At 43.1% G+C, this 72,089-nt stretch overlaps 2 protein-coding genes across 2 annotated transcripts in view; one reads left to right on the top strand and one right to left on the bottom strand.

Annotated features, from left to right (window-relative positions):
* Nucleotides 1-17,156: 17,156 nt before the first annotated feature.
* Nucleotides 17,157-51,544, bottom strand: MCTS1 (MCTS1 re-initiation and release factor). The gene is made up of 6 exons (XM_088478221.1): nucleotides 51,364-51,544; nucleotides 46,192-46,344; nucleotides 43,363-43,460; nucleotides 30,247-30,380; nucleotides 19,073-19,140; nucleotides 17,157-17,363 (listed from the first exon to the last, which is right to left on the bottom strand). Exons 1-6 carry the CDS (start codon nucleotides 51,372-51,374, stop codon nucleotides 17,282-17,284), a joined length of 546 nt encoding a protein of 181 aa, XP_088334347.1. The 5' UTR covers nucleotides 51,375-51,544; the 3' UTR covers nucleotides 17,157-17,281.
* Nucleotides 51,545-55,493: 3,949 nt separating this feature from the next.
* The window catches only part of CUL4B (cullin 4B), a 74,426-nt gene continuing 57,830 nt past the window's right edge, over nucleotides 55,494-72,089 (top strand). Inside the window, exons 1-6 of the mRNA XM_088478205.1 lie at nucleotides 55,494-55,659; nucleotides 55,965-56,354; nucleotides 59,113-59,228; nucleotides 60,738-60,842; nucleotides 61,477-61,545; nucleotides 62,545-62,618. Of these exons, the coding sequence (XP_088334331.1) occupies nucleotides 55,608-55,659; nucleotides 55,965-56,354; nucleotides 59,113-59,228; nucleotides 60,738-60,842; nucleotides 61,477-61,545; nucleotides 62,545-62,618 (806 nt within the window). The 5' untranslated portion in view covers nucleotides 55,494-55,607. The remainder of the gene's footprint in view (nucleotides 55,660-55,964; nucleotides 56,355-59,112; nucleotides 59,229-60,737; nucleotides 60,843-61,476; nucleotides 61,546-62,544; nucleotides 62,619-72,089) is intronic.

The raw sequence follows: 72,089 nt of genomic DNA, 5'->3' as shown, positions 1-72,089 counted from the left end.
TCAGTAACAGGAGGTGGTTAGAAAAAGGTGTCAGACCATTTACACACGGTTTTCTGGGCGTCCATAAATTAGAGCCCTCTGCGTATCATAATAATTGAGTCCCGTAGAGGCCATCACCGACCTCGCCACACATACCTTAGCTAATGTGCATATATTAATGATATACTGCCTCTTATATTTATCTACTATTCCACCATCGTTTATGCCTAAGCAGCACATTATTGGTGTAGCGATGGTGGGGTAAATTCCTATATTTACCAAAGCTCTAATCACTTTACTCCAAAAGTTGCTAACCATTGGGCATTCCCACAAAAGATGCCAAAAAGTACCTTTATTTATTTTACATGTGGGACACATATCTGATGTTCTACCACCAAATTTCCTCAAAAGTTCTGGCGCTAGATAGCTTCAATGCAGTATATACAATTGAACCTGCTGATATCACAGGTCTGCGATGAAAAAGCTTTAACGAATTTATGGGATACCTATAGATTTTTGGCTTCTGAAAACGAAAATGACTCCCGATTTTTCATATCACATCACGTTTTTCTGCAAAACGTGTATTTATGAATGTCATTTCTTTCATATTAAAGTAATAAATGAATTCAGTTGGTAGTATAGAACGTTGCAATTCAGTTCTCGTCATAAAACTTGCCCCCGCACAGTGCCAGATTAAGGTCCACATGGTCCTGGAGCTGAAATTTACAAAGGGCCTAAACCCCATACTGTCTAAAGGAACATTGCACACACACAAAACTACAAGGTGAGCTGGCGAAGGTGGAACCAAATACAACAGATGCAACACAGTTTTGCCCTGTGCCAGCTCATTTTAACCCCTGCCTACCACATACACAGTACACACCACTCATACAATACAGTATACACCAGTGCTCGAAGTGAGAATTTAGAGGTGGGGGTATGGAAATTTGAATACCCCCCAGCAGCACAATACACACCCCTTCTCCCCCCGACCTGTGGACTGTCCTCCAGGGTCTCCTCAATGGGGAGCCTGTCTAGGCTGAATTATGGGTGGCTGAGGCTCCTGAACAGGAGTCACAGCAGCTGAGCGGTGTCTTACCTTTTCTGCGTCCAGGAGCACCGGACAGCAGAGCAGATGTCCCGCCCCTGAACCAGCTCGTCGGGTGAACTGACTTGTCAGGGATCCATGACGCTGGTAGCCAGGGCTGCCATCAGAAATTGTGGGGCCCGGGACTGAGAAAATAGGCAAAGGCCCCCCCCCCCCCCCCAAAAAAAAAAATAATAAAAAATTATAGAGCCTGCCACCACATCAAGGTAGCCTCTATAGGCAAATAACAACGTCAGCAATCCTACCACCTCTGTAGAATGACAAGCATCACTACCAATGTCCACATGAAATACTGTATATACACATCACCAGACAAGTCAGTGTCATACACAATCAGAGCTGCTATCTCTGTTTTCTCCTCTTTCTGCAGTATGCACACTTATCTACAGTATAATGGGAAAGGTTGCTGCCCCAGTCTAGTATACATAGCTATCTATCCCACTCTCTTCCTCTCTGCACTTAGTTTTTATCTCTTATTCCCCTTTTTGCACCTGTCCTCGTCTCCAGCCCTAGCCAGGCAGTACGACTCCCCATTCCTCGCATCCGCATGTCAAACCATGACTTACCTCCCTCTTCTCCTGTTCTGGTTGGTGCTGTACTTCATGCGCCGCGGCTCCTCTCCCTTCCAGCGGCGGCGGGTGGCATCACGTGCGCCGGCTCCAAAAAAACCCAAAAAACTTTATTGAACAGCAGAGTGGGCGGGCGGTAGGAGCGGGCCCCATTGTCGCCTGTAACTCATTTTTATTGTGCGGGCCACGGGAGAAGTTGCTTGCGGTGCTCCGGTAGGAGTGGGCTCCTTCTCACTTTTAATTCAAAAGAGGTAGGAGTGGGCGGTACAAGCGGACAGTAGGAGCAGACGGGCCCGGGACTCCATTCCCGGCAGACCACCACCACCACCCTTCCTGATGGCGGCCCTGCTGGTAACTATCGGCTGCCTCTCAAAAGAAAGGACGGCTTTTTAAATCCGGCGCCGGGCGGAAGCCAATCAGAAGCTGTCGCTTGGCAGCTTCTCATTGGCTGGCAAGCCACGATTAGCTCGCAGCCGCGCCAGAGGTAAAAGAAGCTTCCCTTTTCTTTATTGGCAGCTGGTCCGCGAGCCAGGATTGGCAGGCGGCCAGTGCCAACTTTAAACTGCAGTGCGGGACCCGATGCACCCGGCTGAGCCGGCTCCGTCCCAGCACTGATTGCCGCTTGTTGACATGTGTCCCCAGCGGGACACATCTTACACAATGCTGCTGCTGTTCCTGCGCTGGGATCCCATACTCGATCCCAGCGCTGGTACATAAAAAAATTAAGTGGTGGCGGTATATCATACCGCCGTATACCGCCCCACTTCGAGCACTGGTATACACACTAATTGATGCTACTCATCAAGTAGCCATCATAAACTAAACTGCTAAACTGAAGGAAGGCAGTTTCACAGGCCTTGACATTAGAAAGTTAATAAAAGATGAACATTTGAGGCATGTAATGAATATTGTGGAACTTTCGGCGTGGACTTCGTTCAAACAAGTGATTTCGAAATTTTTAGGCAATGTCAAGGATCCAAAAAACAAAGAAATTGTCAGGGAAATGCTTAATAGTTACAGAAACCTTGGCTGCAATATGAGTTTAAAGGTACATTTTTTAAATTCCCATATTGAGCATTTCCCAAATAATCTCGGAGACTACAGTGAAGAACAGGGTGAACGGTTCCACAAAGACATTAAAAATGTAGAAAGAAAATACCACGGTCGTTTAGACGTCAGCATGATGGCTGACTACTGCTGGATGATACACAGAGACGACACAGAAAAAGCTTAAGCAAAAAGCGACAAAACAAAATTTGAAGACGAAAAAAAACAAGATATTAACGATTTTTTCAATAGTTATGGTTTTGTTTCTATTATTGTTTGATTTTATTGTTATTTTATTATGTAATTAAGACAAAAACAGTAATATCATCTACACTTCATATTTCACAATAAATATGTCAAAAACAATTAAACTTCTTGTTTTTTCTTAAAAATGTATGTAACCCCCTTATAGGTAAATGTGGTAATATTTTTTTAATATGCTAATTTCTTGATGTACACAGGAGTATAATTAAGAATATAAAAGTATTATTAAAAAAGCTTTCAATACCTTAAATTTCGCAGACCTGTGTATTTAATTGCATTTGTAGAGATACTTGGAACTGCCATTACTTTATTCCATTCTGTCTCTCCTACAGGGCCTAGATCGGTTTCCCACTTTGACCTAAGATGAGCTCTAACCCATCACAATATTAAAATGATGATATAAAAGGAGTGTAAGTGCCAAAGGGATTTACGAGCACCCAGAGCTAATAGAAACGACTTTAAAAGGAGATTCTTGAATTAGAGGGGGGCAATTTGAAAATTGAGTTTCTAAAGCATGTCAGAATTGTAAATACCTATAGAAATATTCGTTAGGTAGATGATAATCCTCCCTGACCTGCCTGAAAGATTAAAAAAACAAAACAAAAACATCTCATCATACAACTGTCCCAAAGTATTTACACCTCTAGATCCCCATATCACCCCTGGTTTTATAGATACATTGTGTAGCTACAAGCTTCTACATGAACTGGTATCGGGATCCAATCCCGTAACTTTGAATATACAGTCAGGTGCATAAATATTGGGACATTGACAGAATGTTCATATTTTGGCCTCTATTCACCACCACAATGGCTTTGAAATGAAACAAAGATGTGCTTTAACTGCAGACTTTCAGATTTCATTTGAAGGCAATTACATCCAAATCAGGTGAACGGTGTAGGAATTACAACGGTTTCTATATGTGCCTCCCACTTTTTAAGGGGCCAAAAGTAATGGGACAAACTAAACAATCCTAAACCTAACTTTCACTTTTTAATACTTTGTTGCAAATCCTTTGCAGGCAATTACAGCCTGAAGTCTGGAACGCATAGACATCACCAGACGCTGGGTTTCATCCCTGGTGATGCTCTGCCAGGCCTCTACTGAAAATGTCTTCAGTTCCTGCTTGTTCTTGGGGCATTTTCCCTTCAGTTTTGTCTTCATCAAGTGAAATGCATGCTCAATCGGATTCAGGTCAGGGGATTGACTTGGCCGTTGCATAACATTCCACTTTTTAGTATTAAAAAACTCTTTGGTTGCTTTTGCAGTATGCTTCGGGTCATTGTCCATCTGCACTGTGAAGTGCTGTCCAATGAGTTCTGAAGCATTTGACTGAATATGAGCATATAATATTGCCCGAAACACTTCAGAATTCATTCTGCTGCTTTTGTCAGCAGTCACATAATCAATAAATACAAGGGAACCAGTTCCATTGGCAGCCATACATGCCCACGCCATGACACTACCACCACCATGCTTCACTGACGAGCTGGTATGTTTTGGACCATGAGCAGTTCCTTTCCTTCTCCATACTCTTCTCTACCCATCACTCTGGTACAACTTGATCTTTGTCTCATCTGTCCATAGGATGTTGTTCCAGAACTGTAATAGCTTTTTTAGATGTTGTTTGGCAGACTCTAATCTGGTCTTCCTGTTTTTGTGGCTCACCAATGGTTTACATCTTGTGGTGAACCCTCTATATTCACTCTTGTGAAGTCTTCTCTTGATTGTTGACTTTGACACATATACATCTACCTCCTGGAGAGTGTTCTTGATTTGGCCAACTGTTGTGAAGAGGTTTTTCTTCACCAGGGAAATAATTCTTCTGTCATCCACCACAGTTGTTTTCCGTGGTCTTCCGGGTCTTTTGGCGTCGCTGAGCTCTCCGGTGCGTTCTCTCTTTTTAAGAATGTTCCAAACAGTTGATTTGGCCACACCTAATGTTTTTGCTATCTCTCTGATGGGTTTGTTTTGATTTTTCAGCCTAATGATGGCTTGCTTCACTGATAGTGACAGCGCTTTGGGTCTCATATTGAGAGTCGACAGCAACTGATTCCAAATGCAAATGTCACACCTAGAATCAACTCCAGACCTTTTACCTGCTTAATTGATAATGAAATAACGAGGGAATAGCCCACACCTGTCCATGAAATAGCTTTTCAGTTGATAGTCCCATTACTTTTGGCCCCTTAAAAAGTGGGAGGCACATATAGAAACCGTTGTAATTCCTACACCGTTCACCTGATTTGGATGTAATTACCCTCAAATTAAATCTGAAAGTCTGCAGTTAAAGCACATCTTGTTTGTTTCATTTCAAAGCAATTGTGGTGGTGAATAGAGGCCAAACTATGAAAATTCTGTCAATGTCCCAATATTTATGCACCTGACTATTAGAAACGGATTTCCATATTTTTATAGCTTGGACTAACAATGGGGGATCCTTTTGTTTAAAGCTCCCTGCAAGCAGGGCCTGTGTAGGAGATAAAATGGGAAAAACATGAGAAACCAACAATACATGTAGGGCATCTGGGGATTAATCTTGAAGCAATATTTTTAAATGAGTCATTTGTGCCGCATAGTAATATAGTCTAAAATTACGAAGGGCCAGTCCTCCCATAGACCTTTGAACTAGTTAGCTTAGCTAACTGTATTTTAGGGCAACTATTCAGTCAGACCAAGGATGACAGAAGGCTATTCAATTGTCTAAACCATGCATCTGGAATAAAAACTGGAGAATCTTGCAAAATATACAGAACTTTTGGTTGTACCACCATTTTAATTTAAAAAAACTCTAGCCGTAACTGTAAGAGGAAGCCTACCACAGGTCCGAATTTTATCTTTTACATACAAGAACGGTTCCATATTTAAACGTATATTTTCCATGGCTGCACTTAAGAAAATGATGTTGGAATAAAACCATGTGCAAATTACATACGAAAGACAAGGAACAAAAAAACAGAAAGGCCTAACTTTATCAGACCTGAGTCTATAAGCTAGCACTGTAACTACAATGAGAGATTTGTTCTTCCCTCACTGAAACTCTGGGTAGACCTTGTGAAGGCCAGAATTACCTCTTCAGGACTTAATCTGAACCCCAAGATATTTTAGACCAGTCTTTCAGCAATCTCTGATACCATATGAGTTTGGGACACTTCTCCCATACAGTATTTGTATTACAGACCTAAAATCTCCCAGAGATCATTTGAATCATAGAGTATGAACCATGGCGTTATCTGCTCTTTGGACACCATCTTTTAGCCCATTTTCTTTCCACTTATATACTGTATATTTCAGAGCAGTAGTCTATGCTAAACTAAATGCTAGTAAAACAATGTCAAATGCTTTTGAAAGATCTAAATATACTACATCCACTCATCGTAAAATAAAAGTAGATGACGTAATGAAATGAAAGCAGATTTTTTTGTTAAGATCAATCACATACAAATCCATGATGGCAATGGACGCGATTATAATCTAGAACCTATTCTTGAATGTGATCATGTAACTGCAAACTGGCCAAATGTAAATGTTAAACCTAATGATCTACCGTTACCAGGCTGAGACCACCATCTGTTTGATCCTTAAACCATTACCATACCATTGTGTAGTGTGTCCAAACGAAAACAATAAAACTAGGATAAAAGGGTCAGCAATAAATGAGCCAAATTCCCAGGACACGTAGGTGTAAGCCATCTTGCCAAGGTGCTTGTTCACATTTGATCTGCTCTGGACCAATACAACAGTCAGCCAAGGTGGTACATTTAGCATGGTGTCAGCTGCAACCTTTCCATAGCAGCTTGTGTCTTTGTATATACATAGGTACACTATATGCTTACCAATTCTGCCTTCTCATTATTTAGAATCAAATAATCCTTTTTTTTATGGGACCAGCATGCTACTATCAATATAAAGAGCTTTTGTTCTCTTTACCAACCCATTATTACATTTCCTATTTTAGCCAAACTAATTGCAGTTTGCAAATGACATTTGTTGTAGTGTCACAAAATAAAAGTCTGTCCCAGTAATTTTTTTTAATGCTCTGTGTGTATCCATTTCTTTTCATCATAAAATGTAATCCATGTCTTGGAGGTGAACGGATGACCTCAGTACAGGGAAATTTCCCTTAATAAATGTAAAGGTGCCCACACACATACCGACTTTTCATCCAATTTGGCCGATTTCGACGAACCGTGACGACAGATCATGTAAAAAATAGCCAAATCGTGAGTTTCTACACTTCATCACGATGCCGATGCGCGTCCCCGCTCGTCGTACATCGCATCTTCAGATCTGCCGTGCTGTAGGGCAGATTAGCCAATCTGGGATACAATGCACTGGCTGCACGATAGATCTTAAGTCAGATTGGACATTTTTAACTACAAATCGTGACCACGACTGCCTGGGGAGAGTTCAGGGGAAATCGTGTACGTTGGCTGATTGGGAGCAAGTCGGTATGTGTGTGGACACCTTAAAGGTGCCCACACACATAACGATGTTCTCACGATACGATTTTATGGCCAATTTCCTCATGAACTTTCACGGGAGCTCCCTTGCCGTCGTGATCACGATTTTGAAAAAAAGACACCCAATCTGTGTTACGATCTCACGATCTATCGGATCGTACGCATCGTGAGATTGGCCATAACAAATCGTGAGTAAAAAACAAAACAAAAAAAAACACAGCCTCTTGACTATTGGTGGGAAATTTAAATAGCCATAACAATGGGAGGGGCTATCTAGGGAGTATAAACAGCAGGAACCCTTTAAACTCTGTGTACATTCTGCTCTGCTACTAGATGAGGCTAGGTGTATTCCTGCTGAATCCTGTACATTGCTACTGTGCTCTTTGTATTTGGCTTGCCTTTTACAAAGTTTATTCTACCTGTAAGTGTGTGCTACCTACCTGCATTCTATCCTGTTCCTGAATTCTGTACTGATGCGTCCCTATCAGTATAGAGTGTTGGTCGCTGAAGCTGGGGTCCAGGGGATTGGGAAGAGGGGCCAGCGAAGAAGGACGAGAGCAGGCTGGACCAAGGAGTGGCTGCTACAAAGGGATACCCCGCTCTCACGTCCCTGCTGATGGAGATCAAGGAGAACAACCCGGAGGACTATCGGAACTACCTACGCATGGATGACACCAGCTTCCAAGAATTGCTGCATCTGGTGACCCCCCACATCCAGTGATGATACTGGATCAGAACCTCTATATACCCCTGCCTGTACCTTCTAAAATCCTACCTATAAACCTCTAAAGGATGACGCCAATTTGCGTACGCAGTCATACAGTAAAAAAACGACTCCAGACTTGGAACGTGTGGTTCCGAAGCACAAAGTATTATTCAAGTAAAAAGTACAGTCAGTTACACGCTATTGATCCAGACACAATTAGACGCAAAGGAATTATACAGACCCCAAGTACAGTATACATACGTAGCGCTTTCTGGTCCAGATGTTAGGCATCAGCAAAAAACCCTGTCGTCATTCAGCAAAAAGACTAAAACCCCAGTGCTTATGCACACATATTTATACCCCCCCCCCAGAATAGACAGGACAATAGAGAAGCTTGTTGCTGATGCTATTGGTTCCCATGGGGGAAGCATCTGTGACAGAGCGTTTAACAGGCTGGTTCAAATAGACTCAACCCAGCCTCCAACAACTGGGGGTCTCTGCCCTCACGCCCCATGCAATCATCCTAACAGTTGTTCATATAATATACATTTTGTTGCTTGAAGTCTCTGTGGTCCATAAGTTGAGAATGCATGATGCAATCTCCACACCGATACCGGAATTCTGTTGAAAGAGTATGCATCAATACGAAACCAAACACGGCTTTCTTAGCATGTATAAAACCTTAGTTATCAAATATCTTTATTTCACAGCATTTATACTAACTGAACCAACTTAAATCTTATACCTTAAAGCTTATTAAACCTTTTATGTGGATATGTAATGTGAGAGTATACAGGGTTTGATATAAAGACGCTAGTTAACTGGGGACAGATGCATGCCATTTAGCTAATAAAACAGTGTTTTCATACAAGGTCTTATGCATTCGCTAATATGCGATTAGTTACCAGCGCAATTGTGCGTATTAATGAGTGTATGAGAAATGGTGCACTTAAATCTCACTTACTAAGTGAACACCTAGCAGTGTGGATTGCTGAGCATTATAGTTCCACATGCCCCCTATCTCAGCAGCCCCCACCTTTCCCAGGCTCAAAAGAAAAGCTCTTTATTCTCTCAGACTCTTGTTTGAATGCAAATGTGTTACCCCAAGCTGTGAAGCTGGGGCCATCCTGTCTGGGTGTGGGGCTAAAACCTGTTTAGGATTCAGACAAATCCAATTGTGTAGATCAATGCCTGGATTATATTACATTTGCCACAACTATACTTGTCTGCATACAGGGATTCCCAATTTGTATGTAAACACTCATTGTCTATTCTATTTACTTTTTCTCAGGAAGCTGTTCTTCCAGTTGCCCTTGGTAGATTATCAAAAACATTGCCATCTGTACTTCGCTTGTGAATTGTAACTTAAAATGGCGCTGGTCGCAAGATGGCGTCTTGTAGATTCTTGTTTCTAAAATGGAGTCTAGCTGCCATTCGCAAGATGGCGTCGTGCACGCTTCAATTTTAAACTGATCTTGTCTCAGCCAATAATCCAGTTTCGACACCAGAGACAGGACACAAGGTGGCGGAGGGCAATCCCTGCTGAAGACAGACTGGTGGCTACCCTAAGGTACCTGGCTACAGGAAGGTCACTGGAAGACCTGAAGTTTATGACACTCATCTCTCCTCAGTCCTTGGGCGTCATCATTCCGGAGACCTGCAAAGCCATTGTAAAAGTGCTACAGTACCAGTATTGCAAGGTAAGTAAAAAAAAAATACCACACATTGGTTTCTTGTGCAAAGAAAATATTTAGTTTTTTACTCAACATAAAGCAAAAAATTGCCTTCTTTTAGTACAATGTGCACTAACCTGCAGGCAACTGAAAGTGTGCACTAAACTGTGTGCAATATACTTTTTTTGTAACAAGTTCACAAAATAACAGTATCACCAAATTTTATGAATCCCAATAGGTAGCCGGCTGTATGTGATAGGGTGGGTCAGATGCCAGTTTGAACAGGCCAATACACACATGGCACAAGTATACATTGTGGCCCCGGCTTCCAGCAATGTGTACTTGTGCCATGTGTGTAGTGACCTTGTCCATATGGAGTCATCACCACCCTATCCCATGCAGCAAGCACCTATTAGAATTCATAAAATTTGGTGACATTAAAAGCAAGACAAAATTTACATCTCTGTATTTTGGGGCGACTCATCTGCTGCATCCAGCAGAGCATTATACAAGGTGGTGCTGGTGCTTGGTGGGGGAGTAATATCTAACTGGGCAGGGGGGGGCGGACATACCTATTTGGGGCAGGGGAAAATAGCATTGGATCTGCAATGTATGTAGAATTTGAGATATTTTTGCTCATACAGCGACTCAACAGGTCGTAGTTTAACCTTAAAAAATGTCTTTGGATATCTGTATCCAGATTTCTCAATGTGCTGTTCACATGAGCTGTGAAATCATCTATTGCATCTAGGGGTTTCTGCAGCAGCCGATCTGCGTTTTGTAAAAAATGGTCCTCACGTTCAGTAAAATTCTCCTTTCTCTCTTGTTTTTTTTTTCTTTTTTTGGGGTTGTTGAGAAGATGAGGGTCCAGGTGGAAGTTGCGTTTCCACTTGTGTGCTATTCTCCGGATCACTGTCAGCACCGAGCAGACTGAGGTCCGGTGTGGATGCTAAATCAGGGTCTTGGGTGGGAGTCTATATAGGGAAAAAAAGATATAAAAAAATATTAGAGTCATATTTTAACCCCTTTTTTACTATTTTTACAGTTTCCTAACACCGTGGAGGAGTGGACCAGCATCGCGGAAGATTTTGAATAACGTTGGAATTTCCCTAACTGCGGAGGAGCCATCGATGGGAAACACATCCGCATCAACCCACCTGCCAACACCGGATCATACTACTAAAACTACAAAGGATTCTTCAGCATCGTTCTCATGGCAGTGGTGAATGCCAACTACGAATTTCTGTTTGTGGATGTCAGCAAGAATGGCCGTGCTTCGGATGGTGGGTCCTTCAAAAAGACGGCTTTCTACCAGAGACTCGCCAACAAAACCCTTAACTTGCCCTCACTGGACCAGACAAAGCACGGCCTAAATTACGTTTTCGTTGCAGACAAGGCTTTTGCATTACATGAACATGTGATGAAGCCATTTGCACACAGGGGCCTGACCAGAGAGAAAAGGATATACAACTACCGTCTATCCCGGGCACGGTGCATTGTGGAAAATGCGTTTGGAATAATGAGCAACCGCTTCCGCATTTTCCACACCACCATCAATCTACATGTGGAGAAGATAGACTGGGTCGTGATGGCGTGCTGTGTGCTGCACAACTTTCTGCGAAGAAAATCTACTCAACGAGGACCAGTCCCAGCTAGACCAGAAGATGTAGGACTCCTGGAGGACATTGAACTTTTGACATCTGTGTCTGCACCACCAACTACAACAACATCCACCGCACGTGCCAAAGAAGTGAGGGAGGAGTACATGACCTATTTCAATGGACCAGGTGCTGTACCATGGCAGGAGGACTGTCTGTGAACTACTGACTAAATTGGACATTTGGGATTTAACAACAAAAACATTAAGGATTTTGGTTTAAACTGTGTCACTACTTACCAAGACTCCTGCAACCTCCTCTTCTCCCTCACACTCAGACATCAAGATGATTGATTCCCTTTGAGGCTCTTGTTCACTGATGAATGACATCATTTGGTAGTACTACAGCGCAGGAGTGTATATTTCATTTGTGGCCGCTCCTGATTTTTTGGAGTCATCCACCTTCTTTTTTTCTTTGATGTACACTGTCCTGAGATTTTGAATCTTTTGCCGTACAGTTTTCAGGTCTGCATCAGATATGTATTTTTTCGTATACACCATAAGTTCCTCTAGTGCGGCCAACTTGTGCGACTTATTGTGGTACTTCCGAGAACTGATCTTCCACAGACACTCTTTCGAGTGCAGGATTTCAATGAATCCTGTAACGAATTCACGTTCAGAATCCATGGACATTATCTATGAATAAGAAAAAAAAGGACATTTAAATATTTGTGTATATAGTTTTGTTAAATGTAATGTTGTTATAGTTCACATTTTCAATGTTTTAATATTTTAATATTTTTTTTTTAAAGGTTTGTTATGGTATTCTAATCATGTTTTCTTTTACAGGAATGTCGTGTTTATTGTTTGGCAATAATATGAGATATGGTAAGAACTTACCCTTGTTATCTCTATTTCTACGAAGTCCATAGGGTTCCACAGGATACCTTGGGGTATAGGCGATGGCGGCAGACATCCAGGCACCACAGAGTTAAATTTTCAGCCTCCCAGGATGCACTGGGGTCCCTCTCCTATACCCCGCCCCCGAGCCTCAGGCCACTCAGTTTCGTAACAAGCCATAGGCCGGAGCAGGAGCAAAAAAGAGAGAGAAGACAGTCTGGAACACACAAGAATCACATTCTCACCAGAAGGAGACGGAGAAACCGGTGACCAGATCAAAGCCCATCTGCAGTACAGGTGCGACAGGGCGGGAGTCCTGTGGGACCCTATGGACTTCGTAGAAATAGAGATAACAAGGGTAAGTTCTTACCATATCTCATATTTTCTACTTCAGGGTCCACAGGGTATCCACAGGATACCTTGGGGCTGTCCCAAAGCAGTATCCTTTAAGGGTGGGGACGCTCCTGTGCTGTAAGGAGAATCCGCCGCCGAAAGGAAGCATCCTGAGAGGCGAAGGTATCAAAAGCATAATACCTTACAAAAATATGGACAGATGACCACGTGGCTGCCAATCACCGCTGAGGCGCCACGTCGAGCTGCCCACGAAGGACCCACAGAGCTATTGGAAGAGCTTTAATAGAGGATGGAACAGGAAGACCTGTGAATCCATCCTGCCAAAGTTAGCGCAGTGGCAGGCCAACCCTTTTTATGGAAACCAGAAAGGACAAAACTGAGAGTCTGATTTCCCAAATGGACTGGTACGGTCAACTTAAATTCTTAGCGCCCGTACCACAGCCAAATAGGCCTCACCAGCAGACAGGACTGGGGAAGTAAAGGCAAGCACTGCCCTGTTCCTAGGAAAGATGAGAATAAGGGAGGTCTACATGACAGAGCCTCCCATTCTGAGATCCTACTGGCCAAATTAAAAGCCAGAAGGAATACAGTCCTAGCCGTAAGCCATTTGAAATCCACTGAGCCCAGTGAATCAAAAGGCGGTCCTCAGAGAGCCCCAAGGACCACAGCCAAATCCCAAGGAGCCACAGGTGGAACAAAGGGATGCTGAATGTAACGTACACCCTGCACAAAGGTGCGGACATCAGGAAGAGTAGCAATCCTACACTGAAACCATACTAACAGGGCAGAAACCTGCACCTTGAGGTAAGCAAGGCGAAGACCGTTATCTAAGCCCACCTGTAGGAAAGCCAACCTCTGGATATCCGGAATACCCGAGGAGCCTAGCCTCTAGGGCGACACCTGAAAGAAAGTATACCATACCTAATGGTAAATTCTTGCAGATAAAAACTTCCGAGCTCTTAGCATGGACAGAGCCCCTGCTAACTATAGAGCTGGAAAAACTCCTAGACCTTAAGAGGGCAGTCTCCACCGCCACACCGTCAAGGACAGACAACCCAGGTCTGGGTATCAGCCAGGATCCTGAGACAACAGGTCAGGGCGTAGAGGCAACAGCTTCGGAGTGTTAACTGAGAGGCTCCAAAGATCTGAGTAATAGTGCCATCTGGCCTACGCTGGAGCTATCAGCAGGAGCGTGCCTCCTTCTTGCTATTACTGGAGGAAGAAGGGATAACGGAGGGATGAGGTACACAACTTGGAAGGTCCAAGTTGCCCACAAAAGCTGTAAGCATCTTAGCCAGCCGAGGGCGGTCCCCTTTTTTTGTGCAGGCACAGTGACAGAAATGGGGCTTGATATATAATACAACATGCCCTCCATAAACCCTCAGCGTCTACATATCCCTCCGCTAACTGCACATGATAACAGTACATTATAGCTGGAAGAGGATATCCTCGTTCACTTTCCGACATGAGGAGTGTGAACGGAGCGTATGTGACCTCCCACACAGAAAAACCACGTTTACTGTGAGGTAATAAACACCCTGCGACACCACACCGCAAGGGCTGTAGCAGAAGAACAGGGATAGGAAAAGGCTGACAGTCAGAAATGAAAGTACAACAGCGCTAGCATTTAAGGTCACATACAATGCACAGATAACATACTGCATTACAAGCACTGCGATCAACTACACAGACCAGAGCCTGGTAGGAAACAGTGCTGCATACACTGACCTTAATTGAAGGAGAGGTATGCGGGGGACCCGGACCGCAATGGCATCTGTATCAGCTTCCAGCAGCGTTTGCCATCCCCAGCACATGTAGTGAGAAAATGGCCACCGAGGAGCAGAGAGGAGGCCGGCCCGGGGGAGGAGCGCTGACACAGCCCGCTCAGACCGCTGTGGAATGGCACTGTGCAGCGGGGGAGACGCCGGCTGTGAGACAGGGAAGCCGTTCTCCCCTGGCGTGCTATCAACCCCTGGGACGCCGCGCTGTACCGCACATACTGCGGCCCGCTGTCCCTGGTGGTCTAGTGGAAGGCGCAGGATCAGTACCTGGCCCCACGCGCAGCCGGTCCCCAGGGAGCCCCCTGCCTGGGGACCAAACAGGACTGTGTTACCGGCGGGTGCCCACCGCAGGACCCCGCCACTTACCTTGCTCTCCGTGCATCCGGCCACAGTCCAGGTAGCCAGGGATCACCGCTAGCTGTGACCCCAGCTACCTACCAGCATCCCCGGATCGGTACCGGCGTTCTGGTACCGGCGGGGTGTAGGAGTGACAGCATGGACGTCAATACTGACTGTCCTATGCTGGAGCACTCTAGTTGTGCAGCCACAGCTGCGAAGAAATCTTCAGGGGCCTTAAAAAGACCCCCCTCTGTACGGTGCGACTGGTCTGGCCAGGCACCTACGAAAACTGAGTGGCCTGAGGCTCGGGGGCGGGGTATAGGAGAGGGACCCCAGTGCATCCTGGGAGGCTGAAAATGTAACTCTGTGGTGCCTGGATGTCTGCCGCCATCGCCTATACCCCAAGGTATCCTGTGGATACCCTATGGACCCTGAAGTAGAAATAATATTTTTCTTTGTTTCACAGTATGGGTTTTCCACCTTTGGGCCTGTCGTTGTGGTAGAACTACAGATCCCAGGATGCCCTAAAAACAGCTTCAAAAGGTGGGTGGCAAGTCATCCTGGGATCTGTAGTTCCACAACAGCTGGAGACCGAAAGGTAGAAGACCCCCAGCTTTAAATAATGTGTTTTTAAATGTAATGTATGGTGATTTTTTTTGTAAAATACATGTTTATTTATTTTTTGGATGTATTACACACATTGGTGGGCAGTGGGGGAGCTTAATGCATGACCCAGCCACCGCCCGCCTCAATACGGCGGGCGGTGGCTGGGTCATGCATTTATTACTTGGGGGCACACACTGGTGGGCAGTGGGAGCTTAAATGCATGACGGCGGGCGGTGGCTGGGTCATGCATTTATTACCTGGGGGCACACATTGGTGGGCAGTGGGGAGCACATATTGGTGGTCAGTGTGGTTGCATTTAAACTGTACAAATACTCACCAAATATCCCACAAAACACTTCAGTGTGCAGGCTCCCAAAGTGCGACCGTCTTGCTCCATACACGATGCTGCACAAGATGGCGATGGGGCGTGTCCAGGCTTCTGCCAGTCAAATTCCGCATTGTGTGATAAATAATACGATTCATCGAGAGGGAAAAAACCCTCACGATCTGCTTCCATCGTGTTCATGGTTGGCTAATCTGCCCTACAGCACGGCAGATCAGAAGATGCTATATACGACGAGCCGGGACGCGCATCGGCATCGTGCTCTTGAGTATAAACTCACGATTTGTACTTTTTTTGTACCCGATTCGTCGTCATGATTCGTCGAAATCGACCAAATCATGTAAAATATCGCTATGTGTGTGGGCACCTTTAGTGTTTCAGTCAAACCACCTTGGACTTCTTTTCTTACAGTATAATATAGTGTTTCATACCATCATCCAGATTATCTTTTATTTGAATATTTTGTTTGAGATCTGATGTAATATGGCAACTCTTCTAGGTGAGGAGTCTACTAAATGACTCATGAACTTGTGCTGCAGCAATCCTAGAGGTCCCCATTACCCCAATCACTGTCTGAGTAATTAAAATCTCCTACAACAACATTTCCCACATTCACCTTTTATATCTGAGAATGGACCCCATGCTCATCCCCTATACTCCAATCTGCTCAGCTCTTGGACGTAGTCCATGAGAAACATTCCCTACCAGATCACTGAATGCTATCAACCACTGCTTTGCTGGCTTTAGTATATAGAATAGTACAGCTATGAGTATCAGCAGACTAGTCATGTGTATCATCTGTAAAACCAATCAAATCAATGTTTCTTAAATGACAAACACTGGATCTCACGCCTATTGCCTTCTACACATACTGTACTATTTTTGAAAATATACTTCAATCTTCCTATAGTATGTAATTTTTATTACGTGATCAAATCAGCTGTTAAACTTAAGTTTTCCATATTGAGTACAAACCGGGGAAGGATGTTCAATTTGTAAAATATCATAGGGAGACCTAAATGATACACACAACCAAGTATGGGATTTCAAAGCCACTGAAGACTATTGTATTCTTGAGGAACCTGGGATTCAGGAGAAGAATACTGGGTTTTTGTTCCTGTGACCAGAGTACTGTTTACACTACAACTTATGGCCTGTTCATATGAGTGAGAGACCAGTAGCATAAAGGAAAGGAATCATCCAAATCCAGTTTGTCCTGACATACCCTCATATATGAATGCATGAGATCTCCACTGCTGTGGCAGAGACAGTAGCTGGCATTAAATTGTGCGAACACCGGGTAATGGTGATGGGTGAGGCATAGGACCTTATGATTTACTTCTCTTTCATGCAGTTTGTATACAGTCAGGTTAAATAGAGAGTGTTAAAACAGAACCATACAAGAAATAGAAAGCTATGTACATATATACTTATGACACTTGCTTTATTAAGCAGCACAGAAAGCAAATATCACATTCAACCACATGAATAAAAACAGGTTACTTTCAAGTCTAGATTAAGTCAGAGTGCTCTCCAGTATGGATACAGTGCTTCACTTGTAGGTCTTCATGTGCCACAACCCATCATTTAAATAATGAATATTTTCAATGCCAATTCCTTTATTGACTTTCTCGCTGTAAAAAGGAAAAAAAAAAAAAGTCTCAAAGATCTGGTCATATAGCAAGTACAGGACATAAAAGGCAGTAGCACAGCAGCCAGGAATGAGGTGCGGCTACACACATTACCCTGAGGTAATTGGTTATATATGCCTGGTGGTGGCAGAGACCATTCTACCTGGGGGCATCACAGTTGTCACCTAGTCATTGAGCTTCTAGATTGTACACCATGAGCACAGCCTTTCTACCCTCAGTTTCATACCTGTTTTTAGTTGTGGTTTATATTTTGTAGGATTTAGATAATATTCTGACTGGTTGCTGTTGTGGAGTTTGTTTCACTTTACTAATGGTAATTATAGTGACCAAGTAGCACCAGTATGAGTGGTCAGGAATGGGCATCACAGTGGTCTACAGATTAAAGGGAAGCACAGGCTTGTGAAGTATGCTTTTGAAGGGGGAGGGCCACAGACTGGTGCAGTGTGCTATTGGTTGGGAAGAACACAAGTTTTTACAGTGCCCTATTGATTTGGGCAAGGGGCCACAGACTGGTGCAGTGTGCTATTGGGAGGGCACAGGCTGCTACAGTGTGTTATTAATTGAGGGGAGCACTGTTTGGTAGGTGGAAGCATCAGCTGTTGCAGTGTGCTACTGTGGAGGTAGAACAGGTGCTGTTGGGGGGAGCAAATGTATGTAGACTATGCTGATCATTTAAGCAGTATTTGGTCTAACAATATGGGGCTCTTTTTAATCATTAGTATAAAGCTATTCTTTACAATGTGCCTCCCCTCACACCTAAAATTAATCCATGTAATGTTTCACTTATTTTATCCTGCAACTTTATTTCAGGTTTTGTCTCACAACAAACTTTTTATGCAAAATGTGTATGTCTGCTTTATTTTACCTGGGAAAGGGTTAAATACAGATCCTTATCAATCATGCTAATGAACATGCCTTTGCGGCAATGTCCGTAATGTCCACACACACACGTTAAGAAATTAAAATTCTGGAGTCCACAAACTACCTTTAGGCTCTTTTCACACACAATGGGTTTTAACGGACAGAAAAAAAAAAAAAAAAAAAAAGTGTCCATTTTTTTTCTCGGTGGATCAGTCCCTTTTACACACAACGGTTTTGTGCTGTGTGTAATATTATTGCCGTGTGTTTGAATCTCTTTTCAATCATTAAAACTGAAACTATGGACGGCAGCAGTCCCAGTCAGTGGTCATCACGGCGCTAACACGGCAACTTTGGCATGTTCGTGCAGTGTGGAAGCCCTAATGTATTTGTCACTTCCACTGAAGTTAAACAATGGTAAAAAAAAACATCCTTTTTTTTTTTGCTGGACGGACAAAACCGTTGTATGTGAAATAGCCCTTACACAGGCAAGTGATCAAATTGGACACCCGCACTCAGACCCAACAATCTCATCACAAGGTCAGTGTGGTTGGCCAGTGATCATACACACACAAATGCAGATTGCGGTCTCGCAGCCAACTGCATTTCCATGTACAACTGGTCAATTTCTGATTTGGTAGGTGCTTTTGAACCCACCAAGAGATATCTGGACAATTTTGTCAAAATATATCTTCGAATATTGATTCAATTACACGTCTTTAAAACACTTGCACAATATACATACATAGAAAACACACACACACCATTTCATTAAGATTTGAAAATAACTTCTATGTTTTATCAGTAATAACAGGATTTTCTGCAAAACTTACATATCATCTGCCGACATCTTCATAACCCCAACACAAAGAGCATGCTGCTTTCCCTCTGCCATTATTGCCTGAATGCGAAAATTAAGGACCCAACTGAAAGTAGTAAGAGGTGACCAGTCCATCTAAATGGTATGATTGCATTTTACTTAAAATTACATACTGCTAATATAAAAGAAATAAAAATAGCATTAACAGAATATGGACAAACTCGATAGAGATTGATTTTGGAGGTATGAGGCACTGAAAAGCCTCAAAACAGAGTGAATTCAGAAACACAAAGTAAAGGGGTAGATTTACTATTGCATGGTTTGTCAATTTAAAGGGGCAATAGATAAATATTAAAACAGCCCGATTTAGCATTTAATTCTATTGCGACTTTAAACTCCGTTGGTCAAACCGCTGATCATAGGCTGCTGAGACAAATCACACAACAGAAATTTTAACCCTAAGTCTCCAACTAATTACGTACCTATAAAAAAAAAAAATATTTAAAAGCAAAAAACATCCAGCAAATACGTGTTATTTTAGAAATTTAGACAGACAGACAGACAAAGAGAGAGAGAGAGCGAGACAGAGAAAGGCAGATTAAGAGAGAAATAAAAGAGGGAGAGTGAGAAATAAAAAAAGAGAAATATATATACACACATACATATATACACACATACATATATACACACATACACACACACACAAACATTATACATACATACACATATACATATATATATATATACACACACACAAACATTATATATACATATATATTATATATACATATATATATACATACATACACACACGCACACATAGTCAGGTGCATAAATATTGGGACATTGACAGAATTTTTATATTTTGGCCTCTATTCTCCACCACAATGGCTTTGAAATGAAAAACATAGATGTGCTTTAACTGCAGACTTTCAGATTTAATTTGAGGGTAATTACATCCAAATCAGGTGAACGGTGTAGGAATTACAACGGTTTCTATATGTGCCTCCCACTTTTTAAAGGGGCCAAAAGTAATGGGACAAACTTAACAATCCCTAAATCTAACTTTCACTTTTTAATACTTAGTAGGAAATCCTTTGCAGGCAATTACAGCCTGAAGTCTGGAATGCATAGACATCACCAGACGCTGGGTTTCATCCCTGGTGACGCTCTGCCAGGCCTCTACTGCAAATGTCTTCAGTTCCTGCTTTTTCTTGGGGCATTTTCCCTTCAGTTTTGTCTTCATCAAGTGAAATCAATGCTCAATCGGATTCAGGTCAGGGGATTGACTTGGCCATTGCATAACATTCCACTTTTTAGCCTTAAAAAACGCTTTGGTTGCTTTTGCAGTATGCTTCGGGTCATTGTCCATCTGCACTGTGAAGAGCCGTCCAATGAGTTCTGAAGCATTTGACTGAATATGAGCATATAATATTGCCCGAAACACTTCAGAATTCATTCTGCTGCTTTTGTCAGCAGTCACATCATCAATAAATACAAGGGAACCAGTTCCATTGGCAGCCATACATGCCCACGCCATGACACTACCACCACCAATGCTTCACTGATGAGGTGGTATGTTTTGGATCATGAGCAGTTCCTTTCCTTCTCCATACTCTTCTCTTCCCATCACTCTGGTACAAGTTGATCTTTGTCTCATCTGTCCATAGGATGTTGTTCCAGAACTGTAATGGCTTTTTTAAATGTTGTTTGGCAAACTCTAATCTGGTCTTCCTGTTTTTGAGGCTCACCAATGGTTTACATCTTGTGGTGAACCCTCTATATTCACTCTCGTGAAGTCTTCTCTTGATTGTTGACTTTGACACATATACACCTACCTCCTGGAGAGTGTTCTTGATTTGGCCAACTGTTGTGAAGGGGTTTTTCTTCACCAGGGAAATAATTCTTCTGTCATCCACCACAGTTGTTTTCCGTGGTCTTCCGGGTCTTTTGGAGTCACTGAACTCTCCGGTGCGTTCTTTCTTTTTAAGAATGTTCCAAACAGTTGATTTGGCCACACCGAATGTTTTTGCTATCTCTCCGATGGGTTTGTTTTGATTTTTCAGCCTAATGATGGCTTGCTTCACTGATCGTGACAGCTCTTTGGATCTCATATTGAGAGTCGACAGCAACTGATTCCAAATGCAAATGTCACACCTAGAATCAACTCTAGACCTTTTACCTGCTTAATTGATAATGAAATAACGAGGGAATAGCCCACACCTGTCCATGAAATAGCTTTTGCGTTGATAGTCCCATTACTTTTGGCCCCTTAAGAAGTGGGAGGCACATATAGAAACCGTTGTAATTCCTACACCGTTCACCTAATTTTGATGTAATTACCCTCAAATTAAATCTGAAAGTCTGCAGTTAAAGCACATCTTGTTTGTTTCATTTCAAAGCCATTGTGGCGGTGAATAGAGGACAAAATATGAAAATTCTGTCAATGTCCCAATATTTATGCACCTGACTGAGATATATAGATAGATATAGATATATATATTTTGAATTCCAGTTCAAATTATGTGGCCAAGAGGCACAGTCCTTTCATGGCAGCACTAGGAGTTCTGGACATTCATGGACTGTATTGCATAACCTGACTCAAAAATTAAAATCAGACCTGATAATTTTTCAGGCAAATAAAACAGGATTTTAACACTTGAAATGCCTTCGAGCAATTCAATTAGATCCAGATTTATTTGCCCAGAAAAAATGTCCTATCATCAGGCAGCGGGGCGATCCTTCACTGAAACCAAAACAGAGTGCAGATGCCTGAACCCTCAGGTTGGCCAGGTGGAGACCCTGGTCTAACCCAGCCTGGAGAAAATCAAGCAATCGGGATACCCTAAAAACTTCAGGTTCATATTTCCTAGGCTTACACCATTAAAAATATGAGTGCCAAATCCTGTAATGAATGCGGGCAGAGGAAAGTTTCCGTGCCCCAAGCATAGTCTGAATTACAGAATTAGTAAAACCCTTGGCTCTTAAGATGAAAAGATTCAAGAGCCACGCCGTCAAAGACAGATGAGGAAGGTCCGGATGCAGCCAGGGCCTTAGAGGAAGAGGCCATGGGGTGTCTATGGAGAGATTCTGACTGTCTGTGAACCAATGACATCTGGACGAAGCAGGGGCTATCAGTATTACTGTGCCGCTCTCCTGCTTGAATTTCCTGATGACCCTTGGGAGGAGGGAGATCGTAGGAAAGAGATACGCTAGCTTGAAGTCCCACTTCACTGCTAGAGCGTCCCTCAAAATCAGCTGAGGGATTCCTGGTTCTGGACCCATACCTGGGGACCTTGTGGTATAGTTATGGATAAGAGACCCTCCTTGGTCGTTCATCTCCCTAAAAAGTGTGATGACCCATTACTGCGCCCCAAGCGTGGAGGCTGGCATCGGTAGTGAGGAGCACCCAATCTGGAATCCAGAAGGAGCGAACCCTATTCATATGAGCTGTCTGCAGTCACCATGAGAGGAAGAGTCGAACTTCTGGCGAGATGAGGATCGCTCAAACCTTACCAGATGATACTGACCATCCCACCAAGACAGATTCAATCACTGCAGGGACCTGGTATGGAACTGGATATATACACCACCATGTTCGAAGGTGGATACCATGGACCCCAGGACCTGCATTGCTGAGTGAACTGACATGCTTTGATTGCGGAGCAATTTGCGCACACGCAATTGTAACGCAGCAATCTTGTCCCCCAGTAGAAAGATCATTTGTACCGAGGGGCTTGTGGACAGACCAAAGGGCAATGGTAATGTTGCTGACAAACAGCAAAACCCTGGCAATAGGTATAAGCATCCTGTATGCCCAGGGCCCTGAAGTCCCCAGGTTCCATTGCCAGCATAATTAACTGTAGGGTGTACATACAGAACTTGGGCACTTTGACAAACCTGTTGAGAGATTTCCAATTCAGAATAGAGTGATGAGACTCCTCTAGCTTTTGAATCAAAAACAAATCTGAGTAATAACTCCTTCCTTGTTAACCAAAGGAACCGGGATTATCACCCCTGAATTTAGAAGCCTGAATGGTCTACTAGAGAGAAAAGGCATAGATAGCATTTGGTGGGGGAGTTGTGTAAACAACCTTCTGGGAAGTAACCCTTTAGGAAGTTGTCACGTAAAAATCCCCAGTGGGGAGGGGGATTTCTCACCTAATGCTCTATTCCTGTGGGAGAGGGTAAAAAAAAAAAAAAAAAAAAGACACTAGTCTTTTTGGAATCTGGAACAGTTTATCTGCAGTGTTCCAAGCTTTCCTCATAAACTCAGTGAGTTGTACAGATTGAGGTAATTCAGCCTAAATCACCTTCTGGTGTCTGAATACCAGATTTATTAGGTCCTTAGCTAGTACTTCATCTTCTATAATGAGGATTGAATCAACCTGCCCTGCTAGAGAGGAACATCCACTGAGGAATGACGCTCTAACTTTTGTAGATAGGCCCAGAGGGAGAAACTTGTGTATCCTCAGCCGCCTCAGATATAGATATTATATATCAGAATCTGAAAGTAGGGTGGACTGAGAGGATGGTGCAGTCCACTTATATCTTAAACGGTGGATGCCTTATTCGCCTGTAACATCTGCAGATAGGTAGATGCTACAAGCCAGATTCTGAACGGAGTGGACATAACCCTCCATCCAGGAGGGATGTATGAGAGGAGGAAACATAGCAGGCTGTAATCTAGGTGGGAATCCCAAGTGGGAGGCAGTGTGGGGGATAAGCGGTCCACTAACTGCGTCACAACCTGAGACCAGGGGAGCATTCAAGGTGACCCCTGAACAGGTGCTGGCAAGGTGGACTGTTGTGGAGTAGAACAATCAACACACAGTCCATCCTGTATGAAAACCTGAGAGGCCTACTGCACAGGGTGTATGTGAAACCAGCCCAGGGACAACAGTCTCCTAATTCCCTAGTCTTGGGGCCTGGGAATTATTTGCAAGTAACCTACAACAAGTGTAGGGTTAACAATGCCAAGAGAGCCCCTTCACAAAAAAATATGAATATGAAGCACTCTCTAACCCATAGATTCCCAACCTCGGTCCTCAAGGCACACTAACAGTCCTGGTTTTAGTGATATCCATGATTGTGCACAGATGGTTAAATCAAAATAACTGAGGTACTAATTAAGTCACTTGTGCTCAAGTCTGGCTATCCCCAAAAACCTGGGCTGTTAATGTGCCTTGAGGACTGTGGCTGGGAACCACTGCTCTAACCCCTTACACTGGCAGTTTGGGAGTTAGGAAGAAACAAAAAGTAAAATATTTTTCAACAGTAGCATAAGTCACATAAAATCTTTGCAAAAGGGCATTAAAATAAACTACCTAAACCAGAGGTTCCCAACATCTGCCATTACAGTCCACGTTTTAGGGATATCCAAGCTTGAGTCCAGATGGTTAAATCAAATGGATTGAGGTACTAATTAAGTCACCTGTGCTCAAGCATGGATATCCCTAAAACGTGGACTGTAATGGCGGACTTTGGGAACCTCTGACCTAAACACACAAGTTTGGTAGGATCTACCTGTATATACAGTCAGGTGCATAATTATTGGGACATTGACAGATTTTTCATATTTTGGCCTCTATTCACCACCACAATGGCTTTGAAATGAAACAAACAAGATGTGCTTTAACTGCAGACTTTCAGATTTAATTTGAGGGTAATTACATCAAAATTAGGTGAACGGTATAGAAATTACAATGGTTTCTATATGTGCCTCCCACTTTTTAAGGGCCAGAAGTAATGGGACTATCAACTCAAAAGCTATTTCATGGACAGGTGTGGGCTATTCCCTCGTTATTTCATTATCAATTAAGCAGGTAAAAGTCTGGAGTTGATTCTAGGTGCGATATTTGCATTTGGAATCAGTTGCTGTCGACTCTCAATATGAGATCCAAAGAGCTGTCACTTTCAGTGGAGCAAGCCATCATTAGGCTGAAAAATCAAAACAAACCCATCAGAGAGATAGCAAAAACATTAGGTGTGGCCAAATCAACTGTTTGGAACATTCTTAAAAAGAAAGAACGCACCAGAGAGCTCAGCAACTCCAAAAGACCCGGAAGACCACGGAGAACAACTGTGGTGGATGACAGAAGAATTATTATTTCCCTGGTGAAGAAAAACCCCTTCACAACAGTTGGCCAAATCAAGAACACACTCCAGGAGGTAGGTGTATATGTCTCAAAGTCAACAATCAAGAGAATACTTCACAAGAGTGAATATAGAGGGTTCACCACAAGATGTAAACAATTGGTGAGCCACAGAAACAGGAAGACCAGATTAGAGTTTGACAAACAACATCTAAAAAAGCCATTACAGTTCTGGAACAACATCCTATGGACAGATGAGACAAAGATCAACTTGTACCAGAGTGATGGGAAGAGAAGAGTATGGAGAAGGAAAGGAACTGCTCATAATCCAAAACATACCACCTCATCAGTGAAGCATGGTGGTGGTAGTGTTATGGCGTGGGCATGTATGTCTGCCAATGGAACTGGTTCCCTTGTATTTATTGATGATGTGACTGCTGACCAAAGCAGCAGAATGAATTCTGAAGTGTTTCGGGCAATATTATATGCTCATATTCAGTCAAATGCTTCAGAACTCATTGGACGGCGCTTCACAGTGCAGATGGACAATGACCCGAAGCATACTGCAAAAGCAACCAAAGAGTTTTTTAAGGCTAAAAAGTGGAATGTTATGCAATGGCCAAGTCAATCCCCTGACCTGAATACGATTGAGCATGCATTTCACTTGATGAAGACGAAACTGAAGGGAAAATGCCCCAAGAACAAGCAGGAACTGAAGACATTTGTAGTAGAGGCCTGGCAGAGCATCACCAGGGATGAAACCCAGCGTCTGGTGATGTCTATGCATTCCAGACTTCAGGCTGTAATTGCCTACAAAGGATTTGCAACAAAGTATTAATAAGTGAAAGTTAGATTTAGGATTGTTTAGTTTGTCTCATTACTTTTAGCCCCTTAAAAAGTGGGAGGCACATATAGAAACCGTTGTAATTCCTACACCGTTCACCTGATTTGGTGTAATTACCCTCAAATTAAATCTGAAAGTCTGTAGTTAAAGCATATCTTGTTTGTTTCATTTCAAAGCCATTGTGGTGGTGAATAGAGGCCAAAATATGAAAATTCTGTCAATGTCCCAATATTTATGCACCTGACTGTAGTACATTTGCAAATAGGCACTAAATCACAGTTATATTGGTAGGATATAAGTGCAATTCATACAAATAGGCAACAAAAGTTGGTAGGATTCCAGTGCTATATATCTTCCTATGAAAAAGGTATACTCAGAGATAGACCAAACCTCCTCTCAGCCAGCACTCAACTGCAGCTGAGCATCCCTAATTAATTAGAAGAGAGGGGGATGGGCAGCCCAGCCTTCTCAAGTATATGTGAAGTACAATTTAACCCCTACACACCTGCAGCTGGGTGTTAATTGGAGCACTTCCCGAAAAGCTGGGCATACACGTCCAGATAAAATGCCTGTCAGACCGACAGACATTTTATCTGGCAACCTGCCAGTCGCAGATATGCACGGCATACACTGAGATTTCTCAGTGTATTAGCCCCGACATCTGCGCTCCGCATTTCCCTGTTCTGTCCATGGGAAGGAACACAGGAAATGTCTGTCTGTCGGCTGCGGCACACTGCCCCATGCGGCCGACAGTTTACCCCATAAATATTGCATCGGACGGGCATGCTGGACAATCCGGCATGCCCGACCGAGCAATATTTAACCCTCGGTCGCCCGCACACGCTACAATTATCGGGACAATCCACGGATATCGGGCGGATCGCCCAGATACTTGTAGTGTGTATGGCCAGGTTAAGACATATAAAGGCAACACTGTAGTGTGACCATCTTCACAAATATCTAGTAAATGTGAAGTACAGTTATAACTGACAGTTTTTTTCAGAAAAATAAAGGCAGTATAAAACACACAGCAAAGCTTAATGCATTTAAGCAATATATTTGCAATAGGTTCTTAATCAACTACAGAAAACACAAACGGCTTAGGCCCGTATTCAATTTGAAGCATTAAGTGCGGTTCCGCGTTAAGCTACCGCCGATGACGTCATTATCGCCTGTTTTGGTTTTATCCTCTATTGAATTTGATAGACTTCAAAGTCAATGCAATGTAATAGGCGGTAAAGTATCGCCTATGAATGGCAGGCGGAAAAAAGTGCAGAATTGGAATTTTGGGGTGCACCCCAAAAATTTACTTTGAAAAAGGGGGCGAAAAATAAAAATGTTGGGGGACAAAGTTAAAAACTAGCGAACTTGACTCTGGGGGGGGGTCCCCAAGTATGCCCCAAGTGTTTTTTTGATTGCAGGTGTTTGCGGCAGGAGGATTTTTTCAACTTCACTTTTTCAACTTTAAATATGCTGACCCCCGTTTTCAAATACCCCAATTTGCTGGGATAGTTTTCTGGAAAAAAATTCTCCTAAATACTATTCTGCATCAGGTATAGAAAAACACTATAAAGCAGCTATTGAGCCCATTTAAAAACACCAAATACCTTCAGCGAGCCAAATCGGGGGGTACTATAGTGAACCCCGATGTCAGAGCATCATTTGGGGGGGGGGTCAGGCTGATTGCCCCAAAAATGACAGTACTTTCCGCTTTTTATAGTATCGCCGGGTGCCGTTTATGCGTACTTTGAAATAGAATACGGGGTAAAGCCTGGATGGCCGCGATACTCGAACGCCTACAAAACAGGCGAAGTCGGCGTTAAGTCCGGGCCACATTAAGTTAACGCGGCTCGACTTGGCTCAAATTGAATACTGCTCTTAGTAGGATATTGAGCTCTGTCTAACCTGGCCACCAAAGGAGAGGCATACAGGGCTATGATCTGGGAAAAAGAAGCCCAAGGGGGTTCCTGCCCAGGAGCTGGTAGGCTGGACTAATGTGGTGACTCCTTGTAATAGTGACCACAATCTATTCTGTATGAAATCCTGAGGGGACAACCCGCCTGACTGGCCATACATGAAGCCAGCAGATTTACACGAGTCCCATACAATGCAAAAAAAAAAAAAAAGTATATTATATATATATATTAGGGATGTGCAGGCTCGGATAGGTTCGAGTTTGCACGTGGAGTTCGGATTTTTCCCTCCAAAAAAACGGAACTCAGAAAGAGGCAAAACGTCATCTTGCATGGACGAACATCATCATTCCTGGACTTTTGTCCAGGAATGATGATGTTCGTCCATGCAAGATGACGTACACATACATACACACACATATATATATATATATATACACATATATACATATACACACACACACAGTAAGCTCTTAGTCAACTACGAACGGCACACAAGGCTATCGAGCTCTGTATAACCTGGCCATCCAAGGAGAGGTATACTGGGAGACTAACCAAGCCTCCTGAGATCTGCAGACACCAAGAGCACCTGAGAGTGGCCATCTCATAACAGGGAGGTGGGGGGGGGGGGCGGGAAGAGGCCGCCGGGGAGAGCGTACCTCCCCTAGGCTGTAAGGATCCACCGGGCTTACTGACTTATACATGGCCGCCACCATTATCATCCTCGGCTGTCAGGAGAATCTCATGTCCCGATGGTCTAGTGGGGGAGGCATTTTACCTGGTTCCTTACAACAGCGGCCTCCACCGCCGGCATGGACTGCCACGTGGTTCCCCAACGTCGGCAGTCAGCGGGGAACTACCTTACCTGCGTCCACGTTGTCTTCGGCTGCAGTCCCAGACCCAGCGCTAGGCCTACGCTGGCGCCCGCCGAAATCACCAGTTCCCTCACTGGTGTTACAGCTCCGGCGGGAGTAGTCGAAGGAGCAGCACAGGCTGCCTAGTGCTGCTTACTCATGAGAAGAAAAAAAAAAAAAAAAAAAAAAAAAAAAAAAACTTGCTTGGGACTGCCGAAGCAGTCCTCTGTTCACCAGGTGCACTCCTGCGCACCAAATAAAAAACTGAAAGCCTGTAGCCAGGGACGGGGTATATATGGAGGAGGACCCAGTGCATCCTAAAGCTCGTAACTGTTTGAAGAAATCCGTTTTCGGTCGCATATACATAGGATCCATGATAGCGGGTACTAACTACTCTGGCTTGTTGGAGACAAACCTCTCCCCTTCTCCCTCTTTACCTGTCAGTAGCCCAGCACAAACTGCTGTGTGCTTGGCTGCAGTAGGACCAGGGAGACTGCTGCCGCTGAACAGCAGCAGTCTCCTCTTCTCTGCCTGTGTGTGGAAGCGAACCCTGGCTGAGCAGCTCACAGACCACCTCAGTGGCGTGGCAATTTTTTTTCTCTTTTATTTAGCTGCATTCTGACATAGTTTGGCATGGCACACATAATGGGATGTAGTTAACTTACCGGCGTCCGGCTGCCAGAATCCCGATTTGGGATTAAAGATAGACGTCGAGATCCCGACAGCAGCCATGCCGAACAAAGGTAACAGGGGTATGTTAGGTGTTAGCTGTTGGGGGGGGGGGGTAGGGTTAGGGACCCCTGGAGGAGATTGGGATTAGGCTCCCCCCGGGGAGGGTTAGGCTTTGGCTAGGGAAAAAGGGGGATTAGGGCTAGGCACCACCGGGGGAGGTTATGGCTAGGCACAGGCACTACCAGGGGGAGTTTAGGGTTAGGCACCACTAAGGGAGGGTTAGGGTACTTACCAGCCCCAGTCGGGATATAGATAGTTCGGGCTTCCGGCGTCGGTATTTCATCCGGCGGCTAATCAGCCGCCGGCATTACATACCAGTTCCCACATAATAACCCCTCTAGGGGCTCTTTATTGTGGTGTGCCAAGCTTGGAGTAGCACATACCCAGCTTGATTGATAACTGGTGCTGGTTACTCTTTTGAAGGATCAGGTTTTTTTTTTTTTCCAGCAATTAAATATGTAGGCACCAACTGTGCATTGTTTTTTTTGCAAATAACCTTTAGCCCATCTTTAATAGTTACCTATATACTCGTTAGGGAGTCCTCTATATACAGCCAGCCCCATACCATGACAATGCCAGGCTGCAACTGAGCAGCAAGAAAATCTAATTACAGCACAAGAAATATATTACTTCCAAACAGTAATAATTCCATTTCTCATATATACAAATGTGCTAATCACAAATAAAAAGCTTACTCCTCCAACCTGTGAGCTACATCAGTGAAGTGTCCCCTAAACGTGAAAGGATACAACCACAGTATCAGCTGCTGCTGGGTAAAGCTTCGCTCCAGGAGATGTTAAACCTGGGCACATGATATTTGCTCCACTTAGGACAAACTTTATGGCTCCTTTATCAACTTGCTGATGTGGGAGGATAAAGGGATCTAGGAGAAGATAAAGAAAAAGAAGAAAAAGATTGAGCTGTAGAAATAATTATTCCCTAGAATGTCGAATTGGATCAAGAAAGAAAAACAAAACAAAAACAAAACAAAAAAAACATCCATCGCCCAATATTTGGTTACTTAGACAACATTCTCTGCAAGAAATTACAATATTGATTTAACATAGTTAAAAGGATAATTTCAAAATAAAAATATAGTTCTGGGTGGAATTATGCAACTAGCATAAAAGAATATAATCTCATTTACCTGCACTCTCACAATCCGGTGAGTCATGCAAAGATCTGAGCAGAAGATACTCTATCCCAGAGCTTCCTAAACTCAGCTATTACAGTCCATGTTTTAAGGATATCCATGCTTGAACATAGGTGAATTAATTAGTTCCTCAGTCAATTGGATTTAACAGTCTGGACTCAAGCATGGATATCCTTAAAACCTGGACTGCAATGGCAGAGTTTGGGAACCTCTGCTCTATCCTAATGAAGGTGTGCTACTTTTCAAACCATAAAAAAATAAAATGGTGGGTATAATTTGGCATGGAATGCCCAAGCGGGAGCAAGGATATCATGCTTGGCAGATGAAGGCATTGTGGGACCAGCTGGATTTGAGAAGTGCAATCAAGTCGCATTTTCTTCTTTTATTTCTGAAAATTTAAAAAATGTGGTTTGGAATAGGATTAGGATTCTTTAATGATGCAGTGTCAACTATACTGCAAGCTACTATGCCATGAAGGCCCATAATACCATTCTATAAATGAAAAGTAGTATTAAGAGTCATGCACTATACCTAGACAGAAGCAGGTTTAAGAGATATATGAATAATAATTTTTATTTTGTTCCCCGAGCCACTTACTTATCACTTTTGCCTTATGGCAAGGTGCTCAATCATGCTGGAAAAGGCATTGTTCGTTACCAAACTGTTCTTGGATGGTTGGGAGAAGTTGCTCGGATGTTTTGGTACCATTCTTAATTTATGGTTGTGTTCTTAGACAAAATTGTGAGTGATCCCACTCCCTTGGCTGAGAAGCAAGCCCACACATGAATGGTCTCAGGATGCTTTCTAAATAGGGAACAAGGTTTATTCCCAAAGTTCTTAGGAGGTCTGCCATGACCTTTGTTAAAAATTAGAGGGACTGTGGCTAAACCAAAAAGAAGAGCCCTGAATTGGAATGCTCTTTCTCTGATCGTAAATGTTAAAAGACATTGATGGCCTTCCCAAAAGAGGAAAAGAAACTAGGCATCCTTAATATCTACTCAAAAAAGATGGTTTTAGCAGATTGCTAAAAACACAAAAAGGAATTCCTGTGTTTGGGAGCACTCTTTAGTATATAAGGTAAATCTAACGATGAATGGGTATAAGAGGATATTCTATATATTAAAACATACCTTTAATTGTAACCTCTAAAATAAAGGGCAAATAAGACTCTCTTAAAATAATGAGTCCACCCAACAAACAAAAACACATACATTTAACATGAAAATAGATACTCATCAATGATCACTGCAATACAATGACGAAATAATCAAAGTTATTGAAGCGTATAATACATAGTGATTATTGGTAGCTATGGAGACACGTATCAATATAAGCGTAATAATCTATTCTCAAAAAACTTATTTTTACATGTATACACAAGTAGCATAGTAATATATGGATTTCACTATTGTAATTATTCCATGGAGTTGCTATGAAAGAAAAACCTGAATTATACTTCACAATGATATAATCATACTCTGTCTTATAAGGCTTAAATCTGAATATTATAGACTTGTAAGTAATGTATCCAACTTCAGTCACATTGCAATCGTTAATACATTGTACATAAATTAGCGGTTGCTTTTTTTCAAAATTTTGCAATCAACAACAGTCATTTCTCAGCATATATAGAATTGCAGGGCAGAAATTGTAACACATATAGAGGGGTATTCAATATGGGAGCGAAAAGTCCGTGCTGGACTTTTCGCTCCACATCGGAGAGTTTCCTGGGATAAAGTATCAGGCGCGCGCGCCCGCTTTATCCCCATATTCAATATAAAACCTGCGAAAACGGGAAGCTGCGAAGTGGAATCTGCGTAAAAAAATGAAATTTTCCTGGAATAAATTGTAGGACCCCTTAAAGTTGTAAAAACATGGGGGATCACTATGGGTACCCCTGTTTTAGGCTGCAAATGAAAGTCGGGGATTTAAATAGCCGCAGCAGGTGTTTTTTCCCGACATTGAAGAAGTGATGCAGAAGAGCACTTAGGTTTTTTTTTTCGTTTTTTTAAGTGGTCCAATCAAATTTGGGGTACATGAAAATGGGTACTGGCATATTTTTATGTCCCTCAAGTAAGTTTTTAAAAATTCTGCAACTATGCACCTGCTGCTAATAACCTATTCTAGAAAACACCTGCCGCATAGCCCTGAACCTATTTCCCTATGTTTAAACACTTTTTTCCCAATTTTTTTTTTCACCCCAATTTTTAAATTAATTTTTTGCGGTGTCCCTATTTTTTTTTAAAAACTTTTTTCAACACAGTTATTTTTAAAATGTCATTCCCAGGGGTGCAGGCTATTTTTTTTAAGCCTGCACCCCTAAACCCCAATTCTACACTTTTGTCACCACCTATTCAGTGGTGAAAAGTTATCCCCTTTTTTTTCAAAGACTTTTCGAACCTGCGAAAAGTCTTTGAAATTGAATACAGTGTAAAACCAAAACCTCCGAAAATGACGTTATTGGTGCGAAAACATCGCAAAAACGAAGTTTTCGCTCCATATTGAATACCCCTAATAAACCTGATATCAAAATATTTTGTTCAATTGTAGTTAAGGGTATGTCAAGCTTTAAGTATGTAAGACAGTGAAAATAAGTACAGCACACAGATGCCCTGGAGCCTTCTGCTTTCCAGTTTCTTCCAAGATAAGAAACTGGATAAAGAGAGGGGCCGGTTGCTGTGCCGATAGAAACCAAAGAAAGATACAGGAGATCACTCACATGCCAGGTGTTAGGTGACTGCTGATACCACTGGTGGGCATTGCAGAAGTCAAATTTGTGAGGACTACCTGTAATGGAAGAGAATACCTGGAGGTCAGTGTGGAAGGAGGTCTCCTAAGCTCCAAAATGACAACTTTCTGTTTGTCAATGCAGGGAGAGAAAGAAACAGAGCTCTCCGTATGTCAGTGCGGGGAGAGAAGCAGGACGCGCGTTTCACCTAGGAAGCTTCTTCACCTGTGATCCTGACGCCGTTGCTAGGTAGCGCTGTATTATGGGAGTGACTGTCCAATCAACTGGTGTATCAGTTTGACTGATCAGTAGCTCAGCCAGTCACCACTTCTATTACAGAGAGCAAGAAGCAGCCAATAGTCAAAGTTTTGTCATTCATTGACAATGAACAGAGTCTGTCTGACGTGTTGTGTAGAAGAGTCACATGGAATGCATATATTAATAGGATGATGTCAGACGGATAGCGATTTGCATATCTTCACTGATTTGGTGGAATAATTCCTTCATTGTCCCAGTTGTACTGATCATATACAAGAGCGATTTGCTAATCAAAGAAGAAAAAAAAAAAATTATATGTGTAGATCGTTATAGCGAGTAATATAAATATCCCTCCTGGCAGTTAGGATCTAATTAGATAAGAGAATAGTTAGGACCCCATTAATAATCCAATATTAACTACTACAATTAACCACGGAGAGTTGTCATTTTGGAGCTACGGAGACCTCCTTCCACACTGACTTCCAGGTATTCTCTTCCATTACAGGTAGTCCTCACACGGCAAATTTGACTTCTGCAATGCCTACCAGTGGTATCAGCAATCACCTGGCATGCGAGTGATCTCCTGTATCTATCTTTGGTTTCTATAGGCACAGCAACCGGCCCCTCTCTCATCCAGTTTCCTATCTTGGAAGAAACTGGAAAGCAGAAGGCGCCAGGGCATCTGTGTGCTGTACTTTTTTCACTGTCTACATAAACCTGGACATACCCTTAACTACTATTGAAACAATATTTTGAGATCAGGTTTATATGTGTTACAATTTCTGCCCTGCAAGTCTATATATGCTGAGAAACGACTGTTCTTGATTGCAAAATTTTGAAAAAAGCAACTGCTAATTTATGTACAATGTATTAAACGATTGCAATGTGACTGAAATTGGATACATTACTTACAAGTCTATAAATTTCAGATTTAAGTCCTTATAAGACAGAGTATGATTATATCATTGTGAAGAATAATTCAGGTTTTTCTTTCATAGCAACTCCATGGAATCATTACAATAGCGAAATCCATATATTACTATGCTACTTATGTATACCTGTAAAAAGAGGTTTTTTGAGAATAGATTATTACACTTATATTGATCCGTGTCTCCATAGCTACCAATAATCACTATTATACGCTTCAATAACTTTATTATTCCGCCATTGTATTGCACTATCAGTGATCATTGATGAGAATCTATTTTCATGTTAAATGTATGTGTTTTTGTTTGTTTTCTTGGGTGGACTCATTATTTTAAGAGATTCTATTTGCCCTTTATTTTAGAGGTTACAATTAAAAGGTATGTTTTATTATATAGAATATCCTCTTATACCCATTCATCGTTAGATTTACCTTATATACTAAAGAGTGCTCCCAAACACAGGAATTCCTTTTTGTGTTTTAGCAATCTGCTAAAACCATCTTTTTTGAGTTGTTGTACTTTATTCCTGGGAGCACCGCCAATACAGCATATCAATTGACTGATTTTCTCAATCCATTATTAGCACTCATTTGTCTTACGACAATTAAATTTTCTACCTATGCTTAGTCCAGTGCCGGATCACAAAATATCCTCGATATCTATACATGTCAAAAGCTAATTTTCCTCCTTTCAGTTTAGGACTGTTCTTACAGATTCCATCCTGAATCTGTCTATCCTTAGTCTTTTATTAAAGTCCTTTAAATTTAAAATGGGTCTGACTCCAATCTGGTTTTTAGACTAAAAACAAAATTGGAAGAAAATTACATTGCTCTTTGATATTCTGGTACAGGGACAACAAATCCTGATTCCTGAAGAGTCGCGATTGCCTGCTCTAAAGCCAGACATTTCTAGTGTATGGTAACTTTGTTGAAAAGTACCTTCTTCGTGGGGGGCGTGGCCTGGAGTAGATAGGAATAGGGTGCGTTTTGCCAGCTCTCTCGCTTATATCCTTCATTTATCCTGTTATTTTTTGGGGGGCTGATTCCTCACCAGGCTAATTATAGAAGGGTACTTTCTCCTGATTACCATAGACTCTGAGGTGTTTCTACCATTCCGTCTATCCCCCGAAGTTTTCAGCAGCCATGTTCTCCTTTATTTGGGCTTGGCGTTCCTGTCTCTGGCTCCCGCTGCTGTTTCGTGGTTTTGTGCTTACCTGAGGGTTTTATTTTATTTCCTGGCTGCATCCTTCGAGATCCTGTGGGTGATTCTCGCTTTCTGCCTCCTCTCTGGATCCCGTCCATCTGCTGCAGCGTCTGGCAATACGGACTGACACCATCTTGCTGTTGTGTTCATTCCTGGCTAATATATAGATTGTTCCTCTGCTCCGGGACTCCTTGAACAGTAGATTATAGTTTCCGTGTTTGTTTTTACATCACTGGCAATGCAGCTGCACAGCTCCATTGTCTCTTGATTCAGCGGCCATCTGGTATTCTCTTCTGGTGCTTCTCCTGTACATTTACTGCCTGTTGCCTTCTGTTCGGTCAGCTCTGGTGGTGTGCTAGCCGCCGCAATCTTGCCGCTAGTCTCCTTCCCGAGTGGTACTGAAGATTCCCTGCTGTGCTGGACCTCCTACATTGGGACTTTTTTTCCTGTTAGTTTAGAAGCTCCGTGATACGTTTCATATGCTCCACCTGTTTACGGTAAATCTGACATTTGTGGCTGAAAACTGCAAAGATGGCTAGTTCTCTGCTGCATTGGCTGTGCTCACTCCTGAGCTTGATACCTTCTCAGTTCATGGGTGCCTCGAATCCATTGTAGTTTTTCCAAAGATCTGTTCTTCACTCCTACCAGATGGGTTGAGGCTCCAGGATTTTTTGTCAAGGTACTCTGTTCTTTTCTGTGTATCCTACGCTGGACGGGAAATTCCAGGACTGATTTATAATGTACTTTTCTGTATGTCCTTGGGTGGACTGGGACGGGACTGTTCCTATATTCTCGGGCTAAGGCCTGGCCGGATTAATATTTTGAAGCCCATCATTTTCCCTTCAGTGTTCTCCCCAGAAAATGTTCCCCGCTGGGTGGCATCAAGAAGTAGCCGGGTGGGGACCTTCAAATAATAAAATCTTTTAAATACTAACCTTATAATGTTTTAAACTTTAAATACCATTTTATATAATTAATTCTCCTCTTCTTATTAGAGGCCCAGTCGTCTGATTATGAAAAAGCTGCAAAGTTTGTAGGATCTAGTCCTTTTTATACAGCTCCCAGTTTCTATCCCCAATTGCAGGCTCCCAAATTGCCGGGTGGTAGGATGTTTCTTGCCGGGTGGCGCACCCGCAAAAAAACAGCCTGGGGAGAACACTGTCCTTAATGTTTGGTCACTTTTTCTGACCGGTTGTTTGGGAAACTTAAGTATTCTGAATTTCTTATTTCCTTTTGTGCTATCTATCCATTAGTAAAGTGTCAAGTATTATGTATGGGAGGAACACCATTTCCTTATACTGCGGGTGAGATAGGCTTAGCCTAGCTCAGGGTCATTTCGTTTATTGCTCTTGATAGCTACGTGTTTCGATTATCCTTTGGGTAGGGGGTTGGCGTTTTAAAGGTAGTTAGCGTCGTTTAGGGGGAGGGGGGTTTTAGGGATCCAAGTATGCCTAGGTTGGGGTTAGGTTGTATAGGGTGGGGGGGTCATGGGGTGGTTTGTTTTTTGGGGGGTATGTATGCAATCCTGATATTTGGGAAGATGTGGGTGCTTTATATATTGATATTTTATATTGTTTTGGTGTGTGATTATATATATATATAGCTAAAGGCAGGGTATTTGTGTTACGTTTTTTGATATGCTATTTGCCTATTGTACTTCTATCACCTCTGGCTCGGTGATATCGAACTGCGCCTTCAGGTTCTTGCTATACATTTCTATGCTAAGGAGTACCATGTATATCCTGTTTTTTTTGTCTTCTGTCCTTGATTTTTGTACACTGCCAAATGCTATTGCCTATTGTATGTAGCAGTTGTTTCCTCATGACTGCCAGAGCTCATTTGTTTCATTTATCATGTATATTTAATGTTTTTGTGTGTATTCTCTAAAATAATAAAAATTAGTCAATTTAAAAAAAAAAAAAATTACCTTCTTCGTGGCGGACCTAAAAAACTGAGAATGTAAACTCCGTCACCCATCTGTCAGAAGACAACCTTCTCCACTTGTCCATGAAAGACAGACCCACCACAGACAATTCTTGGTGTATGCCCTTCCCGACATGACATGCTGACTTATCCTGGCGTCTATGAACCAGTTTCCCTGGCTCCATCCTATTCATCCTAATTTGCCTTCTCCCACTGGTTCCTCCTCTATTTGCAAAACCTCGGAACAAGTGCTCCTGTCCCCTGGGCCAAAAGGATGTGGCTGACTGCTGCTTAAAAGGTGGACAATTAGCTCATGCCTGCTCTTCCAGTGTTGGTGTCTCGTTGTTATAGATGTCCAGATACCCTCTCTAAGATGGGGATTGCTGAACCGAACATATGCTGGCGCTGTTCTGGGGCTCCAGGCAACCCATTCCATATTTGGTGGCAATGTCCTATCCTTTAGCCCTTTTGGAACGAAGTCCTCAGCCTTTCTGCAAAAATTCTAGGCAAACCAGTGCCCACAGCTCCAACGTTGTGGCTGTTTCATTTATCATCCAGACCCCTCTCGAAATAGAAGAAAACTTTATGTCATGTCATTTAAACAATGCTGCAGAAGCAGTCATTCCGGTAAAATGGCGCTCCTCCTCTCCTCCAACGGTTATGGAATGATTTACTAGGTTAGATTTATATATGGAAATGGATGATATACTGACTACTGCTGATGGCGACTATGAGCCCTTTAGGAATACCTGGCTCCGCTGAATAGGTTTCAAAGACTCTGTGACCTTCAAAAATATCCGATCCTCCGCCCGCCCCTCAATTCCCTAGGCCTGACCAAACCTGTGGTAGACCCTGCACCCTTGCACCTGGTTAATAGGTTGTATAACAGCTTTACTTAACTTTTATTATTTTCCCCTATACCCTTTCTAAAGGGTACTTGAAGGATATGAGATTACATCATTTGATCTGAGGCGACTGCTTTCTCTTTTTTTTTCTAATCTATTCCCTTTTCCTTCCCTCCCCTCCTCACCCTATTGTCTGTTGCTTCCTTTGTTTTTCTCTTGTATGTGTTTTATTTCTCTTTTTATTTTCTTTCTATATTTGTGGGTCTTTTTTGATGCTCCATGATGTCACTGATGATTTTTGTTATTGAGTTTTAACTCTCTCCAGTGTATTGCTATTTTTGAACTATGTCGTTTGGCAATGACCCTGATATTGTCTCTAAGTATTTGTACTGTTATTTTATTGTTTCTGACAATTTTATTACAATAAAAGGACGACCCTTAGATTTAGCAGATCCCCCAATGGTAAAAATTTGTTTTTTTTCTCAGGAGAGGGGAAAAAAAAAAAAATAGAATGCAGGACAGAATAGTAAAAAGTGTGTGTGCGTGTACACTTGACTTAAAACCGAGGCAGGAGCTTATATACTCTGAAAAGTGAACCTATTAACCACTTAACTGACTTTTTTTTTTCCATCAAAACTGCACAGAAATTATCAGGTTTCCTATATATATGTGCAGGCTCGGATAGATTCGAGTTTGCACACAGAGTTTGGATTTTTCCCTCCCAAAAAACGGAGCTCAGAAAGAGGCTAAACGTCCTCTTGCATGGACTTTTGTCCATGCAAGATGACGTTTAGCCTCTTTCTGAGTTCCGTTTTTTGGGAGGGAAAAATCCGAACTCGGCATGCAAACTCGAACCTATCTGAGCCTGCACACACATTATATATATATATATATATATATATACATACACACACACACACACACACTCACCATTCAGTAGAAAATGTATATTTTACTCACAAAATTTCCATAACCGAGCCGACGTTTCGGACCACAAAGGTCCTTTGTCAACACAGTACAACCATAGCAAGGCTACCACCAACAGCACCCATGGTGGTAGCCTTGCTATGGTTTTACTGTCTTGACAAAGGACCTTTGTGGTCCGAAACGCCGACTTGGTTATGGAAATTTTGTGAGTAAAATATCAATTTTCTACTGAATGGTGAGTGCCTATCTTGTTTGCTATACACAGGACTTCAGTGTCTCTAATGGAGCACCCCAATTATTTGTCTGGATTTACCAGTGAGTGCAGTCTTTTTGGATATAGAATATATATTATATATATTACATACACACACACACACACACACACACACACACACACACACACACACACACACATACAGTGCCTTGCAAACGTATTCACCCCCTTGGTTTTTTACCTTTTTGTTACATTAAAAAAATAAATAAATTACAGGTTGTAATCTGAAATTTATGTGATGGATCTGCACAAAATGGTCTAATTTGGTGAAGTGAAATGAGAAAAAGAAAAACAAATTATATATATCTTTATAAATAAAATTCTGAAAATTGCCATGTGCATATGTAATCACCCCCTTTGCTATGAAGCCCCTCAAAAGTTCTGGTGCAACCAATTACCTTCAGTAGCCACATAATTAGTGAAATTAAGTCCACCTGTGTGAAATCAAAGTGTCACATGATCTGTCAGTATAAACACACCTTTTCTGAAACTGCCCCAGAGGCTGCAACACCACTAAGCAAGAGGCATCACACCATGAAGACCAAGGAGCTCTCCAAACAAGTCAGGGACAAAGTTGTTGAGAAGTACAATTCTGGGTTGGGTTATAAAAAAATATCCAAATCTTTGATGATCCCCCGAAGCACCATCAAATCCATCATCAAATGGAAAGAACATGGTACCACAACAAACCTGCCAAGAGAGGGCCTCCCACCAAAACTCACAGACCGGGCAAGGAGGGTATTAATCAGAGAGGCAGCACAGAGACCAAAAGTAACCCTGAAGGAGCTGCAGAGTTCCATAGCAGACTGGTGTATCTGTGCATGTGACCACAATAAACCGTACACTCCATAGAGCTGGGCTTTATGGAAGAGTGGCCAGAAAAAAGCCATTGCTTAGTGATAAAAATAAGAAGACACGATTTCAGTTTGCCAAAAGGCATGTGGGCGACTCCCCAAATGTATGGAGGAAGGTGCTCTGATCAGATGAGACTAAAATTGAACTTTTCGGCCACCAAGGAAAACGCTATGTCTGGCACAAACCCAACACTCCCATCACCCCAAGAACACCATCCCCACAGTGAAACATGGTGGTGGCAGCATCATGCTGTGGAGATGTTTTTCAGCAGCAGGGACTGGGAAACTGATTTGAATCGAGGGAAAGATGGATGGTGCTAAATACAGGGATATTCTTGAGCAAAACCTGTTTCAGTCTGCCTGTGATTTGAGACTGGGACGGAGGTTCACCTTCCAGCAGGACAATGACCCGAGGCATACTGCTAAAGCAACACTCGAGTGGTTTAAGGGGAAACATTTAAATGTGTTGGAATGGCCTAGTCAAGCCCAGATCTCAATCCAATTTAGAATCTGTGGTCAGACTTGAAGATTGCTGTTCACAAGCGGAAACCATCCAACATGAAGGAGCTGGAGCAGTTTTGCCTTGAGGAATGGTAAAAAATCTCAGGGGCAAGTTGTGGCAAGCTCATAGAGACTTATCCAAAGCGACTTGCAGCTGTAATTGCCGCAAAAGGTGGCTCGACAAAGTACTGACTTTACGGGGGGTGAATAGTTATGCACGCTGAAGTTTTCTGTTATGTTGTCCTAAATGTTGTTTGATTCACAATATAAAAAAAACACAAGTTCACAGTTGTAGGCATGTTCTGTGAATGAAATGATGCACACCTTCAAAGACTCCATTTTAATTCCAGGTTGCGAGGCAACAAAACATGAAAAATGCAAAGGGGCGGGGGTGAATACTTTTGCAAGGCTATATATATGAAATGTATATATACATACACAAACCTAATGAAAACCCCCAACTCCAGTGTCCATAGGCCCCCATTGAAATTTCATGTTCCACCCGCCATGAAAAATTTGCACCCGCACCAGTGTAAAAAAAAAAAAAAAAAATCAATCACCAGCAATATAAACCCCCACCCCCTAGTGGTAATAGGTCAGGTGGCAGAGCCACCACCCTTACCTTCAGGGACAATGGGTTCCCAGTTTAGCAAATCACTCCCCCCTCCCCATGTGTCACTAAAGTCAGAAATTATATTTCTCCTCTCCCAGACAAAAAAAATATTTTTATATTAATCATAAGTTAACCCCCCTCCCGCCTAGTGCCAATAGATGTCACCCCTGTGTACCCCTCCCCCGTGCCTAGCCCCAACCCCTCACTTCCTTGTTGCAGAGCATAGTGGTGCAGGGGGACTGATCACCAGCCCCCCCCCCCCCCCCTGCTGCAGCTGATCTCTGTACCCGCAGAGATCAGCATACCGGTGCTTCCTCGCACTTCAACCATAGGTGCATGCACCCCAAAGTGCCGTTTGCACGGCATTCTGGGGCACGATTCCATCAGTAATGGCAGCGGTCACAGACCACCGCCGGGGGCCGGAGCAGAAGGAAGATATCAGTTCTGCACTTGTGCAGAATGGATCTCCTCTGCAATCACCGGGGGACAGAGTGGTTGTATGGTTGCATGTAATGTGACCTGGCCAGAGGAAGGACTTCTGGCTTCAGTCGCATTACATATGTCCATGCCAGCTAAGAGGTTATAACTGTATTAGCTCCTCAATACTCACTACACCTCATGGTCCAGATGGAGGAAGGAGAAATATGCACAGATGAGGAAGGCAATCAGCAGCCGATTCTGACTGGCTTGTTGTCTTTTAATTTCTCCACATCATACTATTATTAGGGAGCAGCTGTAATCTATTTGCATTATATTTTAAATATTTGCTTTCATGCCATAGGCCAGTGTCAAACTCCCATTTGCTTGTTTTAAATGGCCAATCACTGGATGTTTTTATTTATTGTAACAAATTAGAACTGAACATGGGGAACAAAATACAGCTCTAATGGTGCATACACACGGTCAGATTTTTCTTCAGATCTGAACGATAATTATTTTAAAAAATTGTTCATATCTGAAGGAAAATCTGACGTATCTGACATGCCTGGACGATGAATGATGCGTGTTCCCGATGGTCAGATAACGATATCCGACATCTGATGTGTTTGCAGTCAGACTTGGACGATTCCATTCATTTTAATGCAGTCAAAAGTCGTTCAAATCTTTGGTAAAATCGTTCATCTGACAAATCTGACCGTGTGTATGCTCCATAAGTCAAGGGGGACCTCTAAATGGAGAGAGCTGGAGAGGAACATTTATTGTTGTGTACAGAAAAAAGTGAAGTAGGTAGGTTCTGTTGGCTGATGGGAAGACCAATAGCTCAGGTTTTATAAGTTTGAAATATCCGAGACACTTATGAAGTAATCCACACCATCCTACTGGTGGTAGAGATATGTTTCAGCCAAATGGAATACTGGCTCTTTTTGTATAGAAATGAGATAATGGGTGACATTATGACACTGGTCAATCAGATACATCTATAATCCAGTTAATAAAAGCACAATTTATTTAGTTACTAACAAAAGCAAAATTGCGAAGCAAAACTAAGCAACAGACAGAAATAGGTTTACGTTGCCTCATTAGAACAATCAAACTTAAAATTACCGTCTGGTTGTTGTGGGACACTGAAAAAATGCACGGTTAGTACATAACCCCATGTCTATTCTATTAGAAAGGTTTTGTTTATATATAAAAAAGCCATTTGGTCAGAGAAACTTACATTTGTGGAGCAGTCTCAGTGTTGGGTAGAATGGACCTTCCCTTTGTCTGAAGAACAACAGTTCACCATTTACAGTTAAAATTTCAATGTGTTCATGGCTGAGAGAGAAAGACAGACAAAAATAGGTTTTTAACTTGCTGTAGGCTGCACCGTAACTCAGTGTTCTATTAGCAAAGGGAATTAAGATCTAGACACTTGGCTAAATCCATCTCACAAATTATTTAGCAAACAATGGAACCATATCTACTGGCAAAAATCATCTGCCATGATGTTCTATAAGTCAATGGATGGAGTACTGAAAGGGGTCAGTTTCATGGCTAAAACAAGACGTGATGTTGGCACTTGGTTTCATTTAGGGGCACATATGACATACTGAATTATTTCGGGCGGCTTCCATTAAAAAATAGTCTAACATTATCGTACAGCGCATATATTCTAATGCAGTATTGGTTGGTTAACTCTAGGTCAGCGCACTGAAATGTATGGTGGCAGCAGTTTCTTTCCAAACTGACAATTTCATTGTTTTATGACTAAACTGGGCATAGGCTGTTTCTGTGTCTAAGCTAAGAAAACATTTTAAGCTCCATTGGGGCAGTGAGTAAAGTGAACGTTGCATCCATACGTTGCCTCTCTCCACCCAAATAGGTCCTCAATGCAATGACTACTACAGGCATTCTACTTTCTCAAAACTGCACTTTCTGATTTATAACCCCTGAATTCTTCCTCTTTTTTTAGATTCACACTATCCATCTCTTCTGTCTTCCGGTTGGTGTCATTTATTTTTCTGAGGTCCAGTTTACCAATTCCTTGTCACGTATTTTCTATCCTTTGACCTGACTACTCTCAAACTTGGCGACTTCAACAATCTCATTAACAACCCCACTGTCTCTGCTGCCACTAAATGTCTTTCCCTTATTTCCTCCTTTGGTCTCATTTCCACCTCATCCCCCTCCCAGTCCACACGCACATAACACCTAAACATTCTTGATTCAATCCACTCCTCACACTAAAACTAAAGCACACTCAGGCCCGGAATAATGCACTTCCAGTCAACACATACAATCTCCCACATCCATCATAACAATGGCAAACCAGACACAATGCTGAGCACAATTGGAGGAAATCTTGCTCCTATGGCAACTTCCTCAACTAGAAATTCAACCTTTCATTTTAAATACTGCCTTTTAATTTGCCAAACAAACATATCCACTCGGTCTTCTACACCTTCACATCTTTTCCACTATCAACTCGCTCCTCTACCCCCCTGAATCCCCTTTCCCATCCCATGATTTTGCCAACTATATCACAATTATGCCAAATACCACCCACTTTCTCCCACTCTCCCAAAACCAACCTCAGCTTACTCTCTCCTGCAACCATAGAAAGTATTTGCACTCATGCCATCATATATGCCTTCAACATGCCCCCTGGACCCCCTTCCTCCCTCACTACATGCCCATCTAGTACTGTGGAGAGACACGAGTTGACATTTCAATTTTCCTTTAAACACATGCTCAGAAACCACATCTCGACCCAGTTTCTTGCTCTCCAACTACTGCCCTACTTTTCTCCTCTCCCTCCAAACGTAACCAACTTGTACACAACCACCTATAGGGTGTCTGTACTCTGAACTCTCTACTGACACTGCACTCTATACTCACAGCATTGCTTCCAACCATGCTGATCACACCAATGCCCTTTGTGACATTTATTTTGCAATTCACCATCTACCTATCAGATCACTCCTTGCCTCTATCTCTGGTGCAACTTCTGCGTCACTCCCACCATCTGCTGGGGTTGTACAAGGCTCTGTCCTCAGACCTCTGCTTTTCTCACTAAACATCTCTTCTATTAGAGATCATTCACTAATTCTACATTTTCTCCCCTAAACTCTATTCCTGAGCAATCTTGTGTAAAACAGCTGTTTCTCTGCTAGAGATGTGATCTCACTTGTCTTTGCTGCAGTCTAGCCAAACGGCCCTTCTCGGCACGCCTGGTCCTGAGAGACTGTGCTAGTGCCTGGTGGGGTGGTTTTTTTTTATATCTCTTTTTGACGAAAATGCATCTAAGTTGCAATGCGATGCGACTAGGACGCACCAGGATATTGATTCATTTGATGTGTGACACTTGTATATCTGTGTGCGACCAAGTCTCTGAATCAGCATATGGAGTGTTACCATGATGGCTGTAGCTTTATTCCACACCAAGTTCCATTTACAATCTCAGTCGCACAGAGATATACAAGTGTCACATATCAAATTAATCAGCAGAGTCTCCTGGCGAGTCCTAGTCGCACCACTTTGCTACTTAGACGCATTTTCTGGCACAAAAATCACCTGACGTTTGCAGCTTATTCACGCCAGGCATTCTAAAATGTCTCATCTTCCCTCAAATTACCTACAAAGCCCTCAAAATAATCCACCCCTTTGACACGCTCCTATAGTGTCTACTAAGCACCTCGCTTACACAAGTTAATCAGCTCACCTGACTATTTAGGTAAAAAGTCTGGTAGACATACTCAATGGATTATGTTCATTAACTTCAACAGCAAACAATTTTGAATGCAAACTCTGTAGCAAGGTCACACTTATCACAAGTAACTATAATGTTCATAGCCAGCAGTGGATGGACCATGTCCTCTACATACTTTACTTTCAGCAATCACTATCAACATTGCATGAAGTTATCCAAGGGGCATACATAATGTTTATAGCACATGATGACAACACAGAGTTCATCATATGGATAAAAATAGCCACAGACCAATAAGACAGACCTAAAATGTGCTGTGTGTACAGAGCCTGAAATGATTCAGTTGTTTCAACTCACCATCGTACTATTTTCACAGGGTCCTTTTTTGGCATGATCTGGTTAAGCCATTGGTCTATCCCGGGGAACTGGTCATTCAGCTGATTTTTTATGCCTTTTATTACTGATGTTTTTAACTGAATACAGTTGGACACATTTTCCTTTTCATCAAACCTGAAAAAAAGAATCCCCCAAACACAAAGATTTTATCATAATGGAGCTCCCAGGTAAAAATAACACAAACAAACATACTACACATAAAATGTACTCAAATAAAAGACAATGTATTGCAGTTGGAATGTGATGCAAGACTAGACAAAACATAGGAGCCAAATAGACAATGCTACAAAATAAAAAATATTTAACCAACAGCTCCTTATATTTACATTACTCACATGTACAAATATTATTCACAATATGGCTGTTGCATAGTTAGACATAAGTAACTCTCACCCAGCAGATGCAGGTACAATTTGTGTCCATTAAAAAAAACCTTAGTTATGACCATAAGTACAAGTGCATCTATCTTAACATTCATGTCACTAGTCGCACATACCTGGTTTATGCCAGACATAAATCACGCACACTATCACACTACTCGTGCCAACATTTTAAACATTTGCAAAAACAAGACACCATTTGATACTATGTGCTGTGATTATGTTATGGATCACAAGCTACTAGGCAACATGTAACCCTTAATGTTTATTATATACATTTATTTTAATTGCCAGCCTGGTGACCTGCAATTGATCCTTGAGGTGTAATGTACAACTGCAGGGCTATGCATTTGTCTGAAAAGATGCCACTGGAGGGGAAGGCTGGCAGATTTATGTATAGCCCATTAGGATTGCCAGCAAATGATCCAACATACAGAAAATTGTAAAATTATGGGGTCTTAGACATTCCGGCATTGCCCTGCTAACCAACATGAGATCTGCTAAGGAAAGGACAAATACCATATCCCACACACAAATACCATATCCCACACACAGAACGTAGTACAATTCTTGAGCCAATCTGACATTGGGAATTGCTACATCATCATGCGTCTAACCGCAAACAGTTTCATACAGGTGTTTTTGTTTCTAAGAAAATAATTTGCCTAAGACTATTTTTGTATGTCATTCTTATTAATTGTTTTTTATATATTTAAGCATTGTAAAGTAGATGGACTAAGGCCCTCATTCAGAGCCGTACGCTCCGAGCAGAGCGCACGCTCTGAATGAGGGCCGCCCTCCATAAAAATGGAGCGTCCTCCTGGTCGCTCGTATAGCTGTGGGTCACCACCCACAGCCTATACGAGCGTGCAGTTTGATGGCCGCGATGGTCGTGACCATCGAAACTGCGAGCCGGAGCCTGCGGTTGAGGTTTTCAACTGCAAGCCCCGGAGTGATTTTGGCTCTATCAGAGCCAAAATCACTCCCACTGACATCACTAGTGATGTCAGTGGGCCGGCTTCTGACAGGAGGCATTCCCGTGGGAACGCCCCCGTCACGCCCACCAAAGGGGCCGTGCTGTCAATCAACATCGACAGCACGCCCCCTTTGATCAGACACAACGAGCGAAGGAAAGTCCTTCGCTCGTCGCGTCTGGCGCATGCGCACGACGGAGCGCCCGCCGTCGTGCGCATGCGCAGAGCACAACATCGACCCACTTGCGAGCGGACAGCCGCTTGCGAGTGGGTCTGAATCAGGCCCTAAGTCTAATGGTGCATACACACGATCAGATTTTTCCTTCAGATATGAACGATAACGATTTAAAAATCGTTCAGTCGTTCATATCTGAAGGAAAATCGTTCATATCTGACATGCCTGAACGACGGACGATCAACGATGCGCGTTCCCGTTTGTCAGATAACGATATCTGACATCTGATGGGTTTGCAGTCAGACTTGGACGATTCCATTCATTTTAATGCAGTCAAAAATCGTTCAATCGTTCAAAACTTTGGTAAAATCTTTCAAATCGTTTAATCGTTCATCTGACAAATCTGACAAGTCTGACAAATCTGACCGTGTGTACGCTCCATAAAGGTGCATACACACACACAACGATTTTTTTGAACGATTATCGTTGAACGATATCGTTTAACGATAATCGTTTGTAAAAATCGTTCACTTTCTGAGTCAAATGATTAACGATTTTCGTTCATGCGCGTTCACGTTTGTAGTTCAGTCAGACTTGTCAACTCAACGATTTTCAGTAAGGGACTATGGAAAAATCGTTTGTAGTTCTAGAAAATTGTTCATTACATTTAAATGAACATAGTAAATGAACAACTTTAGTAAACGATTTTAGTTCATTTTTTCCAGGGAGAAAATAGTTTACTAAAATCGTTCATTAACTAAATCGTTGTGTGTGTATGCAGCTTTAGAGATAAAGTACCAACCCATTAGCTCCTGTCATTTTTCAAAAACAGTCTGTAAAATGACAGTTAGGAGCTAATTGTTGGTACTTTATCTCTCTCCAAGGCTTAGGACATCTACCTGTATCTTTCTCATATTAAGGGCTGTATTCAATTAGAAGCGAAAAGTCAAGATCTGCGAAAAAGTATCGCCGATTGCGACTTTTCGCCAGGCGGAAACTAAACTCCGTATTCAATTCCATCTGCTTTTCGCGCACGCGGAAAGTCAATGCAATGTAATAGGCGACAAAGATTTGCCTCTGAATAGCAGGAGAAAAGTAGTGCATTTTTTTATTTTGGGGTGCAAAGGTGGGGAAACCACTCAGAACCCTTGGGACAGCCCCCCAAAGGACAACTGTGTCAAAAAAAAAAAAAAGACCAAAAAGTGAGGAAAACACCTAAAAAGTAATTTGCATTTGGGGATTAAAAAGTACAAAGTGGGGTTACAAACATAAAAAGTAACAAAATAGACTTTTTGGGGGTCTGCAAGTATGGGTGAGGTGTTCTTTTGATTGCAGGTGCTTGCTTCAGGTGCGTTTTTTAAAACTTCACTTTAGCGACTTTAAATATGCTTGCACCCATTTTCAAGTACCCCAAATTTGTCAGGACTACTTACTTTCTCCCAAAAAAACCTGCTTAATGCTTTGTACAAAGACGCTAATTAGAGGCAATTGTACCAACTTAAGTACCCCAAACAGTTTCATTAGGGCTATCCGACCACTACTACATTGATCCCCAATGTTTCTGCATTTTTTTTTGGGGGGGGGGGGGGTTCAGGCTGATTTCACCGATTCTGACGACACTATCTGCCTGTTCTGACTTCGCTTGTCACCGTTTGTGTCTTTTGGAATTGAATAGGGCGAATAGCGGGTACGTGCACGATAAGTTTCCACGGCTAAAATATGCGATGTAGGCGAAAAGTCTAGCAGGTGAAACTTTGTACTATAGGTTATTAATTGGGACTTAACTGGGTAATAACTGGGACTTAACTGTAGTTGTAGAGAGGGATTAAGGCTTCCCACTTGGAGTGAGTGGCTCCTGAAAAAACTTTAAATGGTGGCAGACAACATAGTGAGTGGGAAAGATACTGGGGAGGGTAATCATTTCTGTAAACAGACCAGGTGATTGTTTTTTTAAATATTTGTTTTATAAACTCTGTGTCAGACCCACGTCACACAGGCTCAAGTGAGTCCAGATTTTGAAAAGGCTACGGACAGAAGTTACAGATTGGACTATCTAGGAACCGGGTCCGTGACACTACAGACCAATAACATTCCTAAAACCTCTAATGTAATTCAAACTAAACCAGTCTCGTGATTGACATTATGGGGGTGATACAATTGTTATAGACGCAACCTGCCAGGCGTCTATACGAATAGGCACCTGATGGAGCAATTCATTTGAAGCTCCGTTAGACGCCTAAAGTCGCAGAGGGACACATTTGTTCTTGCAGCCTCCTGAGAGGTGACAAGAAATGTGTCCAAAGTCCGTTTTTTGGGGTGCCTTAACTACGGCTAAACCTGGTGCTTATGGCCGCCTGAATGGAGAAACAATTGAACTGCTCCATAGGGCGCCTGTTAGTATAGAGGCCCAGCAGGGGGTTTCTATAACAATTGACTTACAGTCTTTGTGTTTAAACATGCAAATAAAAAGCACAATGAATGGCAAGCAACAAACAAATCGCCTTTGGTTCATCATAAAAATGCACTATTTGCACCAGACCTCCTGGAAAATAATACGGCTTTCTCAGATTAATAGGCACTTGTCCTGACTGCACATTTGCATTTGCTATAACACACCCTGACTGTTTTGGGCCTGACTACCCCACCCCCATATTCTGGGGATGGGTAGACAACTCTTCTCCTGGACATATGCACTATAGGTTTAAACGAATGAGAATGGTATCTGACATGCGATACCCCACTCTCTTTTCCTCCCTATAGATGGGACCACAGCTAACATACACTGGAGGCATTGTCATCCTGGAAAACACTCCCACGTTTAAGGAAAGAAAAGTTTTTTTAAGACCCAATTCATGGAACTGGCTGCTCACACAAGAGGCTGAAATTTGCAGTCAATTGATCTGCAGTAACGTAGTGATTGGTGCACAGTCATCCCAACACTTAAGTACGCACTCGTGTTGCATTTTGCTGATGTTCATCCCTCGGAGTTCCATACTGATGTGACCCTAGACAACAGTTCTTGTTAATCACTAATAAATATTTCAGCAACTGTCTTGGTCATTAAAGCTTCTGTCAAATACATCCCAACAATCAACATCTTGCAAAAGTCAATTAAGTCTCCAGTTACAGCTTTGTTAACCGTAGTTACAGACCATTAGGGCATTCATACCAACTGTTCTATATACATGGCTCTGGCCTAACTGGGATGTAATTTGCTTTATTAACACATGAGCCACACCTAGGTGGAAGGTCTTCCTTTCAGTGTGCTAGCCGTCCCCCATTTACCCAAAATCTTTTTTTTCCCCCTTTTGCTCAACACATACATACATAAAATCAGTGGTCTATATATTGGCTTTATCATCCTCCATGTGGGGCACCACATGCCTGGATCTATGCACATATTCAGCAAACTTCTCTGCCTTCTAACAGCATTGTACTGACAGAATTGCATGGTAAGTGTGTAGAGAAATATGTACACTGACTTACATCCTGATGATGTATACTGTATGACAGTAACCCTCAGGGATAGACATAGTGTGGGACATTACACATTCATTCTAGCCAATTATACCATAATCTATAGATCGGATTGCAAAGCACTTACTTTTTAAACATGCTGCTGTCTCCAAGGGCCCGGTGGCTTATGGGAATGTCGTCGGGGTGAGAGGGGACAGGTTTACATCCGGGGTGTATCTGGCAGTGGCCCTCCGACCACGCCGGCTGCAAAATAATACTCGCACCCCTGCAGCTGCACAACCTGGCGGAAGTGAGGTATTCCGGGCGGAAGTTGAGGGCTTTTGGGCGGAAGTTGTGAATTTTTTGGACGGAAGCTATTAGGTCATATCGTAACGAGTGGTGGCAAGTGCAGTGACTGATTAATTGTTGTTGCTACGGAGAAATAATACACTTTGACAGTTCGTGGATCTGATCTGTAGCAGTTGTATACGTTCATTCCTATACAGCTTATCGCTCACCACTGGGGGAAGCACTCGAATTGAATGCATATTTCCATCTTCCTGTATACAATGTATGACATTTCCCCAAATAAATAAGCAATAATAGGGTTATCATATGGCTGCTGCTATTTCCTAGTTGGAGAAAGGACCTCTGTGACGTATCTACTACGTGACCGCTGCAGGAGGCTGGACCGCTCCTGCGTTACCATCCACTAGGGCATAGAGGGGGAATAAATACCGTGCCCGAAGCGTGGCGAGCCCGCGAGGGGACACTTTTGGTCCCCCGTTAGCATCCCCGCCCCTCCCCCTTTCAGGCCGGGTCACGTGGGTGTGACATCACAGGTCCATCTGCGCTGTATATTCTAGTCCTAACCCTATGTAAAGCTTTATAATGCTGGGTACACCCTTGTCAATATATTACTCATTTGATCGCCACAAGATATATCATGAGTTGTTCATTTGATCGCCGAAAGATATATCACGAGTGCATCGGCGGCGATATGTCTGTGAATGATTTTCACAGCCATATCAGATAAGCCCTGAAGCACAGCGGAATGCCTGGGAGACCCGAACACTTGCTGAGAGACTGCTGACACTGATATCACAACTCGGCAGGCAAATATAAATGTCTGCTCAGATGTGATGTCATCCCAGACACATTGAGCGGGCGATTGGTGAGTATAGCTTACCAATTGGGCGTTGGATCTGACTACTGATCGATCGGTTGTCCTAGTGCAGTGTTGGCTAACCTTGACACTCCAGCTGTTATGGAACTACATAACCCAGCATGCACTGCTACAGTTTTGCTATTATGGCATGCTAAAACTGTGGCAGGGCATGCTGGGATATATAGTTCCACAACAGCTGGAGTGTCAAGGTTAGCCAACACTGTCCTAGTGTGTACCCAGTAGGAAGTGAAGTTGCCCATAGCATCCCATCAGCTTCTACATATTTTATAGAATGTACTCAACATGTTTGCTAGAAGCTGATAGCTTGCTATGGGTAACTTCTCTCCACTTCTCCATTTCTCTGCTCATAGTGAGGGCTTGATACTACTCCCCCCTAAATGAGGCAGGAAGAGATCAGGATAAAATCAAGGACCATGTGAAAAGTGCCCCCATATAGAATCTGAAAGTGTAGACATAAAGCTTTCCCAAGTTTCAAAAATTGGTGGAGAGGTCATTCGCATTCGAGAGATTCTGCACCTACAAATATCACGGAGCTGTGGAAAGCTATCCATATGGCATGGGTCAACATCTCTCCAGAGGTCTTCTGTCCTCTTGTGGAATTGATGCCACGTTGAGTTGCTGCACTTCGTTGGGCTAGACAGGGTCCTACACGAAACTAGACATCTATCCCATGATACCATGATGTCATTGAGTTGCACGGAAGTGGCAGGGCCGGCAGTAGCTAAATAGAGTGTTCTGAGGATGCTCCGATCTGCTGCACTGACTGCAGGGTTCTTGTCTGGAGCATCTAAAGGACGCTCTGGCGGTGCAGCAGTGATACTGGCTGCTGCTACACAGACAGGGGCCCCCACTGGTTACGCACCGGGCTGAGGGGGCTCACTGAGCCCCCTCGCCAGCACGCAGAGTCACAAAAAAACTTTTTTTTAACCTAAGGGTGTGGCCATGCCTCTAGCGATTAGGCCACGTCCCCTTTTACCCGGGCTCGGTGCGGCTCTTGGCGGGTCTATACACAGAAGGTGCTCCCCACAGAGTCCTGAACTCTGTGGGGCAGCCCGGTCACACACCCCAATTTACTGCCCTGTACAGCAGCGCAGAATAGAATGTAGATTACTTAGTGCATTATATAATGTAGGCAGGGGCAGTTTAAGAGAAGAGGGGGCCCATATGCAGCCTCTGTGTGGGCTCTCTCCTGTCTGACAGCTCAGTAAACTCTGGCTTGGTGCCGGAGTCTACTGTGCATGCACAGGTCTTCGGGAAAATGACGCCTGCCCCTTATTCCCAGAAACATCTCTAGTGCGCATATGTAAATCACCGGGAAAATGACCGCTGTGGCATTTTCCCTGTGATTTTTGCTGCTTTGCAACTCCGGGCTGCTGGTAGGCGCAGGACTCGGGTGACTGCTGGGAGGTAAGTATAATTATATATGGGTACGGAGTGGGCCCTGCACCCATTATATATACGCCATTGAATGTCGATTAGTTAGGGCAGTATTCAATGTAGACTAGATAATGCGGTATATAACGTAGGTTAATGGAGATATACACATGTATATAAATATATTATACTTGCCTACTCTCCCGGGAGTCACGAGAGGCTCCCGATTTTTCGGGCAACCCCTCGCACCCCCGAAAGAGTAGGCAAATCTCCCGGATCCCGCCCACTTCCTAGTGAAGTGGGCAGGATGGGGAGATTTTCAGAGACATTTGTGGATCCGTATGGAGGGGGCATGGCTAAATGTTGCGAATCGTGTCATTTAGCCCGCCCCCTCCTCGTGGACCCGCGAATCGCGGGGGGTTTCCTGTAAAGGGGCAGGGCCTAATGCTGGCTATTGTCTGGCCCCGATCCCCGAAGATGAAAGAAGCAGGATCTTTCCGGCTGCTCCCCTGCAAAGTCGGTAAGTATAATATATATATATATATATATATATATATATACTGTATATACACATATATATATATATATATATATATATATATACTGTAGTAAGGATTGAAAAAGCGGCCCCTCAGGATTAGATGCAATAAATCAATGTGTTTATTGTGCAAATAGCAATGTCTCGGATCAGTATAGTTATTTTTCAAGCTCAGCTAATTGCACTGATTGGATACATTGCTGTTTGCACAATAAACACATTGGTTTATTGCATCTAATCCTGAGGGGCCACTTTTTCAATTCTTACTTACAATACAGAACTCTGGACCTCGACTTTAAAGATTTATTTTTTTGTCAGTGACTGGTATTTTTTCTGGATACTCATGAATGCACTCAGCCAGCTGCAGAATCTGTGTGATTCAAGAGTGTCCCGGTTTAAAAGGGATGGCAGAGCTTATTTCCCCTTCGCGCTAGTGACCTGGAAGTGACATGAGTGAGGGCAGAAGTGCGGCATGCCCAATAAGGCCACCTAAAGAAGAAACTGCTGCGCTCACCACGCTTCGGGCTCGGTGGCTTGCTACGCTCGCCACAAGTTTATATTCCCCCTCTATACTCACATGGATGGTAGGGAATGACATTGGACAGTAGCTAATGATGTCAGGGTCCTCTCTGCGAAGGGAATTTAGACATTACCTTAAAGGGATAGTAAGGTAAGCCTATATATAGAGTGCCACACACAGAAATAGACAATCACAAATCCAGCATATTGAATGGGTGCAGGACCATTTGTAATCCATATTTTAGTAAAGAGGTATAGAGAGAACAGCACACCAAGCTTTCTGTTAAATTCAGAATAAAAAGTATATTGCAAGAAACAGTCCCACATGGTTATGAAAAAGGTGTACCTATCACAGCAGTATGGAATAGCAGAGATAAGGCCTAAATGAAAGCTTTGTGCGCTGGCCTTTTATATGCCACTATGCTGAAGCATGGATTATAAATTGGAAAATATATACATGATGTGTTATTGGAAATCGTGCACATGCTCATCTCCCCTCATTACCAGCAACAGTAGAGCAGACTAGACTACTAGTCTAGGGGGGTGGGCACAAGCCAGGTAAAATGGGAGGGGCTTGGTGGCACGAGGGTGACAGCATGTCACGTCTCCTAGCCAATAAGCGGCCTTTCCTGCGGTGTGACGTCAGCCAGCAGCGAACTGTCTCAGCGTTGGCCCTCCCCCGGCTCCCCAGCGTCTCTCATTCTCCCTCCCAGTTCCCGAACTCTGTGCCGGGACCAATCAGATCGGCAGCTCGGCGAGGGAAAGGCACCGGATGAGGCCCGCACGGTCGGGCATTATGAAAGACCTCGCCGCCAGCCCTTCCGGTAGGTAAGAGGGGCGTTTGCTGATCAGGATGAGACCGGGTAGTAGAGGGGAGTCCGGGGACCTGCGGTGGGAACGATCCGGCTGCCGGTAGCTTCCTCCGGCTGCTCTACCCGAGATGCCCCGGGAGAGGAAGTGAGGCCATCTTTGGTCTCTTTTCTCATGACAATAAACAACCCGAAAGTGGGATATCCGAGGCTAAAAGCAGCAGCCGCCAGGCCGGGGCCTTCTCAGAGCCGGGCAGTGTAGTAATCCCTATTATCCCGGCACGGGTATCATCTGTGTGCTGCTTTCATGTTTCCCACAGGTTTGTCATCCCCCAACCCTCCGGCGCAGGAGGTGAAGACAGAGGGAACCAGCAGCAGCAAGAAGAGAAAGCTGCACAGCAGCAGCGCTGAGAAGGACGACTTCGACCCCATCTCACCACCGAAACACTCCAGCAGCAGCTCCAGCAACCACATCCAGAAGAAGCTGAGGTTTGAGGACACCCTGGACTTTCTGGGACTCGATGTGAAGATGGCTGAGGAGTCCCCCTCCTCTTCCTCTGCCCCCCAACCGTTGAGGAGTAAGAACCTGCTCATCTCTCCGGTGGCTGCTGGCCACCATGCCAATGGCCTCACCAAGGCCTCCCCTGTGTCCAGCTTTGCCAACAGCAAGCCGGGCTCCGCAAAGAAGCTAGTCATTAAGAACTTTAAAGGTAAAAGCGAATGGCTCATTCGGGCGCATGCTTTTACTTTGTACTTGAGAATTGGAAGGTGTCATGGTATATGATATAGCTTTGGGATTAATTCTTGTAAATGACATTTGAAGAGCTCAGAATTACCATTAGACAGTATTGTCATTAGTTGTTTATGTACTATGTAAGGCGCTGCGGAACACTTGTGGCGCCATATAAATAAACAATAATAATAATAATTAGTCAGAACAAGGTTTTCGGCAGTTCATCTTTTGGTGATCAGTGGAACGTTTCTAAATGGAGGATAATTCAAGTAACACTAGTTCTAAAATTGTTCTACTACACATGTCTTCTGAAACTGTTTCCTGGTCATCTGATTTTGGTTTCTATTTGTAATCACAGTGCTAAGAAATGAGGCAATGTCTGAGTTATACTCCTTAAAATGTACTAAAGGGTATATGTCCAGGTCTATTCATTAGATGTCAGTCCTATAGAAAGTGAAGTTCTGTTAGACCTGTTGCAGTAGAAGATGGTGTGTACTGTTTGTACCTTTCCTTTGGATGTCACCCCGCTGTTTACTCAGCATCAGTATGAGTTCCTAATTAGATGCTGGTATTAGTACAAACTGCTTTGTGTATTGCTGATACTAGAGGTCATTAATGCTTAGGCCAGTGGTTCACAAACTTTTTTGAATCGTGGTGCCCTAGAGTATCAGCATTGTTTTCATGGTTCCCCTAAGCCAAAAGTTTGTTATTGAGAAATTCAGAAAGAAAAATGTAAAGTGAAGTAAATTGTGCTTACCTGTCATCCTAAAGGTGTTTACACACTGGGCGATTAAAGTGGACGACGTAACGATATCGTTATCGTTCAGTCGTCCACTTTGTTGACCATTTTTAACATAAAAAAGATGAACGATAACGATGCGCGTTCCCGCGGGTTGTTTGTCATTATCGTTCATCAAGTAAACATGCAGGCCTACCTGACGATGTTGTCAGGTTGCTGCATGTTGGGGAATGGGGGAGAGAGCCCGGCGCTGAATGATATTGTTAATGATATCGTTCAGCGGGTGTGCTCAATATCATGAACGACATTGAGCACACCCTTCCGGGGACACACTAGACGATATCGCTCAGGGAGCATATCGTCTAGTGTGTACGCTCCATTAGGATCAGTTAGGTGTTGGACAGATTTGCGCTTCTACTTGTCCACATATTTACATGACATTTACCATAAATAATTTGATTTGGACCACCAACCTGAGGCACCCCAGGGTGCTGAGGTGCACAGTTTGGGAACCACTGGCTTAGGCAGAAAAAACCCCCCAAAAAACATTATTTGAAAGTGAGCAAGATAACCGCTTACATCTTTTAAGAATAATATAAGAAACTTGGGTGAGCCCTGAGGCCTCCAACCAGTGTCACGTGTTGTTTCTAGGGAGTTGTAGCTTAACACACTTTTACCGCCTCCAAATGCTTCTGCTATTTACCATACTCTTCACATACCACCTCATGATAAAAACAGACACCCCTGAAAATCAAATCAACCAATAACATTATCAACAGCCTAAAATGTTAAACCGTATAGAAGAAAGCAAAGAGGTACACCTGAATGTACAGGCCACATACAGAGGAGAAAAAATGTGGTTGTCCCACAAAGTACAATAGCAAAGATGATTAGATAAAAGGATCTATACGATAAGCAATTGTGGTCTGTCCCACCTGTGACGCGCTCACTGGCGGTTCAGGTACGACCCTGAAGTGACTCAGCATATGCCAGGTCCATACTAGTTTATTCTAGTTGAGTTTCATATTAAGCCGTGCTCCCCCACCCCCCTCTATAATTTTTTTTTGTGTAAATGCTAGCTAAATCATTCAATATATAATTTGCATTTATGGTGAGTGCAACTCAAATAATGGGTGCCAGTGTTTTACAAGCCGTAACTGAATCTCAAGTGAAATTTATCCATCTAATGATTGTCTATTATTCCAGGAGATGCAGGCAGTAATCCAGATATTCTTCTAGGAATGTGTAGTTTTAATGAGGACCTCCTAATTCAAAAGCTTATAACTTTAAAAAGTAAACTTTTCTTTACTATCTAGACATTACTACTAAACTTTTGGCAGATGACCTTAAGAGCAACGTCTCGCTAGCTATTTGAACGGTAACTGCTTTCCAGCTATAAAAAGCGGAAGCGCTCATTGCTTCTGTGGCAAGTGTGACCCCTTTTACACTGGCCAAATAACTTGGTTTAATGCCGTGTCAACTGGGGTAGCAGTGTAGACAGGTCCACGAAAAATAACACTGGTCCACTAACCCAGTAATCCAACCCGGATAGCGAGCAGTATTGGACACTGGAAGGATCCAGGTCACGGGGCAGTGTAAACGGGTGACCTTGGTCACCTGACCCGGCTCCCGTTTACAGCGTATGAACAGCTTGGAGTTGATATAATCTCCAAGCACCGGCAGAAAAATGAACACTGCACCTCTGTGCAGTGTGAATAACCCGGATCGGAGCTGCAATGTGAACAAGATCTGTCCCGGGTTGGAACAGTGTTCCAAATTCTGGGTCAGACTAGGAATTTTAGTGTAAATGGACAACGCTCTCCTCCAGTCATACTGAAACACTTGCACTCAAACATTCCATGCATTCAAACTAATATACATGTTTCTTTATAGGTGAAATGTAACCGCTTCGCAAATGGAGGAACTCTACAATGTTACATAATTTTACTAGTAGTCTGCAAGCTGTCTTTTAAATTGTGTCTATGTATGTCCACAGATAAACCCAAGTTGCCTGAAAATTACACTGATGAAACCTGGCACAAACTGAAAGGTGCAGTTGAAGCCATCGAAAACAGCACTTCAATAAAATATAACTTGGAGGAATTATACCAGGTGAGTGACTTAACATGAATATGGATTTTTTTTTTTTCTGTTTTTTTTTTAAATTTTTAAAGCAATTTTTGAAGAATTTTGTGATCTGAGTAACTTAAATGCATTGTTGTGGCACATATCCATTGATTTATATGCTTGTTATGATTATAAGGACATCCTCAACTCAGATATAAAATTAGTTTATAGATAATTTGCAGGCGATATGCATTGGTTCCCTCTGGGCCCTGATTGTTGTTCAACGCCACCTAAATCTAAACGTGTAGCTTTGTGCTGGATAAGCAGATGTACCTATAAATATATGGATTCTGTTATCCACAATCGCATCTATGCACATGAAAGTAATGACAAACAGCAGCAGACCCTTTATGGAGATTGATCTGATTTTTCTAGATAAGTGATTACATAGATTTTGTATTTGTTTGGAAATGTGCCAAATACAAATAATGGCGAATGAGAAATGATTGTCAGTGAGGCACAGGTACAAATGCGCCCAGGTTCATTGGGGCTGATCGCGCCACAAACGTGCGCATGCTTTGCGCCGCGATATGCTATGGCGCATCACCTATTGCGGGAGTCCGTCTCCATTTCAAATTCTTTGGAGACGCGAAGTCACGTTTCTGATCGCAGGAGTGCATCTTACGCCACGCATAGTGCGATTTGCTGCATTACAGGCAAGGATGTAGCTGGGCATATCTGTATTTAGAAAGCGTGTGCACATGTACATCATGGGTGTCTATTTCCCGGGGATTAAGTCTTGAGGCAGTAAGGGTCTTTCCATAATGTTATGTTTTGCTATCTTCCAGCCATTGTTTGTTGCTTTAGCAATGTGTTAAGGATTATAGTTATCATTTAAGAATGTCCACCTTGTGTCTAAATTAAAGGTTTTTGGCACTGGATGCTATTGAACATAACATTGATGCAAGGGCTAATGGCAGCAAATCAGCACCAAAAGTGAACTGTTCCATTTGTGTTAGAATTGGTCACATGTGCACCACCGTGTGCCCCCAGTGGTAGGAGAATAGTCAAAGCTACCATCAAGCTTCATTTTCACCTGGAACCACTTTAATGTGGTTTTTGTAACAACCTTTTTGCTGCTTGCCTCCTGACTGAGGGGCAAATCCTTCTCAGCAATGTGCGTGAATGCATACATTACTGAGAATTACAGTAGAGCAATATTGCAGATATTCCTATGCATCTCGATGAAATACTAAGGAAAATCTGTGATGATGGCCATTAATTACCTGTGATCTTGTCATTAACTGAGTTGCCACCTTTAGTGTTAGCTCTTATGTACGTGATTTGTTTTTGAGTCCATCTTGCCAATTGGTGTTGAAACTTGGGGACATGTATTTGGGCTACTTGGACTTTGAACCTGTAACTAACAGCCAAGTCCAGATTGACAGTGGTTCAGTGGTGACTTCTGAGTCCTTACTGTTATGTTCATGGGACAGATTTTGTTTTATTTTCTGGTTTGTATGGGTACTGACCGGTGTTTTGTCTGCATTTTAGGCTGTTGAAAACCTTTGCTCTTACAAGATCTCTGCCAACCTGTACAAACAGTTAAGACAGATTTGTGAAGACCACATCAAAGCACAAATTCACCAATTCAGAGAATATCCTTTTCATACTTAACCTGTTTAAAATATGTGAACCTTTTTACACAGCTGATCTTTGTCAGAGGTACAGATGTGTCCTTATACATTTTTGCTGCAGTTGCGCTAAAAAGCCCCGCTCGCCGCCAGGTCCCGTGAGACTCTGCTAGCGTCGGGTGTTTTTTTGTTTTTGTTTTTTTTCATCTTTGTGACTGCATTTGGCAAAAAAAAGATGCCCGATGCTAGCATAGAAGCACGAGACTCACGCCAGGCAAGTCTCCCTGCATGGTGTATTGAGGCTAGATGTATGAGGACACATCTATTCTGACGTATTTTAAGAGGAAAGTGGCATCACCTAGTTCTAATTAAATGGCAGGCTTGTTCTGTTTCCACCCCAAAAATTGGTGTAAACAAGTTTTGTTTTCCGTCACCTCTCTGCAGCAGCTGTAAACATAACCAAAAAAAGTTATCTAGATTGGTTGAATTACTTCTGTATAGGACATATAGTACTTGCAAGCATCTTCCAGAGTAGGCTGAAGGGAAGCCAACCATTTGATGGCTAGGGCACTTCCCAGCTTCGCATACTATACATTATTTAATGTTACTAATTTTCCCATTTGGTTTTAGTAATTTCTTTCCTTAATACAGTAATTACAGATTCGCTGGATAGTGTTCTTTTTCTAAAGAAAATAGACAAATGCTGGCAGGATCATTGCAGACAAATGGTAAGCATTTAACCTTTACTTCATTTGACATGTGGCAGCAGTAGGAACACATTCTACCTCTAAAGGTGCGAATACACGTCAGATATTACAGGACGATAAGAACGATATCGATCATATTGTTCATATCGTACTGTTTTTGGGCCCTTCCAACCCCCAAACGATGGTCGATGCGCAGGCACGGTGCAGGCACTTATGGTCGATATTGACCATCGCCCGTGCATACAGGCCAACCTGGTCGATATCGACCAGGTTAGCCTGGTTACTTAAGGGACCTGTGATTGTCAATCGCGGGTCATTATAGTTGTTTGGGGGTTGGTGCATGTGCTGGATGTTCGATATGGAACATGCAGGAAGATCAGACAATGATGTCTGATCGCTCCGTGTGTACGGAGCTTAATTTATGGGAAAATGTTTTACCCACAAGGGATGTAAATCACAGATGAAATGTCTCCATTTTAGTGTTGTGCCCTGTTAAAGACAAAACAAAACTTATTTTAATGATGCCTATTACATAGGGAAGATCTACATTGTCTAGAGATAGACGGTCAAAAGATCGGCACCAGATGGTCGACATGGACTTAGGTTGACAGGGCCAGGGTTTTTCGTGATTGTTAGGGTTAGGCACCTGGTGGAGGGTTGGGGTTGGGCTGCAGGAGGGGACGGTTGGGCACCAGGGGGAGGGTTAGGGTGAGGATTAGAGTTAAAATAACAAAAAAAAAATCCCTGTCAACCTATTGCCTGTTTACCATTTGGTGTCTATTGTTTTACGTTGTCTAAATAGTGTAGATCAAATAGTGTAGATCAATCTACACTCCAATAATTTGTGTAATTTAAGCTCAATATATGGAAAGTGGTGTGCAGTATGGATTGGACACCAGGCCTTTGCAACGATAGAAAAAATATTGATGGAATAAATCGAATGTCATTTGGTATACATATTCATCAATCTGATGTAATAAACATACATGGCTGATCAATGTGCATCTTTCTTTTTTAAAGATCATGATTAGAAGCATATTCTTATTCTTGGATCGAACCTACGTTCTTCAGAATTCCATGCTTCCATCAATTTGGTAAGATCATCCTATTTACTGCACAACCAAATCTATTATAAAATAATAATGTAAGGTGCCTGGGGGAAAAAAATGGAGTCAAAAGACCACAAGCTTTTCTAGAAAACAAAAATCTGACAACATACGCAGTTGTAAAATGTAATGTTGCGCCCCCTCCCCACAACCTTTAAAGTAACCGGTAAAAACGTAACTTTTCAAATAGGCTTTCTTTGACGACTCCTTATTCATTCTTCTCTCAGGATTACACAGGCCACACTACATATCTTATTTATTGTTTTATATGTCCTCTAGATTGTAAGATGTGATTACAGATTCATGTATTAGTATGTGCTCTTTGTTCAGCTCACAAATATTCTGGGCTGCATAAAAGGTGGCACTTCATAAATACTGTATGATTAAAGTATTCTAGTTGTAAAATCCATGCAGTTTTATTCTCTAGCAGTGAAATATGTTTTCCCTTTACACTGCAAACCATAGCCTAATTACCTCCTAAACCATGTCTGCTTAGCTCCTGTGCTCATTCGCACCATGAATATCATGTTTAGATTTCTCTTTACCTTGTGAATTACAATTTTTTTTTGATCAAAGTATTAATAATTCTCACAGAGGAGCATTCTCTGAGCATGCCTCAGAGGTAGCTCTGAGAATCCCTCACCTACACTGTAGTATCTATGAATTGGTAGCCACCTCTTCTGAATATATATTACAAGGGTGGTTCAATAAATACGGTAAACAGATCTCTCATTGCGTAAGTTTCGACTCTTACATATATGTATAATCAGTAGTATGGCCTTGGTGCAGATTATATTGCCTGAAGCCAGGACATGACTGTTTGCTGAACTTCGAATTGCCTTCCACCCAGGTGCTTCTTCAATGGTCCAAAGAGATGGAAATCACTCTGTGCCTGGTCACGGTTGTAGGGAGGATGGTCCAGTACCTCACAAGGGTAGCTCCATAACAACTCATGCGTGGTTTACCTGCTCGGGTGGGAAATTTAATTAGAATGAAATGGAGAACATTACACATAAGAGGTCTTGTTACGGGTCATTCCACACAAAATCAACACAGGGTTTCAACCTGATCTGTTTCAGATTGTAATGAAATTTGGTATATTGATTCCTTGAGTGTGAAGATAAATTCAAAATCTTAGGCTGATAAGTACACTTGGTTTGAAGTTATATGCCTTTTTAAAGCTGCCATTTTTTTTATGAAAAAATTGGTATTAACAGTTTTGTTTTTTTAAAATTGATTTTGCAGCTCATCTGAGATAGAGTTGGGCAAGGTCTCATTTTAAGATGCACAAAAAAAGTAGGCGGTGCCTATTGACACGTCAGGGAGCATAAAATATCCTTTAATAAAATTTCATATCCAAGTATAAATATACATCGAAAAGCTTATAATAAACTCCCGGGAGTGTAAAAACACATAAACTGTGTTCTATTCAGTACACGTTGTTTATCAGATCAATCGTGTGTATATATACAAACAAACAAATTAAATAAACAGTTCTCTAATGATCCTCAGCTGGTAGGTATGCACATAACTCCAATGTATCTCCAAAAAGCGTGTCTTAAACCAAGCCAGAAGGGCTCAATTAGACAACAATGTATCTAGTCACTGAAGATATTCAACAATTGTAGCAATGATAAGATGAAAGATGAAATAAACGGCCCAGTATAAGTAGATGGCTTGCAATGTTCCACAGTGCACTTTAATGCACACTTTCAATGTGTGGCTGTATAGTATCATAGAGTGATAGTCATTAGCTGCTCCACTGTACTCACTCTCCTCCCGTAAGTCCCTCCAGTGGCTTTTGAGTTCTGATGGCTCCAGCAACAATGAACTGACTACCGGCACACAGCGACTCCGTCCCTCTCCGTGAGAGCTCCGTCCGCAGCCCTCTTCGCTTCTCACTCCCAGGAAGCTGCGCGGATCACATAGGGCGTCTGCTGCTGTAGATGCACAAGCCAGGGGGGTTTGAGCCTAAATCCCAGGAGATGAGTGTTAGTGATAGCTGGGCTCAGCTTTCAGCTGATGGTCCGTATCCTCCCGTGTCCTCAATGCATTTCTCCGCACACCGGCGGCTTTTTCAAGAGGTGGAAGTGTAAGTCTGTGGGCCAAGTCCAGGCTAAATAGAACAATTAGCTTATTAGATTGACTCCGGGTGTTTCCCATTAAGGGAGCTCTTTGGCCCACATGGATCATATGAAAATAATCCACAGATGGAAGGTCTCATTTTAAACCTCTTTTTATGGGCTCTCATAATATATATAACACAGCAGTATGTTTCAATGAAAATAAAAAATTTAAAAGCAAAATTTTGATTTTCTCAAAGCCATATTTTTTAATTTTTTAAACTCTCAAGAATTGTTCATGCTGTGAATAAATCCCCAAAGTTTTATTTTGGGTTCATTATGGGATTAACTGCTACATGAGGTTCTCACTTTGGACTGTTTGTTAAAATAATGAAAATGAGCACTATCTACACCTGTTCTGTACTTTTATTTCCTTAAACAATCCCTTTGATGTATATTATGTACAATTACACAGTATGTTAAAACTAACATCTTTAAAACTTTTATTATTTTGTCTTTCACAGTGTGGCCGGGTCTGCCACCCCCCACGTGTGTAATGGCGGCCGCGGCACTGAAGGGGTCAACCCTGTGCCGCAGCGCCATATTTGAACTATACAAACGCTAGACACCCATTTAATAAATGTATTAGCGGTGCCGAGTGTTAAAAGCATTGTAAATAAAAACACATTTTTAATGTGCCCCGGACCCTCTCAGACGGCCGCAGCAGTGCTGACTGTATGAAGAACGTTATCCCCCTGTGCCTGGGGGAGAGGGCGTTATACAAAGAGCCCCTGCAGCCAGGATGTGATCCCGGGCTGCAGGGCGGAGTGCCGACCGTTGGGGACCGAGAGCATAGCGGCCCTCCGGGACGGCAAGAAGCCACTGCAGACGAGACGAGTGTCCCGGACTGCAGGGCTATGAGTGGCCGGCTGCTCAGTGCAGTGTGAAGGGCTAGGCGCCACGCAGCCCGCACCAGCTCCGCTTGCTGCGGGCACTCAAGAGCTTTAAACCCCCTGTGTGCTGCACCGAGGAGGACCAGTATAAGGAGCCGCCAAGTGCTCCATGCTGAGGACCGGGAACCTAGCTCCGACATTACAGTGCGGCACTGCAAGGCAGAGTGGCCGCATGCTGCGGGGACAGGGAGAGTTGAAACCCCAGCGCTAAGAGGGGAAAAGCAGCTGAGCGCTGCTGAGTAAAGGTAAAGCTGTTGCAGTCAGGGCATGGTCCCAGGCTGCAGAGCTGAGAGCCCTATCCTGGGGACGGGGAGCTCGGCTCCCAGTGTCCCAGCACTGCAGGGCTGCGTTAGTAAAGTCTAGCACTGGGCACACAGTGTAAACACACATAGGAACATACAAAGTTTTAAATAAACTGCTTAAATGTATATATTCAATGTAAAAAGGGTTGAATGTATAGTTTAAAAGTAAATTGCACTTTTGTTTCACTGGAAGATTCAGGGCTCTGTGTGGGCTGCTGAATCCCCCCAGCCCCCTTCCAGGGAAACGGGCTGCCCTCCCATGCAACCTCATGCTTGAAAGTGGTATGAGGAGGTGCAGGGTAAGCTGGCCAAAGCAGCCAGTTAATTGTTTCAGGGAGCTCCCAAAGAGATTTCCCTCCGTGGCCAGGAAACCCTGCCTGGGGACCTTGTTTGCTGACCTCTGGAGCTCAGATTCAGGCAGAGGTGGCAGGCTTGGTCCTTTAGCAGATTCCTGGAAGTACATTTTGGAGGGAAACTTCCCCCAATCCTAGATGAGCAGACCCCTGGGTGGCGACTAACACCAGGTGGGCTCGGTCACAGGGTAGTGACCACTCCCCACTGTCCATAGGGGACGATGTTAATCGTGCCTGTGGACAGCACATCCACTTAAGTTGATTGGTTGAAAACCACAGGGCGGACTTGAACATCAATGATTGAACTGCTGTAACATCTTTGTATGCTGACCCCCCCTTAAAGCTGAGGGAAGAGTCTTTTATATAGACTATTGGGCAATAAACATCTTTGCCTTTACGACCGCATCTGAGTTCTGCTACAACAGAATTGCGCCAAACACTGTTCCATTCGGGGCGTGGCCTGGATGAGCTGGTAGTAGGCAGCTGATAGCGCAGCTCCTAGGCCCTGAATATCCGCTACAGCATCCTGACCCCTCTACCCGGTCCCTGGCACTTACCTTCTCCTTTGGTACCTACCACTGCCTGCTGCAGGAGTCCTTGGGTCAGTCTGGGTGCGCTGGCTGCTGTGCTGTGGGAGTTGAAGATCTCTCCCTGCAGCGTCTCCTCGTCGCGGGCGCCATCTTGGATCCGGTCCCTGGTCTCTGAGGCTGTTCCTGGCTCCGGCGCCTGTCTCCTCTTTACACCGGAGGGTGGCCTGGAGTGCTGGGGAGGTGGGGATCCCTTCCCCATAGAAATTGCTGCATTGTGCCTGCCGTCGCGGACCCGCGATTCTCAATCGCGGCCGCCATTTTGGATCCGGATCAAGCTGCTTTGGGGCTCCTGCCTTCAGTGCTGGGTGCAGCGCTCTGCTGGTTAGTGTCCTGGACAGATAGGAGAGGTGGCTCATCTTCTTCCTGAATCTCTGGGGTCACTTGGGACATTATAAACCCTCCTCCTGTACCTCGCTGCTGATCATTATCCTGTATTGATTCTGGTTGCCTGCTGTTCCCTGCAACTGTCCTTGGGGTCCAGTGATTATGGGGAAAAATTCCCAACAGTCTGCTGCTGCGCGGCTGGAGAGGTTCTCCCGTTCTGGAACCAGCGGGGCTACGGGATCTAGCTCTTCAGGGACCCCGTCTCATTCTCAGCCCTCCTCTCCGCCTGCTCTTGAAGATTCTCCCTCGGAGCCTGAAATCACTATGCAAAATTTAATGCAGGCAATTACATCTTCAGAGAAAACGCTGTCTGGCAAGATTTCTGAAGTACATGTGGAGCTTTCCCTTATCCGTCATGATATGCAGACGATGCGAGAGCGTGTTGGTGAGGCAGAGACCCGCATTTCTACGTTAGAGGATATTACTGCTCCAGTTGCGGGACGGCTTACAACCTTGGAGTCCCAGATGGTGGCCTGTCGTACCAAAATCTCTGATATAGAGGGCCGACTTCGTAGAAATAACATCCGTTTTGTGGGTCTGCCCGAGAAGTCGGAGGGGTCTCAACCAAAGGCGTTCCTGGAAAAATGGTTGGTAGACACCTTTGGCAGAGATGATTTTACTGCCCACTTTGCAGTAGAAAGAGCGCACCGTATCCCTGGCAGGGCTCTGCCTCCTGGTGCTCCCCCCCGCACATTCATTGCCAAGATCTTGCATTTCAAGGACAGAGATTTGATTCTTCGTATGGCTCGTCTACGTGGTCCTTTGGAATATAATGGAAATCGGGTAGCAGTGTTCCCGGACTTTTCTATGGAGGTCCAGAAGTCTAGGTCCCAATTTATACAGATTAAACGTCGCTTACGTGATCTGGGCTTCTCCTACGCCATGTTGTTTCCTGCCCGTCTGCGTGTGGTGGCCGATGGTCGATCTCATTTCTTTGATTCACCACGTGAAGCTTCGTCGTGGTTGGATCTTAGGGGCCGTGCTGAAGACGCTCCTCCGGACTGACCTGGACTTATTATTATATCGTGAGCTGTGTTTGCTTTTTTAGATAATCTGATAATCTAATGATTACTAGCTTTGGCAAGCTCTTTAACTGGTATTAGTGTTGTGGTACCCGTTTATATAGTTATTTTAGGTGCAGGGTGCCGGGGAGGGCAATTCTTTACTGGGCCTGGCTGTTACTCCACCTTACGGCTGAGGTAAGAATTGCTCCCTCCCTTCTATTTTACTCCTTGTTTTAATTAAATAAAATAAGGGGTTTATCGGGTATTTTGGTTTGGGGTTAGTAGTTGGTCGGTTAGGGATCTAGGTATATCTGGTTGGGGTGGATATACAGGGTGGGATGTGGGGTTTTCCTCAGGGTTATTGTATGGGAATTTATTTTTTGCCTTTTACTTTATGCCATTGTAATGTCATTTTCTAAAATAATATGCTGGTATTTACTTTATTCTCAGTCTTTACTGTTTTTTTTATTATGCAGTGTTGCCATGTCTCGCTGGTCGCCTCATGCTGTGATGTCTCAGTTGATTGTATCTCCTCTTCACTCTGATCTGAGGCTAACTCCATGATGTCTACTAGTTTAGGTTCCCCTTTCCAAATTCTCTCTTGGAATGTTCGGGGCCTCAATGATAGAGTTAAGCGCTCCTTAGTATTGACGCAGGTTAAAAAGGCTCAGGCTGATATTATTTATTTGATGGAAACACACTTGGTGGGTGGGAAAGTCTTGGCACTGCGTAAACCCTGGATAGGCTGGGCTTATCACTCCACACACTCCTCTCATTACAGAGGTGTGTCAGTCCTTGTTCGCAGATCTCTAAATTTTGTCCTGGATGATGTTAGAGTGGACCCCTTGGGTAGATATGTCTTTATATGGGCTTCTATTCACTCCTCCCCATTCCATATTCTCGCAGTTTATGTTCCCCCCTCCTTGAAAAAGTCTGCCGAATTTATTTCTTTATCTCCGGATACCCCGGTTATTTGTGTCGGGGATTTTAATAATGTGTTAAATCCTGCCCTAGATAGGTGGCGTGAAAGTTCGAATGTGTCTGGCCCCTCCCCTCATTCTTTTGCCAATTTGGTGGACGAGCTTGGGCTGGTGGATATTTGGCGGGTTCGGCATCCTCGCTTGGCTCGGTACTCTTGCTTTTCAGCCTCTCATCATTCCTTTTCTAGGATTGACCTTGCTCTGATATCCGGGAGGCTGGTCCCGCAGGTTGTGGAGGTGAAGTACCGATCCCGGGGTGTGTCGGATCATGCCCCTTTAGCATTGACTATTGATGTTACTGCCCCACGAGGCCATTCTTTTTGGAAATTTAATCCTTTCTGGCTTAAATTAATGGGTGCGGGCTCTGAATTGGAAATCCAATGGATTAATTTTTTTGCTGAGAATACTGGCTCTGTTTCTTACGACGTTTTGTGGGATGCCTTTAAGGCTGTCTTGAGAGGCTCTTTAATTGGTAGGGTGATAAGCATTAAAACTTTTCATTAAAAAAAAAGAGACTGAGCTGGAAAATAGTTGTGTTTTGTTGGAACAGAGTTATCTGTCTTCGGGTTCCATTACTGCTAGATCCTTATATATGGAGGCTGCTAAACTTTTATCTGATTTCCTCTTAGATAAGTCCAGAAGGCGTCTGCTATTTGCTAGGCATAGTCAATATTCAGACTCTGATAAATCAGGGGCTTTTCTGGCGTATCTTTCTAGAGAGGTCCGACCCACCACAGTTGTAGCTCAAATTCGGGATTCTCTAGGTAATCTACACTCCTCTACACCAGCTATTACGAAGGTATTTTATGAATATTTTGCTAGTCTTTATTGCTCTCAGGCCCACTATACTTTAGATTAATTATTTGGGACATATATCCCTCCCATCTATTTCCCAGGATAGCAGAGCATTTCTTGACTCCCCATTCACTGTAGAGGAGGTTGAGATAGCTGTTTCCTCATTTCCGGGAGGTAAGACCCCAGGAGTAGATGGGATTCCCATTGAAATTTATAAGAAACATGCCCTTTTCCTTTTTCCCAGACTTCTTAACCTTTTTAATGAGCTGTGTGACCTGGGTGCTCTTCCATGCTCTATGTCAGAGGCCATTATTGTTATGATTCCTAAAACTGGCAAAGACCCCTTTGATCCTGGCTCCTATCGCCCGATCTCCCTCCTCTCTACGGATATTAAAATATTGGCTAAAATGCTTGCACTTAGGCTTAGTAAGGTAATTGATGAGGTGGTGCATCCCGACCAAACTGGCTTTATGCCCGGGAAGTCTACCTCACAGAACCTTAGGAGATTATATTCGATTTTACAGTTGGCGGATTCTGTGGATGACGGGGCTGTGGTGGTGTCCTTGGATGCCGCCAGAGCCTTTGACTCTGTAGAGTGGCACTATCTTTGGGAAATCCTGTTTCGTTTTGGGATGGGACCTAGATTTATAGCCTGTGTTAAATTACTGTATTCCTCCCCTTTAGGACGGATTTGTATTAATGGATATGTTTCTCCTTCTTTTCGTCTCTCTATGGGTACTAGACAGGGGTGTCCTCTTTCCCCAACTCTATTTGACCTGGCCATTGAGCCTTTGGCGTGTCTTATCAGAAACCATCCTAGAATACGGGGAATTCAAATACAGCAAAGGATCGATAAGGTGGCTCTTTATGCAGATGACATGCTGCTATTTTTGTCTGATGCATCAGAGTCTTTAATCGCACTTCTCTCTGTTGTAGATGCTTTTGGACGATTTTCTGGGCTGTGCATTAATTGGGACAAATCTTGCATTCTTCCTGTTCATGGTCCTTCTACTCCTGTTAGTGCTGTGAGTACTCCTTTGGAGTGGACCTCCAGGTTTAAATATTTGGGAATTTGGGTAACGTCATCCATGTCGGACTTTGTCCCACTTAATGTTCAGCCACAAATTGACTTCTTGAAATCCAAGTTGCATTTCTTGACTCCCCATTCACTGTAGAGGAGGTTGAGATAGCTGTTTCCTCATTTCCGGGAGGTAAGACCCCAGGAGTAGATGGGATAAACTTCCCTTGACTGTCACGGGTCGGGTGAATTTGGTAAAAATGGTTGTTCTCCCTAAATTTTTGTAAGTTTTTCAGCAGGCCCCTGTTTATATTTCTCCTCATATATTTAGATTGATAGATAGTTATATCTCCTCCCTAGTTTGGGCAGAGAAACGTCCTCGAATTAAACTTAAAACTCTATGTAGATCCAGAGAGTTAGGTGGCCTGGCATTACCGAATTTCCGCCTTGATTATTTGGCTTCACAATTGGCTCATTTACAGGGGTGGGTGGTGGGGGGGGGGGAGCCGGGATCTATCTACTTTCTTGGTACATACTGTTTCTAGAAAGTGTTCCCCTTTGCAATTATTACTCGATGACAGGTGCCCTACGGGGGGAGTTCCATTGGTCACACAGGCTCATAGTTTGTGGAGACAGGCCCGTACATTAGTGGGGGCAGAGGGTACTGATCCTGATTTGTCTTTATGGCATTCGTCGACTCTTAGAGAGCTGGCCCTATTAGATTGTAGCTCTTTGTGGTCTAGGAGGGGGGTTCTTTCCATCGGACAGTTGTATAGTGATGGGGTTTTAAAAACTTTTGATAATATTAGGACTGAATTTGGGGTCCCGAATACTATGTGTTTCCGCTACTTACAGCTCCGACATGCTTTAGCCGGTCCGTTTTCTTCTGGCCCGCCGCAACTTACACCTGATCCTGTTAAAGTTATGCTGCAAGCGACCAGTGGTAGAAGGTTAATTTCTCGACTTTATTCCTACCTCCTTACTACTAAGTCTGATGATACCCTAGCGCCACTTAGA

The sequence above is a fragment of the Taudactylus pleione genome, unplaced genomic scaffold (assembly GCF_031769625.1).
Source record: "Taudactylus pleione unplaced genomic scaffold, aTauple2 ptg000211l, whole genome shotgun sequence".
NCBI classification, from domain to species: domain Eukaryota; kingdom Metazoa; phylum Chordata; class Amphibia; order Anura; family Myobatrachidae; genus Taudactylus; species Taudactylus pleione.
Note: the sequence above shows the minus strand (reverse complement) of the source record. Positions and strands in the feature narration are given on the sequence as shown.

Coding starts and splice junctions, on each gene's coding strand:
- MCTS1 (XM_088478221.1), bottom strand. Junction 43,461..46,191: donor CCTGTGAAAATAGTACGATG/GTGAGTTGAAAC, acceptor TTTCTCTCTCAG/CCATGAACACATTGAAATTT. Junction 30,381..43,362: donor ACTGAGACTGCTCCACAAAT/GTAAGTTTCTCT, acceptor ATCTTCTCCTAG/ATCCCTTTATCCTCCCACAT.